The sequence below is a fragment of the Nerophis ophidion genome, linkage group LG05, assembly GCF_033978795.1.
Source record: "Nerophis ophidion isolate RoL-2023_Sa linkage group LG05, RoL_Noph_v1.0, whole genome shotgun sequence".
Classification (NCBI taxonomy): domain Eukaryota; kingdom Metazoa; phylum Chordata; class Actinopteri; order Syngnathiformes; family Syngnathidae; genus Nerophis; species Nerophis ophidion.
This window is the reverse complement of record NC_084615.1, coordinates 79,914,490-79,986,578: the sequence shown is the minus strand read 5'-3', so window position 1 is coordinate 79,986,578 and position 72,089 is coordinate 79,914,490. Positions and strand designations below refer to the sequence as shown.

Sequence of the window (72,089 nt, the reverse complement as noted above, 5' to 3'; positions counted from 1 at the left end):
AAGACATTAGCATAAGAGTCCACCTTTTGACATGTACATCCCGGCTTCTTGTGTTTTGTTGTTGTTAATTTGCAGCCAAACAGCGTCGGTGCGTGATAGCAAAACAGCCGACGCGGGCTGACATTTGTAGGTCAGCAGCGACCCCTTATTAGGCTAACTCACCGCCAGCGGCCGCAGCAGAAGATCCAAAGTTGGATAAATAAGTTATCTCCGCGGCGGGATAAGCAAACATGAGGCGATCAAAACAAGGCTAAATCCCGCTAGGTGACCACAGAGCAGCGCTTATCCGCGCCCGAACTCGGGACAAATAGGGCTAGCACCGCGCGAGAAGGGACTAGCAAAAGACCTCCGCTCGATCACCGAGGCTTCGTGATTTCCCAGCCCGGCGACTGAGCTCCTGGAGGCCGCGGGGCTGGCCTCGCTTCCCGCCTGCGCCAGCTCACTGCTAGCCTAGCCTCGGGACGGCGGGGCGAACATGTGCCAAAACACAGCGGCGGAGGTGAAACTCACCTTATTCACGACAAGCAGGCCAGCTCGCCGGGCTTGCTTGCTGCTTCTTCCCGGCAATTAGTGCGGGCTCGCCGCGGTGATGTGGAAGCTGCTCGGCGGCGGGGAGAAGTCTGCAAATGTGACAATCCTCCCTCTCTTTCTGCGGCTATCTGCACACGCGCTGGCCCGCGGCTGCACATAGGGGGCGCCAGAGAGGCGGCTTGTCTTACACGCATGGACGGCTGGAGCTTGAGAAGACATCACAATGGAATAAAGCAGGCCTTCTTCAAGAAGGCTGACCATATTGTCAAATCCCAAAAAGAGGACACATATATGCGAGCTAAGGCCGGGACTAGGTGAAAAGTTGCCAATGATACTCCAACTTGCTTTATAAATAATATATTCATTTAAATAAAGCATTTTTTCTCCTCTGTTGACAGCAGTGTTGGCGCTAGGAACTTTTAAAAATGGGCTCCCAGGGACCCCATCAAGTCATAAAAATGGGGTCCCCTAGTAGATTTTTAGGGGACCACTTTGTTGTCAGCGTCTTGAAAAAAAAAAGATAAACGTATGCATTATCCGGTTATATCTAACATTCTGTGTTGTGTTCTGGAAAAAGTTTGTCATAAACGTTACTTCATCCATTAAAAAAATAATTTAAAAAAGAAAATAAATTTGTATGCATATGTAAATGTATTAAATTATAAACATTCATTCACTTTCTTCTTTTCTTCATGGATCTGAACTTTACCGCTGCTGGTTATTTTTTTCTGTTTTCATTTAAAAATTTGTAGGTGTATTTATTTCAGTATAAAAGTGTAAAAGGTGTTTTGCTTGGGTCATGAAATGATGATAATGCTGTGCCAGGGCATACATATTTTATATTTAACACTAAAATCTCTGGAGTCTACATCAACTTCTTATCCATCTCTCATTTCAAAATGTTTGAGTTCTTTTCATGTTGTTTGTTTTCTGCCCTTTTTTTGTCAAACAAAACTATGTTTTTAATGGCAAACGCATAAAATATGCAAAATCTTCCACCAAAAATATTTTTCAAAGTGGAATATTTGATGTGATGTAATGGGAACATTGGATAGGTCAATAATTCATAATAACATTGATTTTGATTCAATATTATGTTTTGAGTAATGATATCAGTCAACATTGCATCTTTTTCTAAATTACATTTCTCCTTTAAGCTGTTTTTTCACTTTTGGTATGTTTTTGTTCATTTTATCAGTATTTTTACAATGTGCCACGGGCCTTTAAAACATTAATTGCAGTATGGCCTCCGGGGCACACTTTTGACACCCCTAATTCTGATAAATCTGTCATAAGAAGCGGAGCCTGGCGACACATGCACTGTTGGCTGCAGTTGTGTGTCCCCAATGATGCAAGAATCCAGGTGAAAGTAGTGAAGGTGAGATTAATTGAATATGGCACTCATAAGAAAAGAAATAAACATAAAGCAGTCGTGCAAAGTAACGTTCTCAACATGATATTTATCGTGGAGTGCTGGAGTGAAACATAAATAGGCAGTAGTTTGATTGACAGCAGGTGTGAACCGCTGCCAATCAACGAAAAGAGAAAAACAACAGTGCTCGTGAATAAAACAGGAAATACAACAAAGTAAGAGCACTGAACAGGAAGTAAATACAAAAACACGAAACCGAACAGAAATAAAGTGACAGATTGTCACATGTGTGTTTATCATAACTCTCTTGCTCTCTCTTTCCCTCCCTCACGAATGTTGCTGCGTGCGCACACACCTTCACAATTTGTTTGGTTTTTAACCCCTTCTTAACCTTCCTACCTCGAAAATACCGTACACGCAACCCCAACTCAAAATACTGGACTTTTGAGGCATTTAAGAAATTCCGCCCGGACAGCCCCCGTAAAAGAGGACATGTCCGGGGAAAAGAGGACTTATGGTCAGTCTATCTTAAAGTCCTACTGAAAGCCACTACTAGCGACCACGCAGTCTGATAGTTTATATATCAATGATGAAATATTAACATTGCAACACATGCCAATACGGCCGCTTTAGTTTACTAAATTACAATTTTAAATTTCCCGGGAGTTTCGTCTTGGAAACGTCGTGTAATGATGACGCGTACGCAAGACGTCACAGGTTTTTAGGAAGTATGAGTGCTGCACACACACACAGCTAAAAGTCGTCTGCTTTGACGGCCTAATTATACAGTTTTTTGGACATCTGTGTTGCTGAATCTTTTGCATTTTGTTCAATTAATATTGGAGAAGTCAAAGTAGAAAGATGAATTGGGAAGGTTTAGCCTTTAGCCACACAAACACACGGTGATTCCTTGTTTAAAATTCCTGCAGGTGAAACTTTACTATGGATCAGAGCGGTCAAGAGAACATGGATCCCTACTACATGTCAACCAGCAGGTTTCGGTGAGAAAATTGTGGTTAAAAAGTCAGTTCTTACCGGAGAAAAGCTGAGCTTGTGCCGTCCATGAAGCTGCCGTCGACTCCCCTGAGACATTGGTGTCAAGACACCCGTGGAGACACCCTTCCGACTATCAGGTACTATTAAACTCACTAAAACACTAGCAACACAATAGAAAGATAAATTATTTCCCAGAATTAACCTAGTAAATGTGTCTAAAAACATCGGAATCCGTCCCAATGCAATCGCCTTTTTTTGTTTTGTTTTCTAGTCCGTCGCTATCAATATCCTCAAACACAAATCTTTCATCCTCACTCAAATTAAAGGGGAAATTGTCGCTTTTTCGGTCCGTATAGCTCTTTTTGTTGGAGGCTCCCATTAAAAACAATGTGAATATGTGAGGAGCCATCAAACATGTGACGTCATCGTCTGCTACTTCCGGTACAGGCAGGGCTTTTCTCTTAGCACCAAAAGTTGCAAACTTTATCATGGATGTTCTCTACTAAATCCTTTCAGCAAAAATATGTCAATATGGTGAAATGATGAAGTATGACACATAGAATGGAGCTGCTATCCCCCTTTAAATAAGAACATCTCATTTCAGTAGGCCTTTAACCTTGTTGGAGGTACCGAACCCCGCCAGTTTTATATGTGCATTCACCGAACCCTTCTTTAGTGAAAAATAAAATGTTTTTTTCTTAATTTAACGATTTCATTATATTAAAGAATTACTCATAAAGATATATTTAACAAACAGAAAGTTACAGGAATGTACACATGATCCCATGTTTACATCTCATTATGCAAGATGTCAATGTTTTAGTGGGACCTAAATGTGATATCTGAAAGGGGTACACATGATTTCCAAAGCAGGACCACCCAACTTGTACAGAGCTCATGAAAAACAATATGTTTTGTTTTTGTCATTGTAAGTGGGCCAAAACACTTATATTACAAAATAGTCGTATGGAAATGACTGCTGTCATTTGATTATAATAACAAAACAGTTAGTCAGGTTTGGGACAGCTGAGTGTGCTGCTGGTGTGACAAAAGTGCATCTGCAAGTCTGACGTCGCTCACATGTGCTCCGCTGAATGCTCAAGAAGTTTTTGCGTCTGCAGAGGGAAGTTTTTATTTACACGATGAGTCGGGCATGTCTTGACCTCTGCGGCGAAGGCTCTGTCGAACCCCTGAGGCCGACTGACCGAACCCCTAGGTTTCGATCAAACCCAGGTTAAGAACCACGGGAATAGAGTTTTATTGTCATTATTACAGTGAATACACTGCAAAAAGTCAGTGTTCAAAAACAAGAAAAAAAATACAAAAATGAGGGGTATTTTATATGAACCAAGCTAAATGATCTGCCAATAGAACAAGAAAATTTGGCTTGTCAAGATTTTCCAAAACATGTAAAAATTAGCTAACCTCAATGAACCCCAAAATAGCTTAAAGGCCTACTGAAATGAGATGTTCTTATTTAAACGGGGATAGCAGGTCCATTCTATGTGTCATACTTCATCATTTCGCCATATTGCCATATTTTTGCTGAAAGGATTTAGTAGAGAACATCCACGATAAAGTTCGCAACTTTTGGTCGCTAATAAAAAAGCCTTGCCTGTTACGGAAGTAGCAGACGATGTGCGTGTGACGTCACGGGTTGTGGAGCTCCTCACATCTGAACATTGTTTATAATCATGGCCACCAGCAGCAAGAGCGATTCGGACCAAGAAAACGACGATTTCCCCATTAATTTGAGCGAGGATGAAAGATTCGTGGATGAGGAAAGTTAAAGTGTAGCACTCGGAAAAAAAAAGGCGAGGTCTGTGAGAGCGAGTCAGATGTTATTAGACACATTCACTAGGATAATTGTGGAAAATCCCTTGTCTGCTTATTGTGTTACTAGTGTTTTAGTGAGATTATAAAGTCATACCTGAAATTCGAAGGGGTGTGTTGACTGCCAGTGTCTCTGATGGAAGCCATTGAGGAGCCAAGAAAGTCACAGCAACCTTTTTGACCACTGCTGCAGGTGGACGCAAGCGCCACTGATGTCTCCGGTAAGAGCCGACTTATCACCACAATTTTCTCACCGAAACATGCCGGTTGACATGTGGTAGGGAAACATGTTTGCTTACCCACTCTGTTCCATATTAAAGCTTCACAACAAACAAAGAAACACCGGCTGTGTTTTGGTTGCTAAAGGCAGCTGCAATCCACCAACAGCTTTCTTCTTTGATGTCTCCATTATTAATTGAACAAATTGCAAAAGATTCAGCAACACAGATGTCCAAAATACTGTGTAATTATGTGATTAAATCGGACGACTTTTAGCCGTGAGTGGTGCTGGGATAAAAGGTTCGCTCCAACCAATAACGGCACAAGCATATATGTGTATATATATATATATATATATATATATATATATATATATTAGGGGTGTGGGGATATAATCGATTCAAATATGAATCGAATTGTTTATGTTGTGCGATCCAAAATCGATTCAAATTTTTAAAAAATTTATTATTTTTTTTATTTAAAAAAATATATACTATATATATATTTTTTTATTTTTTATTTTTTTTTATCAATCCAACAAACCACTACACAGCAATACCATAACAATGCAATCCAACTCCAAAAGCAAACCTGAGCCAGCAACACTCAGAACTGCAATAAACAACAATTGAGAGGAGACACAAACACCACACAGAACAAAACAAAAGTAGTGAAACAAAGATGAATATTATCAACAACAGTATCAATATTAGTTATAATTTCAGCATAGCAGTGATTAAAAATCCCTCATTGACATTATCATTAGACATTTATAAAAATAATCAAAAATAACAATAGTGTCACAGTGGCTTACACTTGCATGGCATCTCATAAGCTGGACAACACACTGTGTCCAATGTTTTCACAAAGATAAAATAAGTCTGATTTTTGCTTCCTTTAATACAGGGGTGTCAAACTCAAATACAGAGTGGGCCAAAATTTAAAACTGAACAAAGCCGCGGGCCAAGGTTGACAAAATGAACCTTTTAATAGGGACCCAAACAAGTTTTGCATTGAATATTGAACAAGCAAGGCTTAAATAGGGCAGCACGGTGGAACAGGGGGTAGTGCATCTGCCTCACAATACGAAGGTCCTGAGTAATCCTGGGTTCAACCCCGGGCTCGGGATCTTTCTGTGTGGAGTTTGCATGTTCTCCCCGTGACTGCGTGGGTTCCCTCCGGGTACTCGGGCTTCCTCCCAATGAAGAGGCAGAGCTTATATAACGTAATAGTGCAAAATCAACTTTAAAATAACAAACAAAAAACATCACTGGTATATTAAATAAAATTTAATTTAAAAAAATAATGCCTTTTTTCTATTTGCAGCCTTCTGAGGTAAACATCAACATTAACTTTTTCCACAGGCTAACAAATTCGAAAATTAAATAAAAATTGAGGTGGGCGGGGTTTGGTGGTAGCGGGGGGTATATATTGTAGCGTTCTGGTAGAGTTAGTGCTGCAAGGGGTTCTGGATATTTGTTCTGTTGTGTTTATGTTGTGTTACGGTGTGGGTGTTCTCCCGAAATGTGTTTTTTCATTCTTGTTTGGTGTGGGTTCACAGTGTGGCGCATATTTGTAACAGTTTTAAAGTTGTTTATACGGCCACCCTCAGTGTGACCTGTATGGCTGTTGGCCAAGTATGTGTGTGTGAAAGCCGCATATATTATGTGACTTGGCCAGCACGCTGTTTATATGGAGGAAAAGAGGACTTGACGACATGTTGTAGAGGACGCTAAAGGCAGTGCCTTTAAGTCACGCTCCCAATATTGTTGTCCAGGTGGAAATCGGGAGAATGGTTGCCCAGGGAGATTTTCGGGAAGGGCACTAAACTTCGGGAGTCTCCCAGGAAAATCGGGAGGGTTGGCAAGTATGAGTATTAGCGGTGAATGTGGTGTTACCGGCGGGCCAGCTCTAATGTTAATTTGATATTGCCTCAAGGGCCAAATGAAATTAAACGGCGGGCCAAATTTGGCCCGCGGGCCAGAGTTTGACATCCATGGTTTAATAGTTAAAACAAATTTACATTATTGCAATCAGTTGATAAAACATTGTCCTTTACAATTATAAAAGCTTTTTACAAAAATCTACTACTCTGCTAGCATGTGAGCAGACTGGGGTAGATCCTGCTGAAATCTATGTATTGAATGAATACACAATCCTTTTAAATCGTGAAAAAATTGTTTTTGAATTGAGAATCGAATCGAATCGAAAAAATTGATATATTATCGAATAGTGACCCCAAGAATCGATGTTGAATCGAATCGTGGGACACCCAAAGATTCACAGCCCTAATATACACATATAAGATGTGGGATCTGAGCCGAGGATGTCGTTGTGGCTTGTGCAGCCCTTTGAGACACTTGTGATTTAGGGCTGTATGAATAAACTTTGATTGATTGATTGATTGATTGATTGATTGATTGATTGATTGATTGATTGATTGATATACAACCCATGGCAAAAAATATGGAATCATCAATCTTGGAGGATTGTTAGGAGAAAAATGCCAAAAACAAAAAAAGCGGATAAAAGACTTGACACAACGCGAGAGTAATTTTTAATGCAACTTTCTGGCTTTAAGAATACAATCCAATTGTATGTGTAGCCCTTATTTAAAGTCCCTTGAATATCTGCACAAACCACAAAGACATCCCCTCCCCCTCGTCTGAACCTACATCCGGGCAAGTAAAAAAACTCCAAAAGGCCAAAATGGGAAAAAGAAGAAACTTAGGAAAGGAGCCACAGATGTGGGGACCCCCTTCTGGGTAACTGGCTTCAATGGATGCCAGGTGGGTACAGTTGTTGGAAGTATTCATGATACAATGGATGCCAGGTGGGTACAGTTGTTGGAAGTATTCATGATACAATGGATGCCAGGTGGGTACAGTTGTTGGAAGTATTCATGATACAATGGATGCCAGGTGGGTACAGTTGTTGGAAGTATTCATGATACAATGGATGCCAGGTGGGTACAGTTGTTGGAAGTATTCATGATACAATGGATGCCAGGTGGGTACAGTTGTTGGAAGTATTCATGATACAATGGATGCCAGGTGGGTACAGTTGTTGGAAGTATTCATGATAATGCCAGTGTTCAGCCCAGAGGGTCGTAGGAGGTCTTCTTCCATGACATAGAGGAGTAGTCCAGCCCGGGTCAGGACTTGGAACAGCTCGTCCAGACTAGTACCTCTCCAGGGATTATCCCTGGCCATTTGGTATCCTCTCCAAGCAGTAGAGGGGAGCAAAAAAGAGAAGCGGCAGGTCAACTGGTCTAAAACAGGGTCTATTTAAACGCTAGAGTATATAAGACTTTAATAAGGGAACTGTAGATTGAAAAAATGCATAATTGTATATGCCCAGGTATACATATGATATATTGAAGTATTCATGATAATGTGATTGTCCAGTCCAGAGGCTAGCATAGGATCCTAGGAGGTCTTCTTCCGTGACATAGAGGAGTAGTCCTTCCCAGGTCATGACTTAGAACAGCTAGGGCATCCTCCAGACTGGTACCTCTCTAGGGATTATCCCTGGCCACATGGTAATCTCTCCAAGTAATAATTGTATTTTTTTTTACATCATTAAAACATTAATAAAACTTCCTGGCCGGCCGAGAATTGAAAATGTATTCCTCCTCAGCACTAACATGGTGGACTTTAATAATATCTGAGGAAACTTGCCATTCCATTTTTGCATCAGTGACAGAGCAGGAGGAGGCTAGGAATCCGTATGAATATGAAGTAACATTTCATATCAAGCACACAATAGTCCTTTAATTGACATTTTACATTCTCTTATTCATGCAAAAATGTAGCATTAGGAAGAATTTTTCAAAACCGATATTAAGGGTTTAAAAGTTGTGAGCTGTAATCAATACAATATATTTTTCAATGTCCTCTTTGGTGGACACAAACACTCCCTGTTACTCGAAGTGGAAGTAGTAGAAGTTTTCTTACATGCAACAAAGAAAATGGGTGATTAAGATGCAGTGATATTTTTGCAAAATGTGTAAAATCAAGTACAATGTGAAAGGTACACAACTGTCAATACTGCTATAAACAAATGTGGAAAATATGTGTTACATTTATTAATATGCATACAATTGCACATATGGTGCACCCATTTCTACCTGCTGCACAAAAGATGTGTGTGTGTGTGTGTGTGTGTGTGTGTGTGTGTGTGTGTGTGTGTGTGTGTGTGTGTGTGTGTGTGTGAGTGTGTGTGTGTGTGTGTGTGTGTGTGTGTGTGTGTGTGTGTGTGTGTGTGTGTGTGTTAATATCCCTATCAGGGCTTAAATGAATCTCCACTTCAGTCATGAGATTATGAACTCCGTGTGTGTGTGTGTGTGTGTGTGTGTGTGTGTGTGTGTGTGTGTGTGTGTGTGTGTGTGTGTGTGTGTGTGTGTTATATCTCCTCTACTCCGGAATAAGTATGCAGCATTACTGGGATTAGCCTATTTCCTGATAGTTTTTAAAGGCTGGCTGTGGTATAAGATTACTCACTCGCCATTAAACTTGATGTGCATTTGAGATTCAAAGCATGAACCGCTAAACCCCACTGGACAGAACATTAGGTACAACTATCCTGCACAGTCTAATGGCGTCCGATGCAAGGGCGCCATTAAAAATACCTTTGAAAGGGTAATAATACTCAGTGGTGCAATCATTTAATAATATCTTTAAACATGTGGTAATAATGTGTGTGTGTGTGTGTGTGTGTGTGTGTGTGTGTGTGTGTGTGTGTGTGTGTGTGTGTGTGGTCTATTCTAGCTATAGTGGAAAGGGGGGCCCTCACAACCTACTGGCCAAACGTGGGTCCACACAAAGTAGGCAAGACATGTATGTGTTTGTGCGTGTGTGTGTGTGTGTGTGTGTGTGTGTGTGTGTGTGTGTGTGTGTGGTCTATTCTAGCTATAGTGGAAAGGGGGGCCCTCACAACCTACTGGCCAAACGTGGGTCCACACAAAGTAGGCAAGACATGTATGTGTTTGTGCGTGTGTGTGTGTGTGTGTGTGTGTGTGTGTGTGTGTGCGTGTGTGTGTGTGTGTGTGTGTGTGTGTGTGTGTGTGTGTGTGGTCTATTCTAGCTATAGTGGAAAGGGGGGCCCTCACAACCTACTGGCCAAACGTGGGTCCACACAAAGTAGGCAAGACATGTATGTGTTTGTGCGTGTGTGTGTGTGTGTGTGTGTGTGTGTGTGTGTGTGTGTGTGTGTGTGTGTGTGTGTGGTCTATTCTAGCTATAGTGGAAAGGGGGGCCCTCACAACCTACTGGCCAAACGTGGGTCCACACAAAGTAGGCAAGACATGTATGTGTTTGTGCGTGTGTGTGTGTGTGTGTGTGTGTGTGTGTGTGTGGTCTATTCTAGCTATAGTGGAAAGGGGGGCCCTCACAACCTACTGGCCAAACGTGGGTCCACACAAAGTAGGCAAGACATGTATGTGTTTGTGCGTGTGTGTGTGTGTGTGTGTGTGTGTGTGTGTGTGCGTGTGTGTGTGTGTGTGTGTGTGTGTGTGCCTGTACTTCTAGCCTTCTTGAGACATCAACAAGGAAAAGTACCTTCCATATGAGGACCGGTGAACAAGTTAGGACCGAAATCATGGTCCCTATACGGAATAAAACCATTACATCTAATAGAGAATGTCTCATTTGCACCCCTGGTGGTGAAATCCATCAAAATGAGGGCGGTCCCAAAAAGTAGGGATTGTTTTCAAATGGTCAAGGTATGAAATAACAAGTGTGTGTAAAAATTTGAAGAGCAATTAAGACTAGAAGAGGCAATTCCTGAAGGAATTGCGTGTGAATGCTCCATTGCTGGAAGTGAAATGAAATGCTGACAGGATGAAGTATGAATGTAAGAATAGTTTGAATGGTTTAAATGTTGAAGAGTTTGAATTTCCAGGAAAACCAGAATTTGGTTTGGAAGTTGGGAAAGTGTTAGTTTGAATGTTCAGGATGAGTGGTATGTTTTGATGTTGGAATGGTTTGAATGTTGAAGAGTTGGAATCGTGTGATTTAGAAAAATGTCCTATTCGTTTCAACGGGAATTTCCTGGAAGTTTGGGAATTTGGGGAAAAGAGAGAATAAAATAAAAAAAATTGTTAGGAGCATGAGTCGAAATGGTTGGTGTTGGAATCGTTTAAATCGGTAAAGAAACGTTGAAGTACAGTTTTACCGAATTTTGGGCAAATCAGGCATTTTTTTGAAATTGTTAAGAAACTTGATTGTTCTGATGAGTGTTGGAATTTTTCAAATCAGTCTAGAAATGTATAAGTAGTAACATTTTTAATTGAGAAATGGCATTACGGAATTCCTGGAATTTAGGAAAAACATTGAATTTTTCCAGTTCAAAAAAACAATTTCTTTTTTTTCCTAATTAAGAGGAATGTTTGGACGGTAAAACAGTTGAAGTGGGTTGAAAAATGTGGAAGGAGTATGCAACAGAAAAAAAAGGTGAAAACAGGGTTTGAAAAACCGGACGGCGTGGCGCAGTGGGAGAGTGGCCGTGCGCAACCCGAGGGTCACTGGTTCAAATCCCACCTAGAACCAACCTCGTCACGTCCGTTGTGTCCTGAGCAAGACACTTCACCCTTGCTCCTGATGGGTGCTGGTTGGCGCCTTGCATGGCAGCTCCCTCCATCAGTGTGTGAATGTGTGTGTGAATGTGGAAGTAGTGTCAAAGCGCTTTGAGTACCTTGAGCCCATTTATCATTTATTTAAAAACCGGGAATTCTGGGAATCTCGGGAATTATTTTGAACTTGCAAAAGTGACAGTTTGAATGTCCAGGCTGAGTGGAATGTGTTGATGCTCGAATGGTTTGAATGTTAAAGTGTTTGAATTTCCAGGAAAACCAGAATCTGGTTTGGAACTTGGGAACATGTTAGTTTGAATGTCCAGGATGAGTGGAATATGTTGATGTTCGAATTGTTTGAATGTTGAAGAGTTTGACTTTCCAGGAAAACCAGAACATGTTAGTTTGAATGGTCCACCTTAGTGACCGTGTGAGCAGCTTGGATTGCTCCAAAGGCACTTTTTAACTTTGATTGTGAATGAAGAGTAATCTGTTAGCCTTTTCAAGTTTCTTGTGAGGTCGTTCCATTCCCTTATGGCTTTATAAGAAAAGGCTGATTGTGCAAAAGATGTTTTACATCTGGGTACGCTACACTGCCCCCTGGTGGAGGCTCGCAAGTCTCTAGTTCAGTGGTTCTTAACCTGGGTTCGATGGAACCCTAGGGGTTCGGTGAGTCGGCCTCAGGGGTTCGGCGGAGGTCAAAACACCCGACTCATCGTGTAAATAAAAACTTCTCCCTGTTGGCGTATTACGGATACGACAACAGCAGAAGTCACACTGATTTGCAGGTGTGTCATTTGTTGTGAGTTTATGCACTGTGTTGGTTTTGTTGTTTGAACAAGGTGATGTTCATGCACGCTTCAGTTTGTGCACCAGTAAAAAAAACATGGTAACACTTTAGTATAGTCACCATTAATTAGTTGCTTATTAATATGCAAATTAGTAACATATTGGCTCTTAACTAGTCCTTAGGTACTTAATAATGTCTTATTCTCGCCATGGCCTTATTATAACCCTAACCCTCTAACCCTGACCTTAACCAAATAACTTTAAATTAAGTCTTTGTTACATAGAATATGTTCCCCTAGCGTCCAAATAACTCTTAAATGAAGTCTCTGTTACTTAAAATATGTTCCCCTTACTAAAGTGTTACCAAAAACATATAAGTTGTATATATATATCACTGTCTTGAATTGGAAAAAATACGATTATTTTTCATTAAAGAAGGGATCAGTGAATGTGCATATGAAACTTTGCGGGGTTCGGTGCCTCCAACAAGGTTAAGAACCACTGCTGTAGTTGTCACATTAGATGTAAACTGGACAAAGTGCTTAAGTGGCGCTGGTGCAGTGTTATTTAGGATTCTATGGACCATCTTTGAATGTTAGCTAAATTTAACAATCTATATATTGTTGGAGAACTAAACAGTGATGGTGGTCCAGTTTTCAGTCCAGTTTTTTGAGCGATTTTTTTGTGCAAAAGGATTTGCAAACCATCAAAGAACTTTAAAAGGATATCGTCGAGTTTTTTTGATTGATTGATTGATTGATACTTTTATTAGTAGATTGCACAGTACAGTACATATTCCCTACAATTGACCACTAAATGGTAACACCCCAATAAGTTTTTCAACTTGTTTAAGTCGCGGTCCGCGTCAATCAATTGATGGAGTCTTATTTTTGCTGCTCAGAACTGGTCGCCGGAACTGGAACTGCGAGGCTGGTTCACCTAAGTGTCCTCCGACCTTGTGACTCATGAGGTTGGTGGTTGTGATTACGGAGTGGCTAAATCCCAGACAAAGCCGTCCTTCAAAACAGCTTTGGTCGTCTCCTTCACGTCACATGACGGGAGACGAGACAGGGTCACACGACTCGTTAAAAGCCGAGATGCCAATGCCCCCACCAGGCGATCCTCCAAACATGCTCTCGCTAACGAGGAACGGGGAAGGGGGGGCGGGAGGGTGGAGATGCAATTATGTGCAGAAAAGGAGCCCGTTAACAGATGTGAGTAGGGCCTGTTCTTAACGAAGGCGGGTGCACCGAGAAGGAGATCCTTTATCTAATCCTCTGACTCGACCCTGAACTTAACTAAACATCAGAGGCCTAATGCCAATCCGATACGGCAAACATCTTGTGCTCCCGCACTAATTGGAGTTTCGCACAGCAAAGGCACGCTGACCTGAAGGGAACAGGTGGTTAAGCTCAACTGTGAGCGGACAATACAATTGGATTAAACATCTTCACGCTATCAACTTCTTCTCGGTCTTTAAGACATTTTGGAATATCTGCCTTTGCAAAAGTAGAAACAATGAAGGTTGTTTTATGATGTACACTGCAAAAACTGAAAATGTAAGTCAAATTAAATATCTCAAATAAGGGTGATATTTGCCTATTTTCTGTCTGATAAGAGAATTCTTCTCACTAAGCAGATTTTATGTTAGAGTGTTTTACTTGTTTTTTATGGTTTTGGTCCTAAATGATCTCAGTGAGATATGACAGCTTGTTGCTGAGATGTTATCAATCAATCAATGTCAAACATTGTTTACTTATTTTGAGTCTCTCAAAGGGCTGCACAAGCCACTACGACATCCCCAGTTCAGGGCCGACATAAGGGCAAGGAAAAACTCACAATCCAGTGGGACGTTGATGAGAATGACTGTGAGAAACCTTGGAGAGGACCGCAAATGAGGGTATCCATCCATTGCATCCGGTCTCTAGGGGAGACCGGATGCAATGGACGTTGAGTGGGTCTGACATAATATTCTGAAAGTCCAGTCCATAGTGGATCCAACATAATAGTGAGAGTCCAGTCCATAGTGGATCTAACATAATAGTGAGAGTCCAGTCCATAGTGGATCTAACATAATAGTGAGAGTCCAGTCCATAGTGGATCTAACATAATTGTGAAAGTCCAGTCCATAGTGGATCTAACATAATAGTGAGAGAGTTCAGTCCATAGTGGATCTAACATAATAGTGTGAGTCCAGTCCATAGTGGATCTAACATAATAGTGAGAGTCCAGTCCATAGTGGATCTAACATAATAGTGTGAGAGTCCAGTCCATAGTGGATCTAACATAATAGTGAGAGTCCAGTCCATAGTGGATCTAACATAATAGTGTGAGAGTCCAGTCCATAGTGGATCTAACATAATAGTGTGAGAGTCCAGTCCATAGTGGATCTAACATAATTGTGAAAGTCCAGTCTATAGTGGATCTAACATAATAGTGAGAGTCCAGTCCATAGTGGATCTAACATAATAGTGAGAGTCCAGTCCATAGTGGATCTAACATAATTGTGAAAGTCCAGTCCATAGTGGATCTAACATAATAGTGAGAGTCCAGTCCATAGTGGATCTAACATAATAGTGAGAGTCCAGTCCATAGTGGATCTAACATAATTGTGAAAGTCCAGTCCATAGTGGATCATTGCACAAGTGTTCCTTTTGTTGTATTTTATAATTAAAACTTGCCCCTACCTTCACTCCTGCTTGCTCCGGTCCTTTGGCATCGAGAGGTCGACACCTCCGCGTATCGCCATGCGTTCCCGACGTAACAATAGCGACGGACTAGAAAAAAAACAACAAAAAAACGCGATTGCATTGGGACGGATTCCGAAATTTTTAGACACATTTACTAGGTTAATTCTGGGATATCCCTTGTCTTTCTATTGTGTTGCTAGTGTTTTAGTGAGTTTAATAGTACCTGATAGTCGGAAGGATGTCTCCACGGGTGTCTTGACGCCAATGTCTCAGGGGAGTCGACGGCAGCTTCATGGACGGCACAAGCTCAGCTTTTCTCCGGTAAGAACTGACTTTTTAACCACAATTTTCTCACTGAAACCTGCTGGTTGACATGTAGTAGGGATCCATGTTCTCTTGACCGCTCTGATCCATAGTAAAGTTTCACCTGCAGGAATTTTAAACAAGGAATCACCGTGTGTTTGTGTGGCTAAAGGCTACAGCTTCCCAACTCCATCTTTCTATTGTGACTTCTCCAATATTAATTGAACAAATTGTCAAAGATTCAGCAACACAGATCTCCAAAATACTGTGTAATTATGCCGTTAAAGCAGACGACTTTTAGCTGTGTGTGTGTGCGTAGCGTTCATACTTCCTAAAAACCTGTGACGTCTTGCAGACACGTCATCATTACACGACGTTTCCAAGACGAAACTCCCGGGAAATTTAAAATTGTAATTTAGTAAACTAAATAGGCCGTATTGGCATGTGTTGCAATGTTAATATTTCATCATTGATATATAAACTATCAGACTGCGTGGTGGCTAGTAGTGGCTTTCAGTTAGTGTTGTGTCGTTCGCGAACGATTTGTTCGAACGAACAAATCTTTTGAGTGAATGTACTGAACCAAATCACTTCATGAACTGATTCGTTCCTTTCTCAGTTCAGTTGAGCACCGCCGCGACCATTCTGGTATGAGTGGAACTGGCCCGAATCACGTGAATCACGTTCGCGAACGTACTGACGCAGAGAACTGACTGTGTCACGACGTGAATCACGTGATTCACGTTCGCGAACGTACTGACGCAGGGAACTGACTGTGTCACGACGTGAATCACGTGATTCACGTTCGCGAACGTACTCGGTCTTGACTCAGAGAACTGACTGTGTCGCGACGTGAATCAATACGTTCGCGAACGTACTGACGCACAGAACTGACTGTGTCGCGACGATTCACGTTCACGAACGTACTGACGCTGAGAACTGACTGTGTCGCGACGTGAATCATGTGATTCACGCGATTCACATTCGCGAACGTACTGACGCAGAGAACTGACTGTGTCACGACGTGAATCACGTGATTCACGTTCGCGAACGTACTGACGCAGGGAACTGACTGTGTCACGACGTGAATCACGTGATTCACGTTCGCGAACGTACTCGGTCTTGACTCAGAGAACTGACTGTGTCGCGACGTGAATCAATACGTTCGCGAACGTACTGACGCACAGAACTGACTGTGTCGCGACGATTCACGTTCACGAACGTACTGACGCTGAGAACTGACTGTGTCGCGACGTGAATCATGTGATTCACGCGATTCACATTCGCGAACGTACTGAAGCAGAGAACTGACTGTGTCGCGACGTGAATCACGTGATTCACGCGATTCACATTCGCGAACGTACTGACGCAAAGAACTGACTGTGTCGCGACGTGAATCACGTGATTCACGCGATTCACATTCGCGAACGTACTGACGCAGAGAACTGAGTGTGTCGCGACGTGAATCACGTGATTCACGCGATTCACATTCGCGAACGTACTGACGCAGAGAACTGAGTGTGTCGCGACGTGAATCACGTGATTCACGCGATTCACATTCGCGAACGTACTGACGCAAAGAACTGACTGTGTCGCGACGTGAATCACGTGATTCACGCGATTCACATTCGCGAACGTACTGACGCAGAGAACTGAGTGTGTCGCGACGTGAATCACGTGATTCACGCGATTCACATTCGCGAACGTACTGACGCAAAGAACTGACTGTGTCGCGACGTGAATCACGTGATTCACGCGATTCACATTCGCGAACGTACTGACGCAGAGAACTGAGTGTGTCGCGACGTGAATCACGTGATTCACGTGATTCACGTTCGCGAACGTACTCAGTCTTGACTCAGAGAAACTAACTGTGTTGCGACGATATTCACGTGATTCACGCGATTCACATTCGCGAACGTACTGACGCAGAGAACTGAGTGTGTCGCGACGTGAATCACGTGATTCACGTGATTCACGTTCGCGAACGTACTCAGTCTTGACTCAGAGAAACTAACTGTGTTGCGACGATATTCACGAGATTCACGTAGCGACACAGTCAGTTCCCTGCGAGAGAAGTTAAGTCCCTACCTTTAGTCAAAAGTGATTTATGACCCCCATAAATCAATGATTTATGACCCTCAAGGTCAAAGGTCAATGATTTATGAGGGGTCAAGTTCAAAGGTTAATGATTTATGAGGGGGTCAAGGTTAAAGGTCAAAGTCAAAGGTCAAAGTCAAAGGTCAGGTTCAAATGTCAAGGTCAAGTGGGTGTGGCTTACCCGGAAGAGGGTGGAGTTAAGACCTGCGGTGGGAGTGGTTAAACCAGGAAGAGGGTGGAGTTTTAAACAGAAAGAGGGCAGAGTTAAGACCTGCGGTGGGAGTGGTTAAACCAGGAAGAGGGTGGAGTTAAGACCTGACAGGGAACAGAGGAGGGATCAGTTTTTTTAAGAAAGCAATGTCATCTGAGCAGCATGTGACCATATATTTGATAGTTTAAATGTTTACGATCGTTTGAAACAACTTCCAGATTTCGATGTATTGATGGCTGGGAATGTTACGTGTGGAGATGTGGACACGCACACACACGCACACACACACACACACACACACACACACACACACACACGTAGAGGAGGGGTACAAAAGGGCGGTGTAAGGCTTAGTCATTATTTGGAGCTTTATACGTTAGCGTAAAGACTTTGTTCGATTCGGTCATGATTAGTGAAACGCCTGTGTCGATTTATAAAAATAATAAAACTTACATTGACGCTCCGCAAAAAAGTCGAGTGTTTCTAAATCGTATTCAGATGCCGCCGACCGAGTCTTTGCGTGAGAAATGGGATTTGGAAGCGTACGGGATGGAGGGATCTTTTGGATTTGTATTCAGATACGAAATGGGTGATATCTGCTTATTTCAGCTAAAAGAAAGAAGAGACGGAAGCCCTTTCTCGATATTTTCATCGTTATCTACCGTGGATTGGGAAGTTTTTGGTGGACACGCACACACACGCACACACACGCACACACACACACACTTCACACACACACACACACACGCACACACACACACACACACACACACACACACACGCACACACGCACACACGCACACACGCACACACACACACACACACACACACACACACACACACACACATTCGTACGCACTGAAACAACTTCCATACCTCACGAAAACATATTTAAACAGATGGAAAAAACTATCGCAGAACACAGTGTCACGTAGCAACTGGTCTTTACGGTCGTCTGAAACAACAGGTCAGTTTGGGGTACAAAGGAGGGTTCAGTTTTTATGGGAGCTTGAGAATGTCGTATGTATAGCAACTGGCCACCCATTTGACAGTTTAAATGTTTACGATCGTCTGAAACAACAGGACACGCACGCACGCACACACGCACGCACACACACACACATACACACACACGCACACACACACACACACACACACACACACACACACCATTACCTCTGCTTTACCATGTTATTAGACATTGGTTTAACTCCATTTAAGCATTTAAACGTTAAAAGCATTGCACTTGTACGACGTTGTAATACTTTTTTTTTACCAGCCGATGACGACGAAGTGAAAGACGATGAACTTTGCTTAAACGGTCTTACAAAGTTGGAAGATGATTATCGAGGTGTGTTTAAACCTTCGAATTATTTAATATTGTGTGTATTCATTATTTTGTTTTATAGAGGATTTGCCGTAAGATACTAACGCGATCGTTTTAACACAATCGCAGTCTGGTGAGTCAAATGATTCTCATTTTACAAGAAAAAAAACATGCGGTATACGATACATATATACATATATTTACTTACATCTCCGGCTCGCTCGTCTCCCTTAAAGCTGGCGGGTCCGTCAACGGCCGTTCCAGGCAGAGGAGAAGGCTTGATTGTGCCAAAGACTCCAGACATCGAATCCTTGCTCCGAGGGGAAATCATCGAAAACGACGGTGAATGTCCGACAGGCACCCGCTGTAAGTTTTTCTCGTTTTCTGTAAGCTTTTTAAGATTCTCAGGAGCTTTAAAGAGCTCCTCTCACTCTAATGTCTTTCGCTCAAATGAATTTCGCGCCTAAGGGGAATGGGCGGGGACTGATTCCGGAGGTGGGCGGTTGTTTCCGCCAAGCAACCTTCTGGTTGAAATGGAGTGTGGATCAAGATGGATCCCTACTCTATATTCTTTTATTTAACCCAATGTTTTTTAAATACGTGTATAATGCTTTATATCCTATGTGTTGTGAATTCCATCCTACAATATCTTCCAAGGAACCCAAAGAAATGTTACCACACCTCCCGCTTTATTTATTCTATAGATTACCTGAACTATTTCATAAACTAAATCTTGTCTAGTTTCTGATGCTATGTTTTTTTATGCTCATCAATGCACTGTTGGACTGCGAGCACACAACTACTTTCCTTGCTTTGTTTTCCTCTATCCAGTTAACTGCCATATAAATTGCTACCAATTCCCCCGTAAAAACAGATAGTTTATCACCGATTATTTTATTTAATACTATGTTTCCTTGTGGGATAACTGCTACAGCTCTTACCTTTATTTTTTTTATATAGTTTTTGATGCATCCGTATATATCATATCTCAATCCATTTTTCTATCCGGTAACTATTTAAATTTCTATTCTTTAGTAATTGCATGTTTTCTTTTGGGTTATCAAACATCCACGGTGGTATTGCAGGCATTGGTACTGTAGGACTAACTTTAATATTGTCAATTTTAACTTTATTACATATGTCTCCTATAATCCACCCAAAACTATTCTTTTTTTCTTTTCTCTTTTTCTTGGCAGATTGGTAGCACTGGACAAGTCGGATATCCTTGCTTGGATCCTTTTAAAGTTGCCCGATAAACTGCTGAGAGTTGATCTCTCCTCTTGTCCAAAGGTTTTTCGTTCATTTTTACTTGTAATACTGGCACTAGGGTTGATGTAGTAGCTCCACAACATAACCTTAAAGCCTGTGACTGGATCCGGTCTATTTTCCCAAGTCATGTTTTTGAAGCAGATTGGTAAATAATGCATCCGTAATCAATAACAGATGGAATTAAAGTTATAAATATATACATGTATTGTTTTCAACGTTAACCTATCAGCCCCCCAATCATTACCCCTCAAAGCCCTCATTATATTTAACACCTTTTTACTTTTTCCCCTATTTTTTTATTTTCCGGAAGGAACACTCCTGAAGGAATAAATAAAGTACTATCTAATCTAATCTAATCAAATCTATTTTGCTGATGTGAGTTGACTAGTTCATATTTTTATCAAACCATATTCCTAAATATTTAAATACTTGTACCTCTTCTATATTTTCACCTTAGAGTTTTTATTTGGAGCTTGTTTGGTACTTTTGTCTTTGTAAAATGTATGACTTTTGTCTTTCCAACAGAGAATCTTAAACCTCAAGCCGTTCCCCAGTCTTGAACATTATTTACCACTTTGTTAGTTTTTTGATTATTTCTTTTGACTCTAAATAATATACTAGTCTTTCATTAATCTTTTTTTTTTTCCATTACTTTTCCCCAAATTTATAATTTCCTGCCTCTTCCGGGTCTTACCCTGACTTGCATATTGGAATTGTTACCGCTAATTTTCCCCTCTGCCGGTCATTCTCCTTCTTCATATATCCTGTCATATCATTTCAAGACCACTTCTTTGACGATGCCACCTAAGTTTTTGATCATTTGATAACCCGCTAGGTCTTTCCCCGGTGACGTATTTTTAACCTTTTTCAAAATTCGAACCATTTCATTCAAAGAAAATGTCATATCCATAGTGTTGGTAAAGCTATTAACGTTGTCTTCCATCATTTCCCCAATATTTAAACTCATTGTTTTTTCTCTCTTTTGTTTTTCCACATTTCTCAAATTATCATTACTGTGCACTTTAACAAATGTTTTTGCTAAAGGTTCTGCTGTTTCTTTACCCGTGACTACATCTTCTTTAATAAATGTGGCACATCATCCTCTTTACCCTTCATTCCTATCTTTACGAATCGTTATATATCCTTTTATTATAAAGTTTAATTTTGGCTTCAGCCCTGTTTCTTGAATACAAATTATACGTGGTTTAGTTTTCATATTTTTAATATATCCCTTTAATTCATGTTCGGTTGCTATCAAACTTCTGGCATTCCACCGGACAATTAACAGGGTGTTGGAATGTGGTAACATGACTCCGTCACGTCTACTCTCCGTAGTACAGCTTGCACCCGGTACCAAGATAGTTCTTTCAACAACTTTGATGCTGCTTTGACAATTATTTTGATCTTCTCAGTCTTATTTTTACTTTCATTTTGTATCAAAGCTGAGTTGTGCTCTCTGGTTTATTTTGCAAATGAACCGACAGAACATGATCATGTACAAGACTCGCCTACCCACAATGCACTGCAGCCCAACGCTCCTGGTCGGATGTTTTTTTCGGGGTTCATGGAGAGATGCGGTAAAGAGTGGTAGCCAAGACACACGGTCACACACGGTCACACACGGTCACACACGGTCACACTCGGCAATTATTTGGACCTGGGGAGCAGATATAGAGGAAAAAATGTGTCTGGGGGGCCGGGATATCTGATTTTCAGGTACAAAAAACTTCACAATGACACAAAATAAACACAACAGTTAAACCTCACACTAAAATCAAGACATTGACTTGTACGTTCAAAAGACAGAATAGAACAAGTCAAGACATGCAATGCCATCTACAAAATGTTATGTAAATGTTAGTCATTACACACGCGGCTATGGTTTTGATGTATTTGTTACAGACATGTTTACGTCAAGTAACATCACATGGTTCCATTTGCACCTTTCAACAAATCTGAAAAGGAATATTAAGAAGTAAAACTTATATTTAATCCTACCTCTTCTCCGAGCACACGGTGACTGTACATACGGGTCGAAAAATGTTGACCTAATTCAGCATTTCTCAAAGTGTGGGGAATAGAGACATGACAGGTGGGGCGCGAGGAAAGGGAGGAAATTTTTATTTTTGATTTTTTTTACTGTGCTTTCATTTTCTATACACACTGTAAATCACTTTGTGATTCTGTCTGTGAAATCCGCCGTATAAATAAATGTAAATTACTTATTTTTCCTGTAGGCTTTAAATTTCTCGGCAGGAGCGAAAGTTTGACAGACATAGCAACAGTAACTTTTGCAGGCAGGGCTAAGAGGAACAAACTTTCGCGCGGATGGGTAGCAGGCTAATGTGCGGACCACAATTACACAAAATGGATACATTTGCAACTCGCACCTCAAAGGTCTGCGGAGAAACAAAAATATGACGGGTCTAATCAACCAAAAAGTCAACCTAAAAGAAAATATGGCGAAGGGTATCTTGCTCTTGGATTCACGGCAGCGGAGGTGGGGGCAGAGGAGAGACCCCTGTGTGTTCTTTGTCTAAAACGGCTAGCAGCAGACAGCCTGAGACCCAACAAAGCAAAGAGACAACTCGAGACCACACATGATGTCCAATAAATTGTTTTGTTGGGGCGATGGGGGTAGGTGGGCCTTGAGTCTAAAGCGGTGATGACAGAAAAAAAAAAAGTTTGAGAAGCCCTGACCTAATTGTACGGATCTCACTTTAAACGGCAAACCGATCATTTAAATGTTTTCACTTTGAATATGAAACGAGGAGTAAAATGTACAATGTACAATATTATCAATTATTTCACAAGGACATGTTTTAAGGATATTGTACAGTATAATTAAATCTAAAATGAATGTGATCACTTTCAGGATCATTTTATTTTTAGCCAGTAAACAACTGTTATGTACTTTTGAATCGGGTTTTCAAAAAAAAAAAAAAAAGGGAGGGACAATCAAGGATCAACAATGGCACGACTTTCACTAGCTTGCGTGAGGTCAAAAGACAAGAGATTTTAGACCAATGCTGCTTTGGATCTGTTCCTGCTAAACTAGTAAGTGACTTTCAATGCTCAAATCAGAATAATAATACTAATTTTAGCTACTGGAAATTTGTGTGGTAGCAATAAATACCCACCAGCGCGATACTTTGCAGTTCCACACTGACCAACCACGCAACAAACTCAAAAGAACTGTACAAGGAAAAAACAATGCAGTGACTTCAAACTGCAAATATAAGGTTTGAGTAAAATATGTAGGTTGGTGTGAATGTTGTCCGTCTATCTATGTTGACCCTGCAATGAGGGGGCGACTTGTCCAGGGTGTACACCTCCTTCCACCCGATTGTAGCTGAGATAGGCGCCAGCGACCCCCACGTCCCCAAAAGGGAATAAGTGGTAGAAAACGAATGTAGGTTCCTACTGTGGAAAGTTCAGTAATACAGAATCATTGTGGCATTATCGTGTCAGTTTGACGCTATATGCGCTAGTCCTCATGGTAAATGTGGTTTTCCTTTTGGGAAAACGCCATCGCTTTGGTTCACTGGTGCGGCCAATATAAACCAAAACTGAAAATTCTTAAGTGGGGGTTTAAGTAGAGTTTATAAATCTTGTATCTGTGCCACATATAGCCTTATTTCAGTGTCAACAGTCTCCAGCTTACTTGCTACACATGTTTTGGCTCTGCCCATCCCTGTGCAGTTATTGGACCGACATTTTTAATACTTTGTCTGTTGTTGTAATTACCTACTAGGCCTTCTTTGCCTTTATTTGTTGTTGTATCTTTATGTTAGCAATTGGGACTTTTTGAATGAAATTGTCTGTGGCTCCATGTTAACGAAGTTGCCTGTACTATTTGACTGATGCATTTTATTGATTGATTTATTATTTTTCTTTCTTTTTCGTTTTGTCTCCTCAGAAAAAAAATTTGGTAACTTTGTTTGTTTTATAACTTGTGCCAGGATAGCAGTAATTGCACAAAGGCATTCTTCTTCTTTTAGTTTTCTGACAGCACGTAGGCGTTCGCATCAACTTTCGTCTTTTTAACAAATGGGTAAAGGGGGAATGATGTATGCCGTAAAACTAGTTGGCACATTTAATATTTAATAATAATGAATATTGTAAAATTCTATAATTTTTGTTATTTAAAGGGGAAACCCCGATTCAAAAGTACATAACAGTTGTTTACTGGCTAAAAATAAAATGATCCTGAAAGTGATCACATTCATTTTAGATTTAATGATACTGTACAATATCCTTAAAACATGTCCTTGTGAAATAATTGATAATATTGTACATTTTACTCCTCGTTTCATATTCAAAGTGAAAACATTTAAATGATCGGTTTGCCGTTTAAAGTGAGATCCGTACAATTAGGTCAGGGCTTCTCAAACTTTTTTTTTTTCTGTCATCACCGCTTTAGACTCAAGGCCCACCTACCCCCATCGCCCCAACAAAACAATTTATTGGACATCATGTGTGGTCTCGAGTTGTCTCTTTACTTTGTTGGGCCTCAGGCTGTCTGCTGCTAGCCGTTTTAGACAAAGAACACACAGGTGTCTCTCCTCTGCCCCCACCTCCGCTGCCGTGAATCCAAGAGCAAGATACCCTTCGCCATATTTTCTTTTAGGTTGACTTTTTGGTTGATTAGACCCGTCATATTTTTGTTTCTCCGCAGACCTTTGAGGTGCGAGTTGCAAATGTATCCATTTTGTGTAATTGTGGTCCGCACATTAGCCTGCTACCCATCCGCGCGAAAGTTTGTTCCTCTTAGCCCTGCCTGCAAAAGTTACTGTTGCTATGTCTGTCAAACTTTCGCTCCTGCCGAGAAATTTAAAGCCTACAGGAAAAATAAGTAATTTACATTTATTTATACGGCGGATTTCACAGACAGAATCACAAAGTGATTTACAGTGTGTATAGAAAATGAAAGCACAGTAAAAAAAATCAAAAATAAAAATTTCCTCCCTTTCCTCGCGCCCCACCTGTCATGTCTCTATTCCCCACACTTTGAGAAATGCTGAATTAGGTCAACATTTTTCGACCCGTATGTACAGTCACCGTGTGCTCGGAGAAGAGGTAGGATTAAATATAAGTTTTACTTCTTAATATTCCTTTTCAGATTTGTTGAAAGGTGCAAATGGAACCATGTGATGTTACTTGACGTAAACATGTCTGTAACAAATACATCAAAACCATAGCCGCGTGTGTAATGACTAACATTTACATAACATTTTGTAGATGGCATTGCATGTCTTGACTTGTTCTATTCTGTCTTTTGAACGTACAAGTCAATGTCTTGATTTTAGTGTGAGGTTTAACTGTTGTGTTTATTTTGTGTCATTGTGAAGTTTTTTGTACCTGAAAATCAGATATCCCGGCCCCCCAGACACATTTTTTCCTCTATATCTGCTCCCCAGGTCAAAATAATTGCCGAGTGTGACCGTGTGTGACCGTGTGTGACCGTGTGTGACCGTGTGTGACCGTGTGTGACCGTGTGTCTTGGCTACCACTCTTTATTCGAATTTTGAAAAAGGTTAAAAATACGTCACCGGGGAAAGACCTAGCGGGTTATCAAATGATCAAAAACTTAGGTGGCATCGTCAAAGAAGTGGTCTTGAAATGATATGACAGGATATATGAAGAAGGAGAATGACCGGCAGAGGGGAAAATTAGCGGTAACAATTCCAATATGCAAGTCAGGGTAAGACCCGGAAGAGGCAGGAAATTATAAATTTGGGGAAAAGTAATGGAAAAAAAAAAAGATTAATGAAAGACTAGTATATTATTTAGAGTCAAAAGAAATAATCAAAAAACTAACAAAGTGGTAAATAATGTTCAAGACTGGGGAACGGCTTGAGGTTTAAGATTCTCTGTTGGAAAGACAAAAGTCATACATTTTACAAAGACAAAAGTACCAAACAAGCTCCAAATAAAAACTCTAAGGTGAAAATATAGAAGAGGTACAAGTATTTAAATATTTAGGAATATGGTTTGATAAAAATATGAACTAGTCAACTCACATCAGCAAAATAGATTTGATTAGATTAGATTAGATAGTACTTTATTTATTCCTTCAGGAGTGTTCCTTCCGGAAAATAAAAAAATAGGGGAAAAAGTAAAAAGGTGTTAAATATAATGAGGGCTTTGAGGGGTAATGATTGGGGGGCTGATAGGTTAACGTTGAAAACAATACATGTATATATTTATAACTTTAATTCCATCTGTTATTGATTACGGATGCATTATTTACCAATCTGCTTCAAAAACATGACTTGGGAAAATAGACCGGATCCAGTCACAGGCTTTAAGGTTATGTCGTGGAGCTACTACATCAACCCTAGTGCCAGTATTACAAGTAAAAATGAACGAAAAACCTTTGGACAAGAGGAGAGATCAACTCTCAGCAGTTTATCGGGCAACTTTAAAAGGATCCAAGCAAGGATATCCGACTTGTCCAGTGCTACCAATCTGCCAAGAAAAAGAGAAAAGAAAAAAAGAATAGTTTTGGGTGGATTATAGGAGACATATGTAATAAAGTTAAAATTGACAATATTAAAGTTAGTCCTACAGTACCAATGCCTGCAATACCACCGTGGATGTTTGATAACCCAAAAGAAAACATGCAATTACTAAAGAATAGAAATTTAAATAGTTACCGGATAGAAAAATGGATTGAGATATGATATATACGGATGCATCAAAAACTATATAAAAAAAATAAAGGTAAGAGCTGTAGCAGTTATCCCACAAGGAAACATAGTATTAAATAAAATAATCGGTGATAAACTATCTGTTTTTACGGGGGAATTGGTAGCAATTTATATGGCAGTTAACTGGATAGAGGAAAACAAAGCAAGGAAAGTAGTTGTGTGCTCGCAGTCCAACAGTGCATTGATGAGCATAAAAAAACATAGCATCAGAAACTAGACAAGATTTAGTTTATGAAATAGTTCAGGTAATCTATAGAATAAATAAAGCGGGAGGTGTGGTAACATTTCTTTGGGTTCCTTGGAAGATATTGTAGGATGGAATTCACAACACATAGGATATAAAGCATTATACACGTATTTAAAAAACATTGGGTTAAATAAAAGAATATAGAGTAGGGATCCATCTTGATCCACACTCCATTTCAACCAGAAGGTTGCTTGGCGGAAACAACCGCCCACCTCCGGAATCAGTCCCCGCCCATTCCCCTTAGGCGCGAAATTCATTTGAGCGAAAGACATTAGAGTGAGAGGAGCTCTTTAAAGCTCCTGAGAATCTTAAAAAGCTTACAGAAAACGAGAAAAACTTACAGCGGGTGCCTGTCGGACATTCACCGTCGTTTTCGATGATTTCCCCTCGGAGCAAGGATTCGATGTCTGGAGTCTTTGGCACAATCAAGCCTTCTCCTCTGCCTGGAACGGCCGTTGACGGACCCGCCAGCTTTAAGGGAGACGAGCGAGCCGGAGATGTAAGTAAATATATGTATATATGTATCGTATACCGCATGTTTTTTTTCTTGTAAAATGAGAATCATTTGACTCACCAGACTGCGATTGTGTTAAAACGATCGCGTTAGTATCTTACGGCAAATCCTCTATAAAACAAAATAATGAATACACACAATATTAAATAATTCGAAGGTTTAAACACACCTCGATAATCATCTTCCAACTTTGTAAGACCGTTTAAGCAAAGTTCATCGTCTTTCACTTCGTCGTCATCGGCTGGTAAAAAAAAAGTATTACAACGTCGTACAAGTGCAATGCTTTTAACGTTTAAATGCTTAAATGGAGTTAAACCAATGTCTAATAACATGGTAAAGCAGAGGTAATGGTGTGTGTGTGTGTGTGTGTGTGTGTGTGTGTGTGCGTGTGTGTGTATGTGTGTGTGTGTGCGTGCGTGTGTGCGTGCGTGCGTGTCCTGTTGTTTCAGACGATCGTAAACATTTAAACTGTCAAATGGGTGGCCAGTTGCTATACATACGACATTCTCAAGCTCCCATAAAAACTGAACCCTCCTTTGTACCCCAAACTGACCTGTTGTTTCAGACGACCGTAAAGACCAGTTGCTACGTGACACTGTGTTCTGCGATAGTTTTTTCCATCTGTTTAAATATGTTTTCGTGAGGTATGGAAGTTGTTTCAGTGCGTACGAATGTGTGTGTGTGTGTGTGTGTGTGTGTGTGTGTGTGTGTGTGCGTGTGTGCGTGTGTGCGTGTGTGCGTGTGTGTGTGTGTGTGTGTGTGTGTGCGTGTGTGTGTGTGTGTGTGTGAAGTGTGTGTGTGTGTGCGTGTGTGTGCGTGTGTGTGCGTGTCCACCAAAAACTTCCCAATCCACGGTAGATAACGATGAAAATATCGAGAAAGGGCTTCCGTCTCTTCTTTCTTTTAGCTGAAATAAGCAGATATCACCCATTTCGTATCTGAATACAAATCCAAAAGATCCCTCCATCCCGTACGCTTCCAAATCCCATTTCTCACGCAAAGACTCGGTCGGCGGCATCTGAATACGATTTAGAAACACTCGACTTTTTTGCGGAGCGTCAATGTAAGTTTTATTATTTTTATAAATCGACACAGGCGTTTCACTAATCATGACCGAATCGAACAAAGTCTTTACGCTAACGTATAAAGCTCCAAATAATGACTAAGCCTTACACCGCCCTTTTGTACCCCTCCTCTACGTGTGTGTGTGTGTGTGTGTGTGTGTGTGTGTGTGTGTGCGTGTGTGTGCGTGTCCACATCTCCACACGTAACATTCCCAGCCATCAATACATCGAAATCTGGAAGTTGTTTCAAACGATCGTAAACATTTAAACTATCAAATATATGGTCACATGCTGCTCAGATGACATTGCTTTCTTAAAAAAACTGATCCCTCCTCTGTTCCCTGTCAGGTCTTAACTCCACCCTCTTCCTGGTTTAACCACTCCCACCGCAGGTCTTAACTCTGCCCTCTTTCTGTTTAAAACTCCACCCTCTTCCTGGTTTAACCACTCCCACCGCAGGTCTTAACTCCACCCTCTTCCGGGTAAGCCACACCCACTTGACCTTGACATTTGAACCTGACCTTTGACTTTGACCTTTGACTTTGACCTTTAACCTTGACCCCTCATAAATCATTAACCTTTGAACTTGACCCCTCATAAATCATTGACCTTTGACCTTGAGGGTCATAAATCATTGATTTATGGGGGTCATAAATCACTTTTGACTAAAGGTAGGGACTTAACTTCTCTCCTGCGTCAGTACGTTCGCGAACGTATTGACGCAGAGAACTGACTGTGTCGCGACGATTCACGTTCGCGAACGTACTGATGCAGGGAACTGACTGTCGCTACGTGAATCACGTGAATCACGTTCGCGAATGTACTGACCCAGAGAAGTGACTGTGTCGCGGAGGATGACGTCACATTGAGGATCTCGTTCAGTCACTGCGCGCGTCGTTCATTGAGGGCTTGTGTCGTTGGCCAACTGACAGCCAGCGAGATCTGCCGCTGGGGAAGCTGTTACTGACTGACACATGATTCGCCCACTTGCACACATTTTTTATTCTATTTTTCATATCGTGTTTATTATATACCGCTTTTAGAGTGATCATAATTGTTTAAAAAAAAACAAAAAAACCACATTGGATGTGATATAAAAGGAAGAGTGATTTTTATTACATTTTTAATAGATGTATGTTTTGTTAGAAACATTACATGTTAAAATAATAAAATGTAATGTGAAAAAAGAAAACTTGTAACACATTTTAGAATTGTTTTTTCTATCTTGTCAAATCCACTATGAATTGTTAAAATAAATGTAATGTAATAATGTAGAAAATAATTGCATTTCAAACACATTTAAGAATATATTTCAATTTCGTCGTCGACTCAAATGTTAAAATGTAAAAATAATAATACCATTTGTAAATTTGTATGTAATTTTTACCATTTTAAAACACTTTTTTTGTTTTTTTTTGTTTTCAGATCCATTTTAAAATGTCATGACACCTCATGGAGAGGACACAAAAAAAAGAAGGAAAAAAAAGAAAAGAATATTTGTCGCAAATTTTAAAATAAATTGTTATTATCTTGTCAGATTCACACACAGCGAGATCTGCTGCTGGGGAAGCTGTCACTGACTGACTCATGTTTCACCGACCTGCACACACAACTGCTGCTGCAGAAGTGATTTGCTGAACGAATCTTTTGAACGAATCAATTTGAGGAACTGATTCTCGTAATTCAGTACAGTCCAAAGAACTGGCGCAGTGGGAGAGTGGCCGTGCGCGACCCGAGGGTCACTGGTTCAAATCCCACCAAGTACCAACCTCGTCAGGTCCGTTGTGTCCTGAGCAAGACACTTCACCCTTGCTCCTGATGGGTGCTGGTTGGCGCCTTGCATGGCAGCTCCCTCCATCAGTGTGTGAATGTGTGTGTGAATGTGGAAGTAGTGTCAAAGCACTTTGAGTACCTTGAAGGTAGAAAAGTGCTATACAAGTACAACCCATTTATTTATTTATTTATCATTTCAGTAGGCCTTGAAGGACAGCGCCACTCGGGGTATTGAAAAAGCGCGCCCCCCTGAGGCGAACAGAGGCAGTGCCGCGGTGCATGCTGGGTCTGACATCACATTCCTCAAAATGTCGACGTCCCTGGGCTCCAACACCTACAACAGACAGAACTGGGAAGACGCGGTACGTTTATTCATCCTTATTCTCCACGCTCCATACTTTGTCTTAGGGGAAGTGATAGTGCCGTCAAATCTGCTCTGTTTACTCCAAAAAGGACTTTGTCTTTTCCCCGGCTAGTTAGCATTAGCAAGCTAACCGCTAACAGTAACGTGGGCGCTCTTCCTTTTTTCCTAAACTTATAAACGTTTGCATCGTTGAAAGCTTTTCAAGATTTATGTACGACTAACTATGCCGATACACCAGAGAGTTATTGTTTAGCCGAAGCTGCACTGAAAATAAACTCGTAGTTTTATCATTTTCACGCTAACTAGCCAATGCCCGGACTAGCTTAGCATTAGCATGCTGTATTCGGTCCATCCATTTCCTACCGCTTATTCCCTTCTTTCATTTCATTTTTTATTTATCTACTTCATTGATGTGCCTTTTGAATGATACATAATTATACCTCAATTATACAATTTAAATTATTTTCCTCTTACCTAAAATCATAAACATTGTTTTTTTATTTTACATTTAATAATTTGTTGACATCAAACCATCTCTTAAGTTTAATCATTTCCTGTTCAATAAGGATTGATAACGCTTTTAAGTCATGTCCCGAACTATAAAAGTTGGTGTCGTCCGCAAATAAAACAAATTTCAAAAACTTTGATACCTCACATATATCGTTACTATACAAAATAAACACTTTAGGTCCCAAAACCGGACTGTGTGGATTTCCACATTCAATCCTCATTTATTCAGATGTATAACCCAAAAAATCCATCAATCAATCAATCTGATTGATTGAAACTTTTATTAGTAGATTGCACAGTTTAGTACATATTCCGTACAATTGACCACGACATTTTTCAACTTGTTTAAGTCGGGGTCCATGTTAATCATTTCATGGTTTGCCGGAGCCTATCTCAGCTACAATCGGGTGGAAGGCGATGTACACCCTGGACAAGTCCCTTGACCAACACAGATAGACAGACAACACACACATTCACACACTAGGGCAGGGGTCGGCAACCTTTACCACTCAAAGAGCCATTTTGACCCGTTTCACAAAATAAAGAAAACAATGGGAGCCACAAGAATCTTTTGAAATTTAAAATGAGATAACACTGCATACAGAGTTTTTTTTTTTTTTACTTTGTGCTATGTATAAACCTGGGGTCTCAGAAACACGGCCGGCACTTTAAAATAAAAATGTTATGATGGTGAGGCCCGCAAGTTTTTTATGAACGCCGCTTGACAGCATTACTTTTGCCAACCCCCCCGAATATTCCGAGAGACTATCGAAAGTCAGATCAACCAACTATTGTCGCTAATATTTGCAGAATTTCCCTCGATAAACAATAAGGGCAACCTATGAAGGTGCTGCTTTTGACGCCCTCAACACGTCCAATCAGCTTGCCAGCCCAGTCACATGTGGTACGAGGCTTCAGCTGACACACCCAAACGATTGCAAGGCATACTTGTTCAACAGCCATACAGGTTACACTGAGGGTTGTGATTTAAACAACTTTAACACTCTTTCTAATATGTGCCACACTGTGAACCCACACCAAACAAGAATGACATACATATTTCGGGAGATCATCTGCACTGTAACACATTATAAACGCAACATAACAAATACCCATAATCCCATGCATCCCTGACAATTCCAAGCTCCATTATACACTCCCACTACCCCCCCACCTCCCTCCGTGCGTTGGTTGAGGTGGGCGGACGGGGTGTGGTGCTAGCGGGGTTGTATAATGGAGCCCAGAAGAGTCAGGGATGTTTATTGGGATAAGGTAAACATCCGTTCAATATTTGAACATAAAAGTGTTTGTGAGGCAATAAAAGCCACAAATGCAACAGGTCCATCAGACCCACAAACGCTGGCAACAATATGAACATTAGACAAGGCTTAATAGATACTTAAGGGACAAGTGGTAGAAAATTGATGGATGGGTTCAGCATAAATTTAGCAGAATAACAGTCCTTTTTTGGACAAATGTATATTTCGCTTAGCAAGAACGATGATGCCTAACTTTGCCGATTTAATAAATGTATAACATATTCTTATTGCAGGATTTCCCAATTCTGTGTCAGACATGTTTAGGAGAAAACCCTTACATTCGAATGGTAAGTCAAGTTATGTGTTTAATTGTATAACAATTTGTATGCTTTAAAAGGGGAACTGCACTTTTTCTGGAATTTGGTCTATCATTCACAATCCTTACGTAAGACAAGAACACACTTTTATTTTTTCATGCATTCGAAATTTTAAATAAATGCAATCTAAAGTCTGCTTGGATTATCGCTTATGGGAGTCACTCTGCCAACAAAGCACTTAAAAAAATCCAAGCACCTCCATTAAGGTTTTATATACAGTACAGGCCCAAAAGTGTGGACACACCAAATCCTCATTCAATGTGTTTTCTTTGTTCATGACTATTTACATTGTAGATTGTCACTGAAGGTATCAAATGAACTAAATGAAAAAATGTTTAGTTATGGACTTAACAAAAAAGAAGGTGAAATAACTGAAAACATGTTTTATATTCTAGTTTCTTCAAAATAGCCACCCATTGCACTGATTACTGCTTTGCACACTCTTTGCATTCTCTCAATGAGCTTCAAGCACACCTGTGAAGTGATAACCATTACAGGTGACTACCTCTTGAAGCTCATCGAGAGAATGCCAAGAGTGTGCAAAAAAAGTAATCAGAGCAAAGGGTGGCTACTTTAAAGAAACTAGAATACAAACCATGTTTTCAGTTATTTTGCCTTTTTTGTTAAGTACATTTCTCTACATGTGTTTGTTCAGTTTTGATGCCTTCAGTGACAATCTACAATGTAAGTAATCATGGAAAAAAAAAACCTCAGTGAATGAGAAGGTGTGTCCAAAGTTTTGCCTTGTACTGTACATGCTCTAAGTATCTATGTAATGTAGTAACGGGACATTTGTAAAAAAACCAAATATTTACGTATTTTGCTCATTTTAAGCTTTGCTATCAAAAACACATCGTTACTTTCAGTTTTTTTCCAACAACATCACTGATTGACACTCACTGCAGACTTCATGAGAGACAACAAACATAATAAAACATCACTTACTGTTCAATGTCTGCTGTCCTCAGAATATCGACTGATAGAATCTTGTTACAGTCCTGTTCAGATGAAGAATGACTCATAATGCTTGCGAAGAAAAGGGGGTTGGAAACAAGCGACTTTTCGTGTCGTTTTCAGCATTTGAAATTGGCTGTTAAAGTGTACCAACTTGTCGGATTACATGCTTGTCCCTCTACCATCCAGGTGAGAGTCATTATTTATGATTGGCATTAAACTTCCACAAGTAGGGAAATTACCACTCAATGACGTTAACATAGGCACACACGCTTCTCATACGTGGTCTGTATTAGCACTTAAAATAATATTATCACTTATACTCGGTTAATATTCAAGTCATTAAATGTAAATGGGGTATTGTAGGCGCGTTTTGGATGTTTTTATTATTGGGTTTTATGAGTGCTAATGAGGCTCTGCTGTAAGCACATTTTTATTCATGTTTATTTACGAATTAGAATTCATTAAAAAATACATTTGTTGTCATGTCTCTCATAAAAATAAAATGCAGTTCCCCTTTAACATGTGTCGCTTCACGTTTGTTAATACGTTTTTTGTCTTTAGACCAAAGAGAAGTATGGGAAAGAATGCAAGGTATGTTTTGCACCAAACCACGACAAGAACCAAACATAATGTAGAGCAAACATGAAACATTATCTTCCTGGTATTATTATTTTTATGCGTTTCCAACAGATCTGCGCTCGACCCTTCACTGTGTTCCGCTGGTGTCCGGGGACGCGGATGCGTTTCAAGAAAACCGAAGTCTGTCAGACTTGCAGTAAAATGAAGAATGTTTGTCAGACATGCCTGCTGGACTTGGAGTATGGTAGGCGTTGGAGTTCTCCCTGGTTTGTCATCAAACTTGTGAGTTACCTCTGACCGCCTTTTTGTTTTGTTGACAGGTTTGCCCATCCAGGTTCGAGACACCGGCCTCGCCATTAAAGATGACATTCCTCGGTCAGATGTGAATAAGGAGTACTACACACAGAACATGGAGAGAGAGGTATTTGATTGAATTATTTGTGTCCAGTTGTGTTTTGAGATAATATCATTTGGTAAGGGCACTATAAAAAGCTACTTGTTCTATTTCATCCAATGGTACTTTTATAAGTGCACAAATTATTTATTTATAAAGTTATAAATATAATAACTATCTCTTAGGCACAGCAAGAGAAATCAATAGAACTGTGCAGATTTCTTTTTCCCTGGTCATGTCTCCAGTTTGTTCAGTTGTGCTGCTAGTACTACCTGTGCCAAGTTAATAATATTAGTGGAAAAACCACAACTGCGCTCTCTTTTGTCAAACGCATCTGTCGTCATGGCTGCAGCTTTGTCCCATTTGATGATAAATGGCTTAAATTACAAACAAGAAAACAGATGCTAACTTTAGAGTTACTGTGCTTTGAAGCGGTGGGACTCTCACAACACTATTATAAGTCAGGAACTACGATGTGATTATAAATCCATTTATTTATGCAACTTAAATTATTATATTGCTATTATATATAATATACTTGTTAAATGTACTTAGTAATGGTATGTATAAAAGGCTCATCCTTTGTTAATTATATTGCATTGTACTGCATACTTCCAGGTTTTTAGATGTGAGTACGCCATACTTGCCAACCCTCTTGATTGTTCCTGGGAGACTGCTAAATTTCAGTGCCCCTCCCGAAAATCTCCTGGGGCAACCATTCTCACGAATTTCTCCCGATTTCCACCCGGACAAGATTATTGGGGGCGTGCCTTAAAGGCACTAGATTTAGCGTCTTCTACAACCTGTCGTCACGTCCGCTCTTCCTCCATCCATACAAACGTGTTGGCGCAGTCACATTATATATGCGGCTTTTACAGATAAACATATATGAATGCAATGCATACTTGGTTAACAGTCATACAGGTCACACTGAGGGTGGCTGTATAAACAACTTTAACACTGTTACAAATATGTGCCACACTGTGAACCCACACCAAACAAGAATGACAAACTCATTTCGGGAGAACATCCGCACTGTAACACAACAGAACAAATACCCAGAACCTCTTACAACACTAACTCTTCTGGGACGCACACCCCCACCCCATCTCCCAAATTCAGAGGTCTCAAGGTTGGCAAGTATGGAGTTTGCACCACATAGATAATATACATGGAAGACTACATAAATGAGAACTGTAGCAGCCTGCTAAATGATGAAATAGTTAAAGGTCCCTACTTGGCAAGCAGGCATTAATATGCATGCCTTCCAGAACAACAGAATGCTTGCAGCTTAAACACGTGTTTTGTAGCTATCTACCCATTGATATCTATGGAAGGCTGTGTTGTTGCACTGTTTGAATATTATCTTCCTTTTTTCTAAAATAATCATTTAAAAAAATATATTTTTAGGCCATCGCTGCACTTACTTGCTGCGTGTAAACAGTGTACTTAAGCAGTAGACATGGCGTTATGGCCTAAAAATAAAATGTCAGAATGTTTCACCCAAAAATTCCATTTGCAATTTTTTTCAGATTTTGTTCCCCTACTTTTTAAAGAAACCAGGAAATACATAGATAAAACAGGCATATTTTGAAACAAGTTTTTTATTTTTTTTATCTAACTAAATGTAGCAGTTTGATTTGACACTGCTTACCCTCCATCAGACATGGGCAAACTACGGCCTTTTAGACCTTTAACATCGAAATAGTAGCCACCATTATGATGTGCAGCACTGTTGTCAAATGACCGTAAGTCTTGAACTATAGAACGTATTTCAGTGGTTGGACTCCACTTTTAAATGATGTATGGGTTATTACGTCATAGCTGCTCTCGGCAGACAAGTAACCAAGCAGACTGGGAGGGGTTTGTTTACAACATCAGCGACAGACTTGGATGCAGATTTTTACAACAAATTTCTGCAGAAAAGTGATATTGTATCAGATTGTAAGTGTTTTTTTTTACTCTTTGCGTTTACATTTTACTGTTTTACATTTTTGTTGCATTTTGCTCGATTGTAAACATTGTCGATAAAGGGGTGGTCTGAGGAGTAACGTTCATATGTTATAAATATTTATTGTTTTATTGTCCATAATTAATTATGTAAATCCCACATTCTATATTTTCACATACAGCCTGGGTGTCCCATTCAGTAAAAAAATAAAATTCCATTCTGTTTTTTTAGGTGGTCAGACATAAAATTTTTAGCATTCAATCAGACATTGTGAGTTTTGATATTAGTGTTCCTAAAAAAGGGGGACCCAAGCACACATAGTACAGCAGATTTTTACATATTTTTATTTGTGTGTGTGTGTGTGTGTGTGTGTGTGTGTGTTTTTTTTCTTTCAATGTAGCCCCCCGAGTCAAACTAAGTGCCCAGGTCTGCACTACATCTTACTCTGAGCAAAATTGTAATTTGTATAAATATTTTTTTTTTTGTATAAGTATTTGGAATTTCCCAAATAACTACATTTAATGGTTCCTCTGGGAGGCAATACTTTTTCATCGAATGAAAATACTTCTGCATGCAAATATTTAAAAATCTCCAACATTGAGCTGAATAAAGTACAAACTTAAAATGTCCGTCTTGAATAAATCACATATGTAAACGAAAATGTTGTATATATATATATATATAATCCAGTAAAATATTGAGAGGACTATAGTTAGAGTAAGCGAATAAACGCAGGCTTTTTCATTGTATGTGCACCACAATTGCTTTAGTGATCGTTCTCCACTGTGCTTTTTTTTTTTTAATCATACATACCTAGTGTTACTTATTCCACCACAGTAATCTTCTTTTTAGCCAGAGTTTGTTTGTTTGTTGTCGTCATGTTTGCCTCATAACGCGTTGCATTTTCCCCCATTTGGCTGTAGGCTTGTGTTCTAGATGCTAGAATAAATTTGTTCTGCTGCCTTTATTTAAACAAACTTAGCAGTGTGGAGTCATTTGTAACACGCCTTTTAGCGCAGAACCAAACTGACAACACTTTGGAACAAACATCTTGTTCTTGTTGGGATTAGCCGTGTTTTGCTGGTGAATGAATCTCCACTAAGGAAGCTACGGGGGCAAAAAGTATGCTGCAGCACGCAGAGAAAAATAATTTAATACATTTTTTAAATCGTCTGCAACAAAAAAAAAACAAATTAATTGAGAAAATATATTTTTCACCAAGCCTAATCAGTTGACAAGCAGAGCTTAAGTTACCTGTTTTGAAAAGGATTTGTACTATTTCTACACCAAATAATTTATTGCGTGAATCGTTTTGAAAAGGATTTGTACACCAAATAATTTATTGCGAGAATCGTTTTGAATCAATAATCGATTCTAAATCAAATGACCACCACAAGAATCATAATTGAATCATGAGTTATTGTAAGATTCACATTGGGGCGGTATAGCTTGGTTGGTAGAATGGCCAAGCCAGCAACTTGAGGGTTCCAGGTTTGATCCCCTCTTCTGTCATCCTTGTCACTGCCGTTGTGTCGTAGTCACTGCCGTTGTGTCTTTGGGCAAGACACTTTACCCACCTGCTCCCAGTGCCACCCACACTGGTTTAAAAATGTAACTTAGATATTGGGTTCCACAATTTAAAGCGCTTTGAATCACTAGAGAAAAGCGCTATGTAAATATAATTCACTCACTTAATTTACACATCTGTAATAGATACTCAACATGCTAAGAATGTCCATTACTCATCTAAATTCCTTCTCTTTAGCATATATATATATATATATATATATATATATATATATATATATATATATATATATATATATATGTATATGTATGTATGTGTATATATATATATATATATATATATATATATATATTGGAAAGACTTCACCGCTTACTCCCACCTTTCTGTATAAACTAGTTATTTTCGAAGATGCTCAGCGTATTGTGGGCAGACTCTGCCCAGAATGTCAGCCGTTCTCAGACCTACCATTGTCGTGTGCACTGCTGCTTTTATAGTTTTTTTCTGAAATTTCCATAAAACACTAAATTTGCCACAGTCCCTGCACGTTTTTTATATGTTCCTTGGAGCTGTCGCTCTGCTCGTTTTGCAAAACAGAGACTGTCGGTGCTATGTACAAGCATTAAATGACAATGAGTCATGGAATACCTTTTAGAATAGAATAGAATAAAATAGAGTAGAGTTTTATTGTCATTATTGCAATGAACAGGTTCAAAGAACAACGAAATTGGAGCAGCTCCTCCTAAGGTGCATATACAATATGGTAGTATAAATTTAAAAAAATAAATAAAATAAATAAATTAAAAATAAAAAAGATAGAGATGACAGATGTATCTATGTATACATACATAAAACATTATTTCACATTGTAATTTTTAATTAGGGGTGTAACGTTACGTGTAATTGTATTTTACCGTTTCGGTACGGGGGGTTTCGGTTCGGTTCGGAGGTGTACCGAACGAGTTTCCCCACGGACATATTAAGTAGCGTACCGCACGTTGTGTAAACAATGCACACCGAGGCACAGCACACGGCATGCTAGCAGCGACCGGGCTACGATAGACTGACCATACCTCCTCTTTTCACCGGACATGTCCTCTTTTGCGGGGCTGTCCGGGTGGAGTTTCTTAAATAACTCAAATGTCCGGCATTTTAATTTAGGGTTGCGTGTATTTTTAATGTACGTTCAGAGATAAGAAAGGGTTGAAAACAAAACAAATTGTGCACACAGCAGCATTCGTGATGGAGCGGCTTTTTACCCATAGATTTATCAGATTTTATTTTTTATTATCTATAGCAGGGGTGTCAAAAGTGTGCCCCGGAAGCCATTTGCGGCCCACAGCTAATGTTTTAATGGCCCACGGCACATTCTAAAAATGCTATTAATATAAACAAAAACATGAAAGTGAAATAAAAAAGCTTAAAGGCTAAATGTAATTTAGAAAAAGTTGCAATGTTGACTAATAAAACAAAGCTGTTTTTTTTTTCTTTCAAACTGTCATTGCTGAATACAAAATACTGAATCAAAATCAATATTATGAATTATTGACCTATCCAAGGTTCCAATTAGTTCACATCAAATATTCCACTAAGAAAAATATTTTTGGTGGAAGATTTTGCAAATTTGGTAAATAAATAACCAAAAAATGTTTTTTTTGTAGTTTTCTTACTGTACCGAAAATAAACCGAACTGTGACCTCTGAACCGAGGTACGTAACGAACCGAAATTTTTGTGTACCATTACACCCCTACCTCTAGTTCATACTTTGTTGGCCTGATTAAAGTATAATCGTATACTTTGGTGGTAAAATGCAGATCAGTGTCACATGTATATCAGGTCAATGTGAAAAAGGCAAGCCAAGCCGTGTTTTGTGTGACAGGAATGTTAACTTCCTCTTTGAGGACACGCGCACCTCTGTGGATTACATTCCGCCCGAGTATGTTTGGGACTTAAGAATACAGCTTGGAATAGTGTACAGTAGTCTCATTTAATGACATCAGTAAACTTTGTGGTTCCTGCGAGAGTGTTTACGATTTGTGGAATGTCCTGCTGAAATTAAACAGCCTTGCTTACTCAAGTCTACTGATTGGTCCCTCATGTGTCTTTGTGGCCATGTTTGTTCCCAGCTAGCCAATTCGGAGGGCACAAGGCCCGGAGGCCAGGTTGGCAAGGCGACCAGCTCTAGTGACATGCTGCTGAAACTGGCTCGGACTACGCCGTACTACAAGAGGAACCGTCCACATATCTGCTCCTTTTGGGTGAAGGGAGAGTGTAGGAGAGGGGAGGAGTGTCCATACAGGTGAGTGACACTTCACACACAAACCTACAATGTTTTATTCTATGAAGCCCAACGCATGACTTTTACTTGCATTTTTGGATTAATAACGGTATCAGGTAATTACATGTATACTATAAAATTCACCCTGTTGTTTCTCACAGGCACGAGAAGCCCACAGATCCTGATGACCCACTTGCAGATCAGAACATCAAGGACCGTTATTATGGTATTAACGATCCCGTTGCTGACAAGTTGCTGAAGCGGGCCTCTGCCATGCCCAGGCTAGACCCGCCAGACGACAAGTCCATCAGCACCCTTTACATTGGGGGTTTGGGTGAAAGTGTCACAGATGGAGATCTTAAGTGAGCATTTATGGGAAAGATTTATTTCGTATTTTAGGTGTTGACAATCTCTGTTTTTTTTTTAGGGGTTTCTTCTACCAGTTTGGTGAAATCCGCACCATCACAATAGTGCAAAGGCAGCAGTGTGCTTTTATCCAGTTTGCCACACGGCAGGCTGCAGAAATGGCTGCTGAGAAGTCATTCAACAAGCTTATCGTCAATGGGCAGAGGCTCACTGTCAAGTGGGGAAGGTAAGACATCATTAGGATGTAAAAGACATGTACACGGGTAGATTGTCATATGAAATTTTTGTCTAACAGAAATATTTTATCTTTGTAGGTCTCAGGCAGCGAGAGGAAAGGAGGGTGAAGGTGTCAGCGAGATGGGTACCAGACTAGATCCTGTGCCGGGACTACCAGGAGGTGAGTTGAAATGAGTACACTCCATTACGGTGTATTAAATCTGTCTATATCTGACACATCATCAATGTACTTTTGTTATGGGTGCAGCACTACCTCCACCACCTCCTCTGGATGAAGAAGCTCCAGCAAACTATTTCAACTTGGACCCGAGCGCACCTCCGGCTATCATGAACCTTACTCTGCCCCCACCGCCAGGCCTCAACCCGCCTCCTCCAGGTAAACTCCAAACCAATAATGATACAAAAGTTCCTTCTTGCTTGTGTTGTTGTTGTTAATTAAATGTGATCAGATTAATCAGTGGTTCTCAACCTTTTTTCAGTGACGTACCCCCCGTGAACATTTTTTAAATTCAAGTACCCCTTAATCAGAGCAAAGCATTTTTGATTGAAAAAAAGAGATAAAGAAGTAAAATACAGCACTATGTCATCAGTTTCTGATTTATTAAATTGTATAACAGTGTAAAATATTGCTCATTTGTAGTGGTCTTTCTTGAACTCTTTGGAAAAAAAGATATGAAAGTAACCAAACACTTATTGAAAAATAAACAAGTGATTCAATTAAAAATAAAGATTTCTAAACATAGAAGTAATCATCAACTTAAAGTGCCCTCTCTGGGGATTGTAATAGAGATCCATCTGGATTCATGACCTTAATTCTAAACATTTCTTCTCAAAAATAGAAATCTTTAATATCAATATTTATGGAACAATCCAGCTGCCAACACTGAATATTGCATTGTTGCTTTTCTTTTCACAGTTTATGAACTTATATTCATATTTTGTTTAAGGTATAATTCAATAAATATATTTATAAAGGATTTTTTAATTGTTGCTATTTTTAGAAAATTAAAAAAAAATCTCACGTACCCGTTGGCATACTTCAAGTACCCTCAGGGGTACGCGTACCTCCATTTGAGAACCACTGAGATTAATCATACATTAAATAAATACTTAATGCTGTGTTGTATTTTTTGTCTAGGTTTTGTTCCCCCGATGTTTCACCCCATGGGTCCCATGGTTCCTCCCATGCCTCCTCCACCCATGAGCATGAGACCTCCGGGTCAAATCCACTACCCCTCCCAAGACCCTCAGCGGATGGGTGCCCATGCTGCACACGGTGCACGGCAAGGCGATTAGCTGCTAGGCTCAAACTGTGGTTGGTTGTCTTTCCACTTTTTTTCCACACTTGTTGCCATGCTGCCAAAGGGCCTCCCTCTCGAAACCTGTTGTAAATACAACATGCAGCATATTTTCAAGATGTATTTTGTCACCTGCGGTGCTGCACATGGACTGAATCAGTGCAGTCTGTCAAGGTTTTTGGTTAAACTTTTAATATCCAACAGCTTAATGACAAAGTTTATTGAGAGTTGTTTTTGTTTAAATATTATTTTCTCCCATTAAGATGATAGCCCCAGTGTATATAAATAAACCAAACGTGACAGAAACATGTAGCGTTGAACTGATCATCTTTATGCATCTTGATAATTCTGTGTCATCCTGCAGGCCTTTAATTTCATTATCCAGCTCTTGCTGCTTCCACACAATATAGCAGGTGTGTGTATTATGTTTTGTTGTGGCTGTTGATTTAACTGAGGGGTCTTTGTGAGAACAACATGGTAGTCTGAAGCTGATTGGTTCTTTTTCATAAGTCATTAGATTCAGGACAGGGATGACCTCCCCATCCTGCGGGCGCTCTGTTGAAGTTAGGCCGTTGACACATGCGGTCAATAGCGGCTCCAGGTAGGTTCTGGGTTTCAACGGCCTCAAAGCCAACTACAGGTATGACTCTCTTGCTAGCCACTCCACCTCCAAAAGGCCTGGCAGACCTGCAAGACAAAAGAAAAACGTTTTTCATGGAGTCATTATCTCTGTGGACATTTTTTTTGTAATTCAATTGAAGGTCGGATACGAGAGGAGACCCACAGGGGGTCCAAGATGACTCAACCTCTTTTACGTCACCAGCTGCTCTGTCCGTTAAGATAGACGTTTCATAATTTCATCAAAGTCCTTGGTGGGGGGTAAATAGATCCCCCGAGAGGAGGCTCATTTTCAGACTGGCTGGTAGAAAACAAATGATGTCATCCACTGAGAAGGAAAAGACAACCTCCACCAAGGCCTCCATATTTTGTCACTTTGTGAATTCATTCTTTAAGTATTAACCACAGTTCTGGGATGAGACAATTTGCTGTAGATTTGTTTAAAATCACCAGCTATCCATCCATCCATATTCTACCACTTATTCCCTCTGGGGTGGCGGGGGGCGCTGGTGCCTATCTCAGCTACAATCGGGCGGAAGGCAAGTACACCCTGGACAAGTTGCCACCTCATCGCAGAATCACCAGCTAGTGTACAAAAATTATCTTTTTTTGCATTATCCTAATGTAATTGAGGATTTTTGAATGGCATTTTTTGTAGTACATCCCTCGAAACAAGAGTGTATACAGCAGAGCTATTCAACTGGTGGCCCGTGCTCCCTTCAAAACGTGGGAGAGAAACATTTTTGCAGCAAATAAAAAAAAAAAACACAAGTGCACCTGTTCTATAGAGGAGCTTGGACCACTGTAAACCAATTTAACCTTGTTAGCAAAGGAGTCCAAAAATGTGATTTACGTTGCACTTGGAAAGTTTTCACAACATTTAACTTTTTCCACATTTTTGTTATGTTACAGCCTTATTCCAAAATTAAAAAAATCATTTTTTGTCCACAAAATTCTACACACAATACCCCATAATGACAATCAAAACTTTGCCATTTTTTATAATTTATAAAAATTAAAAAAAATCACATGCACATCTGTATTCACAGCCTCTGCTCAATACTTTGTTGATGCACCTTTGGCAGCAATTATGGTGTGTTCCATTTGTACTGCGAAGTCCCAATTTTAACTGGAACACCTCTTGAGGCCAGATTTCTAACTCGAAAGTTGGTACATTCTCACCACACCCGAGTTCTTTTCAAAGATGACTGCTCTGAATCCGTGTCTATTATTATTATTATTAACACTTCTGATTGGTTCTTGTCTCAGTAAATAAGCTGTTGGATGTGTTAATATGGTAACATCACTGCATTGTTAACATTTATTTCATGTGGTTTATGCGCTATACGTTACTGGAAAAGGCATCTGCGTTTCCTCCTTTTCCACCGTGCATGAAGGTTGTAGAGCGGGAGAAAGAGTCCATGTTTTCCCATAAGTTGTTGATATTCAGACAAGGCAAGTGCAAAAATAGCTTTCGTGGACTTGGCCATCTTGATTTCCGACCTCGTAACTGGAGCGCTCTCAACTGGGCTGTAATGTCATTCCCAGCTCCGAGATAAATGGAACATACTACAACAGCCTCGAGTCTTTTGAATACGATGCCACAAGCTTGGCACACCTATCTCCGGGCAGTTTCTCCCATTCCTCTTTGCCGTCCCACCCAAGCTCCCATCAGGTTGGGTGTGCAGCCATTTTCAAATCTCTCTGGAGATATTACATCGGAACTGTGCCACTCAGTGTCATTTAAAGAGTTGTCCTTAAGCCATTCCTTCAATATCTTGGCTGTGTCATTAGGGTCTTTGTGCTGCTGAAAGATGAGCCGTCACCTCAGTTTGAGTTCAAGTATGCTGGGTAGCAATTTTTTATACATGATGTCTCTGTACATTGCTACATTCATCTTTCCCTCTATCCTGACTAGTGTCCCAATTCCTGCCGCTAATTTATTTGTAATACATTTTCAACAAAATCACATCGCCTTGATATTGATTTTGGGGACAAAAATAAATGTATTTCATTTTGTAATAAGGCTGTAAGATAAAACAGTGTGGAAAAAGTGAAGTACTGTGAATACTTTCTGGGTACACTGTACGTACCTGAGGCATGCCTCAAGGCACCCCTTTAAGTCCTCTCCTTTTGGGCAGTTAATCTTCGTAGTGTGATTTATGTAAGGTGATGCAGTCAGTAGTCATTTGTTTAACTTTAGTTCATACCTCCAAAGTTCCTTTTTAGGTCCTTGCTTTTTCGTGGTGAGGGTTATTCAACTCGTGGGCCGCAAATTCAGTAAAAAAAAAAACTTGTGACACTCACATTTTTGCAGCAGATTCTTAAACACGTAGGAGTGCTGGCTTAGAGATGATTTTTGACCAGTTTTTTTGCGAAGCGCTCCTGGAGCTGACATTTCGACAGAATAAATAGACCTAAATCAAATGTATACTGTATAGCAGTGTTTTTCAACTAGTGTGTTGTGAGATACAGTCTGGTGTGCTGTGGGAGATTATGTAATTTCACCTATTTGGGTTAAAAACATTTTTTGCAAACCAGTTTTATAGTCTGCAAATTGTGTGTTGTTGTTGAGTGGTCGGTGCTTTTTAAAGTTTGGCAGAGTAACCATGTAATACACTTCCATATCAGCAGGTGGCAGCCGGTGCTTTGTGGATGTTGGAAACAGCGGGAGGCAGGGTGCAGGTAAAATGGTATCTAATGATTAAACCAAAAATAAACAATAGGTGAATGCACCTAAGAAAAGGCAATGAAAGTTAGGGAAGGCTATGCAGGACAAAATTAAAACTGAACTGGCTACAAAGTAAACAAAAACAGAATGCTGGACGACAGGAAAAACTTACTGTAGAGCACAGACGGCGTCCACAATGTACATCCGAACATAACATGACAATCAACAATGACCCCACAAAGAAGGATAAAAACAACCGAAATATTATTGATTGCTAAAAAAAGCTGTGGGAAATATCACCAAAATACGACCCCAAGACAAGAAGTAAAACACTACACACAGGAAAACAGCAAAAACTCCAAATAAGTCACGGCGTGATGTGACAGGTGGTGACAGTACACCCACTTTGAGACAAGAGCTATATTTATGTATGCTCGGTTACGGTTTAAAGTCATATCCAACGACGTTTTACCGTCAACTGAGTTTCATTTTTTTATGATTTCTGCTAGTTGTGTGCCTCAGCATTTTTTCTATGCAAAAAATGTGCTTTGGCTCAAAAAATGTTGAAAAACACTGCTGTAGAGGACACTGGTTCTCAGGAATATACAAAATAAGACTAATAGTGGAGGGTGTCCTTGGCTTTCTGTTTCTATAGATGTAAAGCATTTTTATAATCATCAAGTAGGCTTTAGAATGTGAATACATTGTACTACGTATTAGAATTGATTAGCACAAAACAAATGTGCCCTTCCTTAACAGCACAACCTACTTTGAGGAGGTCATCCCATCTACCCAAGAGCAACATTTGTCTTTTCCTCACAGCAGGTTGGGTTCACTGTGTGCCGTGATTGCAATTCTTAGAGTCTTGCAGCGGCTTTGAAAGCGGATAGACCACCCCCAGTGAACCATCTCGAGTGTCCAGATTCAAAATTAGATATCCTACGGTCCAAGGATCATAGATGCACCATAGACCATCTGAATTATTGAAATGTGGAAACATGGACTGTAGCCCAGCTGACTTTGGTGGTTGGACCATCTGTCGATCTATTTGAACATGGATGACTCCTTTCCACCGCTGTTTTGTACTCTTATTACAATACAGTCTTTCCTCGCCACATCAGGCTTCAAATAATGCGGCTTCACAACTTCGCTAATTATTTTTTAGCATATTTATTTTGTGTAATAAGCTGTATTTATATTATTCACTTGTGAATAATGCTGTATAATAAACTGTATTTATGTCATTCACATGTGAATAATGCTGTAAAATAGACTATTTACATTTTTAATATGTGAATAATGCTGTATAATAGACTATTATTCACATGTGAATAATGCTGTATAGTACACCGTATTTATATTATTCACATGTGAATAATGTTGTATAATAGACTGTATTTATGTTATTCACATGTGAATAATGCTGTATAATAGACTGTATTTATAATATTCACATGTGAACAATGCAGTATAATAGACTGTACAATAGACTGTATTTACATCTTTCAAATGTAAATAATGCTGTATAATAGACTATTATTCACATGTGAATAATGCTGTATAATAGACTGTATATTATTCACACGTGAATAATGCTGTACAATAGACTATCTGTTATTCACATGTGAATAATGCTATATAATGGACTGTATATTATTCACATGTGAATAATGCTGTCTAATAGATTGTATTTCACATGTGAACAATGTAATTTCGTAACTTTAGATGTTGCGGACACATCTGCTAGCGTTAGCTGTAGCGAGCTAACTAGCCCAGCTTGTAGCAGCCCTAATCGGCCTACAAGCTACGGTGTACCGGTTGAGACGCATAATAGATTTAGCCCTTTAGCTAGTCCTACACCCCAGTCTACCGGGCACCACACTTTAGTTATAGGGGACTCCATCACCCGAAACATAAAGCTTAGCAAACCAGCCACAATTAAGTGTATTCCCGGGGGCAGAGCACCTGACATTGAAGCTAATCTTAGGGAGCTAACTCGCAACAGGTCTAGTAAACACGTACGGCAGGCTAACCGCACCACTAGTTATGCGAATATAGTAATACACGTTGGCTCCAATGACGTTAGGATGAGACAATCAGAGATTACAAAGAGAAACATAGCCAGGGCTTGTAATCTCGCCAGAAAGATGTCCAGGCATCGAGTAATTGTCTCTGGCCCCCTGCCTGGGAGAGGCAATGATGAGAGATATAGCAGATTAGTCTCTCTTAACAGGTGGCTGGATAGCTTCTGCAGACAACAGGGATTTACGTTTATTGATAATTGGCCCTCTTTCTGGGGCAAACCTGGCTTGCTGAGGAGAGACGGCCTTCACCCTAACCAGGAAGGCGCTATCCTCTTGTCTCGGAACATAGACTTCGCATTGAGCCACATTTGACTAACTGCACTAGAGCAAGCCCGGTCACAGGCAATTACAGAGCCTGCTAGCCTGGGTATGGAGTCAGTTAAGTTAGAACTAGCCAGCGCCAGGCTGGATGATCCCTGTACACATAGCAATTTTCGTAGAATAATACACAACTCACAAAATGTTTTTTCTACTGTATCTATGACTACGTCAGAGTTAGACATGCGTTCTACTGAGGTGGCAAATTATGATGCGTTCAGTTTATCGCAGCGCCAAGTAGACAATCTGAAAATTCCCGTCATATCAATTCCTAGATATGGTCGTAATTATTTTAAGTACACTGCGCATAATAAACGCAACATTATTAATATTGCTACTACGGATAATTTTATCAACAACTCCTTAAAACAGCCCACTACCTATAATATGGGCTTTCTAAACATCAGATCTTTGTCTCCCAAAACGTTATTAGTCAATGAGGTCATTAGAGACAACAACCTTAACGTCATCGGTCTTAGCGAAACCTGGCTCAAACCAGACGACTTTTTTGCGATAAATGAGGCATCCCCTCCTAACTATACGAATGCGCATATTGCCCGTCACCTCAAAAGGGGAGGGGGTGTCGCACTAATATACAACGAAAACTTTAACTTTAGTCCTAACTTAAATAATAAATATAAATCGTTTGAGGTGCTTTCTATGAAGTCTGCCACACCTCTGCCTCTGTGCCTGGCCGTTATCTACCGCCCCCCAGGGCCCTATTCGGACTTTATTAATGAATTCTCAGAGTTTGTTGCTGATCTAGTGACGCACGCCGATAATATAATTATAATGGGGGACTTTAATATCCATATGAATACCCCATTGGACCCACCGTGCGTGGCGCTCCAGACTATAATTGATAGCTGTGGTCTTACACAAATAATAAATGAACCGACGCATTGCAGCGGTAATACGATAGACCTAGTGCTTGTCAGAGGTATCACCGTCTCCAAAGTTATGATACTCCCGTATACTAAAGTAATGTCCGATCATTACCTTATAAAATTCGAAGTTCAGACTCATGTTCGGCAAGCTAATAATAATAATAACTGCTATAGCAGCCGCAACATTAATGCTGCCACAACGACGACTCTTGCGGACCTACTGCCCTCGGTAATGGCACCGTTCCCAAAGTATGTGGGGTCTATTGATAACCTCACTAACAACTTTAACAACGCACTGCGCGAAACCATTGATAGTATAGCACCGCTGAAGTTAAAAAAGGCTCCAAAAAGGCGTACGCCATGGTTTACTGAAGAAACTAGAGCTCAGAAATTATTATGTAGAAAGCTGGAACGCAAATGGCGCACGACTAAACTTGAGGTGCACCATCAAGCATGGAGTGATGGTTTAATAACTTATAAACGCATGCTTACCTTAGCTAAAACTAATTATTACTCAAATCTCATCCGCATTAATAAAAACGATCCAAAATTTTTGTTTAGTACAGTAGCATCGCTAACCCAACAAGGGACTCCTTCCAGTAGCTCCACCCATTCGGCAGATGACTTTATGAAGTTCTTTAATAAGAAAATTGAACTTATTAGAAAGGAGATTAAAGACAATGCGTCCCAGCTACAACGGGGTTATAGTAACACAGATACGATTGTATATACAGCGGATACTGCAAATATCCAAAATAGTTTCTCTCGTTTTGATGAAATAACATTAGAAGGATTGTTACAACGTGTAAATGGAATAAAACAAACAACATGTTTACTTGACCCACTTCCTGGGAAACTTATCAAGGAGCTTTTTGTATTATTAGGTCCATCAGTGCTAAATATTATAAACTTATCACTTTCCTCGGGCACTGTTCCCGTTGCATTCAAAAAAGCGGTTATTCATCCTCTCCTTAAAAGACCTAACCTCGATCCAGACCTCATGGTAAACTACCGACCGGTGTCTCACCTTCCCTTTATTTCGAAAATCCTCGAAAAAATTGTTGCAGAGCAGCTAAATGAGCACTTAGCGTTTAACAATCTATGTGAAACCTTTCAATCCGGTTTCAGGGCAAATCACTCGACGGAGACAGCCCTCGCAAAACTGACTAATGATCTATTGCTAACGATGGACTCTGATGCGTCATCTATGTTGCTGCTCCTCGATCTTAGCGCTGCTTTCGATACCGTCGATCATAATATTTTATTAGAGCGTATCAAAATACGAATTGGTATTTCAGACTCAGCCCTGTCATGGTTTAACTCTTATCTTACTGATAGGATGCAGTGCGTCTCCTATAACAGTGTGACCTCGGACTATGTTAAGGTAACATGTGGAGTTCCCCAGGGTTCGGTCCTTGGCCCTGTACTCTTCAGCATCTACATGCTGCCGCTAGGTGACGTCATACGCAAATACGGTATTAGCTTTCACTGTTATGCTGATGACACCCAACTTTACATGCCCCTAAAGCTGACCAACACGCCGGACTGTAGTCAGTTGGAAGCGTGTCTTAATGAAATTAAACAATGGATGTCCGCTAACTTTTTGCAACTTAATGCCAAAAAAACGGAAATGCTGATTATCGGTCCTGCTAGACACCGACCTCTATTTAATAATACAACTTTAACATTTGACAACCAAATAATAAAACAAGGTGACTCTGTAAAAAATCTGGGTATTATCTTCGACCCAACTCTCTCCTTTGAGGCACACATTAAAAGCGTTACTAAAACGGCCTTCTTTCATCTCCGTAATATCGCTAAAATTCGCTCCATTTTGTCCACTAAAGACGCCGAGATCATTATCCATGCGTTTGTTACGTCTCGTCTCGATTACTGTAACGTATTATTTTCGGGTCTCCCAATGTCTAGCATTAAAAGATTACAGTTGGTACAAAATGCGGCTGCTAGACTTTTGACAAGAACAAGAAAGTTTGATCATATTACGCCTGTACTGGCTCACCTGCACTGGCTTCCTGTGCACTTAAGATGTGACTTTAAGGTTTTACTACTTACGTATAAAATACTACACGGTCTAGCTCCAGCCTATCTTGCCGATTGTATTGTACCGTATGTCCCGGCAAGAAATCTGCGTTCAAAAGACTCCGGCTTATTAGTGATTCCTAGAGCTCAAAAAAAGTCTGCGGGCTATAGAGCGTTTTCCGTTCGGGCTCCAGTACTCTGGAATGCCCTCCCGGTAACAGTTCGAGATGCTACCTCAGTAGAAGCATTTAAGTCTCATCTTAAAACTCATCTGTATACTCTAGCCTTTAAATAGACCTCCTTTTTAGACCAGTTGATCTGCCGCTTCTTTTCTTTCTCCTATGTCCCCCCCTCCCTTGTGGAGGGGGTCCGGTCCGATGACCATGGATGAAGTACTGGCTGTCCAGAGTCGAGACCCAGGATGGACCGCTCGTCGGGACCCAGGATGGACCGCTCGCCTGTATCGGTTGGGGACATCTCTACGCTGCTGATCCGCTCGAGATGGTTTCCTGTGGACGGGACTCTCGCTGCTGTCTTGGAGCCACTGTGGATTGAACTTTCGCAGTATCATGTTGGACCCGCTCGACATCCATTGCTTTCGGTCCCCTAGAGGGGGGGGGTTGCCCACATCTGAGGTCCTCTCCAAGGTTTCTCATAGTCAGCATTGTCGCTGGCGTCCCACTGAATGTGAATTCTCCCTGCCCACTGGGTGTGAGTTTTCCTTGCCCTTTTGTGGGTTCTTCCGAGGATGTTGTAGTCGTAATGATTTGTGCAGTCCTTTGAGACATTTGTGATTTGGGGCTATATAAATAAACATTGATTGATTGATATTTATGTTACTCACATGTGAATAATACTGTATAATAGACTGTATTCATATTATTCACATGTGAATAATGCTGTATAATAGACTGTATTTATATTATTCACATGTGAATAATGCTGTATAATAGACTGTATTTACATTTTTCACACATGAATAATGCTGTTTAATAGACTATTTGTTATTCACATGTGAATAATGCCATATAATAGACAGTATTTATATTATTCACATATGAGTAATACTGTACAATAGACTGTATTTATGTTATTCACATTTGAATACTTCTGTATACTAGACTTTATATTTTTCACATGTGAATAATGCTGTATAATTGACTGTATTTATATTATTTACACGTGAATAATTCTGTATAATAGACTGTATTCATGTTATTCACATGTGAATAATGTTATATAATAGACAGTATTTATAGATGGATAAATAGTAATTTATTGATTCGTTCAGGAGAGTTCCTTCAGGAAAATTTAAAAATATTTACATGTGAATAATGCTGTATAATAGACTGTATTTATGTTATTCACAATGGGGATAGGTTGATTGGCAACACTAAATTGGTCCTAGTGTGTGAATGTTGTCTATCTGTGTTGGCCCTGCGATGAGGTGGCGACTTGTCCAGGGTGTACCCCGCCTTCTGCCCAAATGCAGCTGAGATAGGCTCCAGCACCCCCCGCGACCCCAAAAGAGACAAGCGGTAGAAAATGGCTGGATAGTATATTTTTATAATTCCTTTGTGCTAAATTTAGCATTTTTAAGTACAAACACGGCTAAATATACTTTAAATGAAAAATGAATATCAATATGACAGTATTCGGCACTAGAGGAGACCAAACCAATCAATTCACGCTGTTCAGTGTCGCGGTCACTGATCGGCTCACCCTCAGGAAGCATTACTATAGCAAAATAGTAGTGACTAACGGTTTTTATTAAGGTCTGTCATACTATTAAAAACATATTTAGACGATAGGAAACTTTTTTTTGCTGTAGTTGTAGCGACAAACAAGGGATGAAAGAGACCTAACTAACTTTATCAATCAATCAATGTTTATTTATATAGCCCTCAATCACAGATGTCTCAAAGGGCTGCACAAGCCACAACGACATCCTCGGTTCAGATCCCACATAAGGGCAAGGAAAAACTCACAACCCAGTGGGACGTCAATATGAATGACTATGAGAAACCTTGGAGAGTACCATAGACGTGGGTGACAATATAGATTAGTTTTCACTGAACATAACTGAATTTAGCGTAGCAAATTTTCTACACACACACACAAGTGAATGCAAGCCATACTTGGTCAACAGTCATACAGGTCACACTGAGGGTGGCCTTATAAACAACGTTAACACTGTTACAAATATGCATCACACTGTGAACCCACACCAAACAAGAATGACAAACACATTTCGGGAGAAAATCCGCACTGTAACACACCTTCAACACAACAGAACAAATACCCAGAACCCCTTGCAGCACTAACTCTTGCAGGACACTACAATATACACCCCCGCTACCAACAAACCTCGATTTTGCATGTCACTATATGTTCAATTTTCAATGCAAAACTTGTTTGGGTCCCTATTAAAAGGTTAATTTGTTCCACCTTGGCCCGCGGCTTTGTTCCGTTTAGAATTTTGGCCCACTCTGTATTTGAGTTTGACAGCCCTGATCTAGTGGTAGCACCAAAAGATCACTTCATTAAAGTACAGTGTTGTATTTTCCTTTATCCAAACACAGTGTTACTGTTCAGACTGTGCAATGTTACATTGCTGCAAAAAATATTGAATATACTTGGTAAATAAAACCTCTGCCTAGTTTTTAATGAATACTTTCACCTACCATGTTATTGTATTTTAATATTGATTATTATGGTGGTACTTGGAGAGCCGTTTTGTTTTTTCCGAGGTGGCACTAAAAAGTTTGAGAAGCACTGATCTAAGTGTAATATTTCTAAGCCTATATTATTATTACTCATACTTCAAATTGTATTATTAGTTCCACACGTTTGTCTTACGTTGCCTCACACATGACGGACCGGCCAACGAACCCCCATATATGTCATACCGTCTGACGGGGGTACTCTAAAGTGGGATCATTTCGTGCTCAGTGGCCTAGTGGTTAGAGTGTCCGCCCTGAGATCTGTAGGTTGTGAGTTCAAACCCCGGCCCAGTCATACCAAAGACTATAAAAATGGGACCCATGACCTCCCTGCTTGGCACTCGGCATCAAGGGAGTTGGAATGGGGGTTAAATCACCACAAATGATTCCCGGGCGTGGCACTGCTGCTGCCCACTGCTCCCCTCACCTCCCAGGGGGTGAACAAAGGGCTGAGTCCAATGCAGAGGACACATTTCACCACACCTAGTGTGTGTGTGTGTGTGTGTGTGTGTGTGTGTGACAATCATTGCTACTTTAACTTTTAAAATGACGGAACTGGCCAAAGAACCCCCACATATGTCATACCATCGGACGGAGGTACTCTAAATTGGGAACATTTCGTGTTACCATGGCGACGCTATTCACGAATAAACAAATTAAATGGGCCAATTGAATGGGTATGCACCTTTTTAATAATTGCGAATATTTCCAGCAGAATGCTCCAATCTGCTAGGTTACCTCTTGTAGCTCAGCCAATCTTTCACGTAGCTCGGTGTTTAACGTCTCACTTGTCTACTTCAACCCTGGCTAAAAGGTTTTGACGTCCAATGTTTGGTTTTGGCTGCATAGCCCGGAAGGAAGTGAGCGCCATCGGCCTTCCTCCATTAAAGCAGATGGCGTCTACTCTAATTTAGCGTGGAAGCCCCGAAAAGGCTTTTTGGTTGGTGAACAACCTTGTATTCCAACCTGGGCTTTTGTATTGACTGATTTTAAATTGGACCGTCAGATTGGCACAGTGGTGAAAGGCAGTTTTTTTTTGTACGTCAGCTGGCCAAGGTTGAAAACCTTCTTTCAAGGCAACAGTTTGAGACAGTAATCCATGCCTTTATAACATCTTGCCTGGATTACTGTCACTCTTTGTATTTTGGTATTAATCAATCCTCTCTCTCACGTCTGCAGCTGGCACAAAATGCAGCTGCCCGACTTTTAACAAACGCAAGAAAAAGAGAGCACATTACTCCTGTTTTAGCCTCCCTCCACTGGCTGCCTGTGTCTTTTAGAGTCCATTTTAAAATGATCGTACTTGTTTTTAAATCCTTACATGGTCTTGCTCCACCTCTATGCCCTCACCTGGTCCCTCAGGTCAGCAGATCCTGAGGTACTCAAATCAGAGTGCAAGCTCAGAGGGGACAGAGCATTTTCTATTGCGGGCCTCAAACTCTGGACCGATCTCCCTCTCCATGTGAGACAAGGCCCATCTTTGGCTATTTTTAAGACCGTTCTTAAAACTCATTTTTATTCACTGGCTTTTAACCCAGCATGAGACTTTAAACTTTTTTAACTTTTTAACTACTTTTTATCTAACATTATTCTTAGGGTAATTTGTATTTGCTATTTCAATGTGTTTTGTTACTTCTATTTTAAATGTTATTTGTTTTAGTGTGGCCTTTGCCTTTATTTCTTTGGTGTGCAGCCCTTTGTTCTTCCACTGTGGTTGTTTTTAAAGGGCTCTATAAGTAAAGTTGGTATGGTATGGTATTCCACTGTCATGTGTTTCGGGGAAAAACGTTGACACGCATGTCCTCTCTCGGAAAATGTCACTTTTATGGAGGTCATGTGTCCTGTTTCGCTTCTGTTGACCCTCAAAGCCAGGAGTAGGGAACCTGTGGCTCTAGAGCCAGATGTGGCTCTTTTGATGACTGCATCTGGCTCTCAAGATAAATCTTAGCTCACATTGCTTAACACGATAAGTCATGAATAATTCATCCAACGCCCTCGACGCAACTCCCTTAGGGGTGAGGGACAACTGGGCAGTGTTTGAAGAGCTGCAGCCCGCCACCGTAGCCCCTCACTCCCTCCCCTCTGTTGCAAGTCTGGAGATGTATGTTGTGATACGTATATATGCTTTTTTTTTTCTCCCCATAGCTGTTCTGTGACCCTAAACACTGTTTGTTTGTCTAATCAAATCAATCAGTCAATCAACAAAGTTGTGTTGTACTTGGGCAATAACAATACTTAACTACCTACATAATTACGCTGGTAATCACAGTGTCAAAATATCCGCTTTCTACCGCACATGTTCAAGAAGTCCCATTCATGATAAGAAGTGTTTGATTTATTATTGGTTAGCTTCAGAATAACAATGTTCTTAAAAAGAATAAGAGACCTACAATACTCTAAAAATGTTGGTCTTACTAAAAAAATGCAGGCATTGTTAAAAGCTATTATATGGCTCTCAAGGAAATACATTTTAAAATATTTGGCTTTCATGGCTCTCTCAGCCAAAAAGGTTCCCGACCCCTGCTCAAAGCCAAGAAAGTCAGCTAAATCTTTCATTGACTTCAATGTTAGATGTTGTCTCGAAAAAACACCATCCATCCATCCATCTTCTTCCGCTTCTCCGAGGTCGGGTCGCGGGGTCAGCAGCCTAAGCAGGGAAGCCCAGACTTCCCTCTCCCCAGCCACTTCGTCTAGCTCCTCCCGGGGAATCCCGAGGCGTTCCCAGGCCAGCCAGGAGACATAGTCTTCCCAACGTGTCCTGGGTCTTCCCCGTGGCCTCCTACCGGTTGGACGTGCCCTAAACACCTCCCTAGGGAGGCGTTCGGGTGGCATCCTGACCAGATAACTGAACCACCTCATCTGGCTCCTCTCGAAAAACACAAAAATTCTTATTTTCCTACTCGTTCTAACTCGGCCATTTTTCGAATTATCGGAAATATGAGAACACCGGAACGTTCCTCAAAGCCTTGAGGCGCTTGCAGTTTAAAAAAAAAAACTATCTTGAAGGCCACAATTGTTCGGCATGAAGTTTTTCAACAAATCCTACATAGACTGCTGTCATTGTTTGAAGGTGGCAGGTTAATCTAATTAGATGAAGTCCTTTGAAGTCAACTGACAGCCCCTCCCCTCAGGTATCGAGTCTGGTGTTTGTACAGGGCCGTAACTAACAGTTCAATGGGCGCACAACATAGACAGACAACCGTCCCCCCCCCCCCCCCCAGTACCAAAATCATGTTTTTTTTATATCTGCGTTGGTGTTTGCATACTTCTGAGAATGTTAGCATGTTAGCTTTTTATTTTGCAATGGTCACTCATATTAGTATTAAAATGTTACTACATTACATCAGTTTAACGTTTCTTTTTATTGAGCTCCTCGACGAAATCTTGAATCGTGAGATGCCCAAACCAGGACTGGAACCCTTGATGTCCTGACTGTGAGGCCGGACATACTTTTACTGTTTCCAAGAAAATCTGAACAATTCAAAGCAAACTTATGGGTGTGAAAGAGCCCAGAACTTTTGCATGCGGTCCACTCTCTTAAGGTCCCACAGTTCCCCAAGAGATGTTCCAAAACATTGGTAGAAAGTGGAAACAGGGAGTTCCAGTGTTAAGACCGAGTGTTGCAATACTTGAACAAAAGAAGTGGTTTTCACCTGTTGAAGCACCTGTAGTTGGCAGGTTGGTATCGTTGTGGTAAGGGAGCCAGTTGGGCGTTGAGGGCTTCCAGGAGGTCCTCATTCCGGCCTAAAGCTTCCCTCCATGGAGAGCAGTATAGTCTGGGAATCACGGTTGTGTTGAACTTCTCACGAGGAATCTCCTTCAGTGGACCAGAATACCCTGTGGAACAGCATGAGGAACTTGAAGGACGTCCTTGTGGTGAGTTCAATCCAACTAGAACGCTTCAATACTCTATGGATCTGTCAGCGAGGAACTAAGCTAATCCATTCCCATGTCAAGCACTATTTATGTTCGACTAGAAGCTATAGCCTACGATGCTCCAACTATTCCAGATCAGATCTACAAGCGTTGGCTTTGTCCAGGCTGAGCTATGGCCTCCATGCTTTACCTGGAGCCAGGACATCAGGACTGCCCTTCTTTGATACCGTCTTCTGAAGGTTCATGACCAGGCTGTGCTTACCAGGCGTGGAAAAGGCTTGGTTCTCCTTCCCTCCCCGAGGCTGCTGGGTGATTTGCGGGGGAGGAACGCTCACCAGGTGGGCCTGGGGAAGGGACAATTACATTTGTTGCAGGCTATTAAGAGCTGGCTTTAATCACACCTCTGAACTATCAGGGGGACGCAGTTCTGCTAAAGTTGTCTAAGGTATAAAAAGCGAACCATGCAGGAAACTAAAGCCAGAAAGTCAGCAGGATTCTAGGCTTGGTTAATCTAGTGATTAGATTTTATTATCACTAGTGAGAATTTGAATCTTGAGTTTGGCACCTTAGACCAGGTGTTCTTAACATTCCCTGAGGCCCAATTTTTCCTCTGTGGCCAGAGGCCCACTCAAATATCAACACTAAAATTAATAATCTTACTCTTTATTCGTATTGTGTTGAATAACTATATCCAACATATTTACAGTTTACAACAGACCTGCGCAAATTAAGGCCTGTCGGACATTTCCAAAAGTGTTTCTACAAACCCCGTTTCCATGAGTTGGGAAATTGTGTTAGATGTAAATATAAACAGAATACAATGATTTGCAAATCCTTTTCAAGTCATATTCAGTTGAATATGCTACAAAGACAACATATTTCATGTTCAAACTCATAAACTTTATTTATTTTTTTGCAAATAATAATTAACTTAGAATTTCATGGCTGCAACACGTGACAAAGTAGTTGGGAAAGGGCATGTTCACCACTGTGTTACATCACCTTTTCTTTTAACAACACTCAATAAACGTTTGGGAACTGAGGAAACTAATTGTTGAAACTTTGAAAGTGGAATTCTTTCCCATTCTTGTTTTATGTAGAGCTTCAGTCCTTCAACAGTCCAGGGTCTCCGCTGTCCTATTTTACGCTTCATGATGCGCCACACATTTTTGATGGGAGACAGGTCTGCACCCCCATACCATCACAGATGCTGGGTTTTTAACTTTGCGTCAATAACGGTCTGGATGGTTCGCTTCCCTTTTGGTCCGGATGACAGGATGTCCAATATTTCCAAAAACAATTTGAAATGTGGACTCATCAGACCACAGAACACTTTTCCACTTTGCATCAGTCCATCTTAGATGATCTCCGGCCCAGAGAAGCCGGCGGCGTTTCTGGATGTTGTTGATAAATCGCTTTCGCTTCGCATAGTAGAGCTTTAACTATCACTTACAGATATAGTGACAAACTGTATTTAGTGACAGTGGTTTTCTGAAGTGTTCCTGAGCCCATGTGGTGATATCCTTTAGAGATTGATGTCGGTTTTTGATACAGTGCCGTCTGAGGGATGGAAGGTCACGGTCATTCAATGTTGGTTTCCGGCCATGCTGCTTACGTGGAGTGATTTCTCCAGATTCTCTGAACCTTTTGATGATATTATGGAGCGTAGATGTTGAAATCCCTAAATTTCTTGCAATGTCACTTTGAGAAAGGTTGTTCTTAAACTGTTTGACTATTTGCTCACGCAGTTGTGGACAAAGGGGTGTACCTCGCCCCATCCTTTCTTGTGAAAGACTGAGCATTTTTTGGGAAGCTGTTTTTATAGCCAATCATGGCACCCACCTGTTCCCAATTAGCCTGCACACCTGTGGGATGTTCCAAATAAGTGTTTGATGAGCATTCCTCAACCTTATCAGTATTTATTGCTACCTTTCCCAACTTCTTTGTCATGTGTTGCTGGCATCAAATTCTAAAGTTAATGATTATTTGCAAAAAAACTTATGTTTATGAGTTTGAACATGAAATATGTTGTCTTTGTAGCATATTCAACTGAATATGGCTTGAAAAGGATTTGCAAATCATTGTATTCTGTTTATATTTACATCTAACACAATTTCCCAACTCATATGGAAACGGGGTTTGTATATTAATGTATATATACATGTATATATACATATATGTATATATGTGTATATATACATATATGTGTGTGTATAGATATATATGTATGTATGTATATATATAATTAAATCCAGAGGCAAATTCTTACATTATTCGCTGTTACAGTCGGCCCTTTTTGACGTGGCCCACAATGAAAACTAGTTTGACATCCCTGACCTAGTGGTATGACAAATAATCACTTAATGGAGTATTCAAACACAGTGTTACCATCCATCCATTCATCCATCCATCCATCTTCTTCCGCTTATCCGAGGTCGGGTCGCGGGGGCAACAGCCTAAGCAGGGAAACCCAGACTTCCCTCTCCCCAGCCACTTCGTCTAGCTCTTCCCGGGGGATCCCGAGGCGTTCCCAGGCCAGTCGGGAGACATAGTCTTCCCAACGTGTCCTGGGTCTTCCCTGTGGCCTCCTACCGGTTGGACGTGCCCTAAACACCTCCCTAGGGAGGCGTTCGGGTGGCATCCTGACCAGATGCCCGAACCACCTCATCTGGCTCCTCTCCATGTGAAGGAGCAGCGGCTTTACTTTGAGTTCCTATCGGATGGCAGAGCTTCTCACCCTATCTCTAAGGGAGAGACCCAAACTCATTTCGGCCGCTTGTACCCGTGATCTTATCCTTTCGGTCATGACCCAAAGCTCATGACCATAGGTGAGGATGGGAACGTAGATCGACCGGTAAATTGAGAGCTTTGCCTTCCGGCTCAGCTCCTTCTTCACCACAACGGATCGATACAACGTCCGCATTACTGAAGACGCCGCACCGATCCGCCTGTCGATCTCACCATCCACTCTTCCCTCACTCGTGAACAAGACTCCCAGGTACTTGAACTCCTCCACATGGGGCAGGGTCTCCTCCCCAACCCGGAGATGGCATTCCACCCTTTTCCGGGCGAGAACCATGGACTCGGACTTGGAGGTGCTGATTCTCATTCCGGTCACTTCACACTCGGTTGCGAACCGATCCAGTGAGAGCTGAAGATCTTGGCCAGATGAAGCCATCAGGACCACATCATCTGTAAAAAGCAGAGACCTAATCCTGCGGTCACCAAACCAGAACCCTTCAACGCCTTGACTGCGCCTAGAAATTCTGTCCATAAAAGTTATGAACAGAATGGGTGACAAAGGACAGCCTTGGCGGAGTCCAACCCTCACTGGAAACGGGTCCGACTTACTACCGGCAATGCGGACCAAGCTCTGACACTGATCCAAAAAAAAAAACCCAACTAAACCTCTGTCTTGTTTTTCATGAATATCTAGGCCTACTATGCTACTGTATTTCCATGCTGGTCATTATGATGCTATTTGGAGAGCCAAGTGTTTTCGGAGGTGGTACTTGATGAAAAGAAGTTTGCGAACCACTGGTCTATTTAGTAATATTCTGTTCTATTTAGTAATATTCTGTTCTATTTAGTAATATTCTGTTCTATTTAGTAATATTCTGGTCTATTTAGTAATATTCTTGTCTATTTAGTAATATTCTGTTCTATTTAGTAATATTCTGTTTTATTTAGTAATATTCTGGTCTATTTAGTAATACTCTGTTCTATTTAGTAATATTCTGTTCTATTTAGTAATATTCTGTTCTATTTAGTAATATTCTGGTCTATTTAGTAATATTCTGTTCTATTTAGTAATATTCTGTTCTATTTAGTAATATTCTGTTTTATTTAGTAATATTCTGGTCTATTTAGTAATATTCTGTTCTATTTAGTAATATTCTGTTCTATTTAGTAATATTCTGTTCTATTTAGTAATATTCTGGTCTATTTAGTAATATTCTGTTCTATTTAGTAATATTCTGTTCTATTTAGTAATATTCTGGTCTATTTAGTAATATTCTGTTCTATTTAGTAATATTCTGTTCTATTTAGTAATATTCTGGTCTATTTAGTAATATTCTGGTCTATTTAGTAATATTCTGTTCTATTTAGTAATATTCTGTTCTATTTAGTAATATTCTGTTCTATGTAGTAATATTCTGTTCTATTTAGTAATATTCTGGTCTATTTAGCAATATTCTGTTCTATTTAGTAATATTCTGTTCTATTTAGTAGTATTCTGTTCTATTTAGTAATATTCTGTTCTATTTAGTAATATTCTGGTCTATTTAGTAATATTCTGTTCTATTTAGTAATATTCTGTTCTACTTAGTAATATTCTGGTCTATTTAGTAATATTCTGTTCTATTTAGTAATATTCTGTTCTATTTAGTAATATTCTGTTCTATTTAGTAATATTCTGTTCTATTTAGTATTATTCTGTTCTATTTAGTAATATTCTGTTCTATTTAGTAATATTCTGGTCTATTTAGTAATATTCTGGTCTATTTAGTAATATTCTGGTCTATTTAGTAATATTCTGGTCTATTTAGTAATATTCTGTTCTATTTAGTAATATTCTGGTCCATTTAGTAATATTCTGTTCTATTTAGTAATATTCTGTTCTATTTAGTAATATTCTGTTCTATTTAGTAATATTCTGGTCTATTTAGTAATATTCTGGTCTATTTAGTAATATTCTGTTCTATTTAGTAATATTCTGTTCTATTTAGTAATATTCTGTTCTATTTAGTAATATTCTGGTCCATTTAGTAATATTCTGTTCTATTTAGTAATATTCTGTTCTATTTAGTAATATTCTGTTCTATTTAGTAATATTCTGTTCTATTTAGTATTATTCTGTTCTATTTAGTAATATTCTGTTCTATTTAGTAATATTCTGGTCTATTTAGTAATATTCTGGTCTATTTAGTAATATTCTGGTCTATTTAGCAATATTCTGTTCTATTTAGTAATATTCTGGTCTATTTAGTAATATTCTGTTCCATTTAGTAATATTCTGGTCCATTTAGTAATATTCTGTTCTATTTAGTAATATTCTGTTCTATTTAGTAATATTCTGTTCTATTTAGTAATATTCTGTTCTATTTAGTAATATTCTGTTCTATTTAGTATTATTCTGTTCTATTTAGTAATATTCTGTTCTATTTAGTAATATTCTGTTCTATTTAGTAATATTCTGGTCTATTTAGTAATATTCTGGTCTATTTAGTAATATTCTGGTCTATTTAGTAAAATTCTGGTCTATTTAGTAATATTCTGGTCTATTTAGTAATATTCTGGTCTATTTAGCAATATTCTGGTCTATTTAGTAATATTCTGTTCTATTTAGCAATATTCTGTTCTATTTAGCAATATTCTGGTCTATTTAGTAATATTCTGGTCTATTTAGTGATATTCTGGTCTATTTAGTAATATTCTGGTCTATTTAGTAATATTCTGGTCTATTTAGTAATATTATGGTCTAGTAATATTCTGTTCTATTTAGTAATATTCTGGTCTATTTAGTAATATTATGTTCTATTTAGTAATATTCTGGTCTATTTAGTAATATTCTGGTCTATTTAGTAATATTCTGTTCTATTTAGTAATATTCTGGTCTATTTAGTAAAATTCTGGTCTATTTAGTAATATTCTGTTCTATTTAGTAATATTCTGGTCTATTTAGTAAAATTCTGGTCTATTTAGTAATATTCTGGTCTATTTAGTAATATTCTGGTCTATTTAGTAATATTCTGGTCTATTTAGTAATATTCTGTTCTATTTAGTAATATTCTGGTCTATTTAGTAAAATTCTGGTCTATTTAGTAATATTCTGTTCTATTTAGTAATATTCTGTTCTATTTAGTAATATTCTGGTCTATTTAGTAATATTCTGGTCTATTTAGTAATATTCTGTTCTATTTAGTAATATTCTGGTCTATTTAGTAATATTCTGTTCTATTTAGTAATACTCTGGTCTATTTAGTAAAATTCTGGTCTATTTAGTAATATTCTGTTCTATTTAGTAATATTCTGTTCTATTTAGTAATATTCTGTTCTATTTAGTAATATTCTGTTCTATTTAGTAATATTCTGGTCTATTTAGTAATATTCTGGTCTATTTAGTAATATTCTGGTCTATTTAGTAATATTCTGTTCTATTTAGTAATATTCTGGTCTATTTAGTAAAATTCTGGTCTATTTAGTAATATTCTTGTCTATTTAGTAATATTCTGTTCTATTTAGTAATATTCTGTTCTATTTAGCAATATTCTGTTCTATTTGGTAATATTCTGGTCTATTTAGTAATATTCTGTTCTATTTAGTAATATTCTAACATGTTCTTTTGTCTCTCATTCCACAGAAACAAGCACCAAAGCTGCCGTGTATGTAAGTGCATGCAATCATTGATATCCTTACGCTGGTGTTGAAGTGAGCAGTATCGGGGGTGTTCTCCAGCGTGAACCTCTCCAGTCTCTTCTGCCTCTCCTGAAACATACGAGAGCCCCGATTGGACGGCAGGTTGAGCTCCTCCATCATCACGTCTCGAGGAACGCTCATCTTCTTTCCCAGATTCAGACGCTCTGACATGACATGAATGCACTTGAACAAGATACACGTAGAAGCATGTGCGCCATGGCTATCGGGTCACCCTGCAAAAATGCAATGCCACATCTAGCCGGGACGGGGGACCTTTGGCCAAACACTTACTTTTTATTTCTTCTTTATGAAGCAAAGGAAGGCGGTTATATCAAAGAACATAAAGCACAGCCCGCTTTAAAAACCTTACAGAGCTTGGTGCTCACTGCTTGTTTCTTATCTGCGTGCAGCAGAGACACTGAAATAGCCTGAAGATGATGTCAGGGGGTGTATAATGTTTGTTGTGGTCCAGGGTTGCATGGGGAACGAGACATAAATAGGAAACCCTGGGATGAAAGGCTCTCCAATGAAGGAATGGCATCATTTCCTGCACCCAAGTGTTTGGAGGCATATGCCACCCTTTGAGGAGCAGCCTGCCCATGAAATTGAATGGTGGGAGTCACATTTTACTGAGGTTAGAGGAAGGCTGATCCAAAGCTTAGCTGTCGGGTACCACTGGAGGACAAACACGGCGAATGGGACACCGCCTGATGGAATGTTTGCAAAACATGTCAGCGCTTCTGGGATATCAGTGGACAATAACTTACAGGGGGGCAAAAAGTATTTAGTCAGCCAACGATTGTGCAAGTTCTCCCACTTCAAATGATGACAGAGGTCTGTCATTTTCATCATAGGTACACTTCAACTGGGAGAGACACAATGTGGAAAAAAAAATCCAGGGATTCACATTGTAGGAATTTTAAAGAATTTATTTGTAAATGATGGTGGAAAATAAGTATTTGGTCAAGCATCCAAAGCTCTCACTGATGGAAGGAGGTTTTGGCTCCAAATCTCAGGATACATGGCCCCATTCATTCTTTCCTTAACACGGATCAATCGTCCTGTCCCCTTAGCAGAAAAACAGCCCCAAATCATGATGTTTCCACCCCCATGCTTCACAGTAGGTATGGTGTTCTTGGGATGCAACTCAGTATTCTTCTTCCTCCAAACACAACAAGTTGAGTTTATACAAAAAAAGTTCTATTTTGGTTTCATCTGACCACATGACATTCTCCCATCTGCTCTCTGGCAAACTTCAGACGGGCCTGGACATGCCCTGGCTTAAGCAGGGGGACACGTCTGGCACTGCAGGATTTGATTCCCTGTCGGCGTAGTGTGTTACTGATGGTAACCTTTGTTACTTTGGTCCCAGCTCTCTGCAGGTCATTCACCAGTTCCTGGTTCTGGGATTTTTGCTCACTGTTCTCATGATCATTTTGACCCCACGGGATGAGATCTTGCGTGGAGCCCCAGATCGAGGGAGATTATCAGTGGTCTTGTATGTCTTCCATTTTCTGATAATTGCTCCCACAGTTGATTTTTTCACACCAAGCTGCTTGCCTATTGTAGATTCACTCTTCCCAGTCTGGTGCAGGTCTACAATTATTTTCCTGGTGTCCTTCGACAGCTCTTTGGTCTTGGCCATAGTGGAGTTTGGAGTCTGACTGTTTGAGGCTGTGGACAGGTGTCTTTTATACAGATAACGAGTTCAAACAAGTGCCATTAATACAGGTAACGAGTGGAGGTCAGAAGAGCTTCTTAAAGAAGAAGTTACAGGTCTGTGAGAGCCAGAGATCTTCCTTGTTTGAAGTGACCAAATACTTATTTTCCACCATCATTTACAAATACATTTTTTTAAATTCCTTCTATGGGAATTCTTGGATTTTTTTTTCCACATTCTGTCTCTCACAGTTGAAGTGTACCTATGATGAAAATGACAGACCTCTGTCATCATTTGAAGTGGGAGAACTTGCACAATCGCTGGCTGACTAAATACTTTTTTGTCCCACTGTAGTGCCCCCCAGGCAAATTATTATTATTATTTTTTTAATTTCAATGATGCCTTGAGGGTCAAAGTGGGTGAGACGGATCCAACAGTGCTTGGAGAACTGCATCCAGTTTCAACATTTATCAGTCCCGCAGTTGACAACCAGAGTCCAGCCAGTACAGCATCGTATTTTTGTGGGTGGTGTTAAAGTGCGTCATTGTCACTGCTTACCTCCTCTGGCTTCTCTCGACAGCATCTTGGCCTGCAACATCCTGTGCTTGACCACGTCATCTGTGCCCGGGTGCATCAGCATCATCTTCTCACTCTGGTAGAAAGACATAATCTTTGCATTTTTACATTAATTAGACACATTTATTTTTGTAGGATGGAAGACATGTGTCTATATGTATGTATTAATGTACGGTAAATATACAAACTTTGTGTGTGTGTGTGTGTGTGTATATATATATATATATATATATATATCTATATATATATATAAAAAACATTTTTTTTTTCTGCTTATCCGAGGCCGGGTCACAGGGGCAGCAGCCTAAGCAAAGAAGCCCACACTTCCCTCTCCCCATTCACTTCATCCAGCTCCTCTCTGGGGGATCCTGAGGCATCCCCAGGACAGACATAGTATTCCCAATGGGTCCTGGGTCTTCCCTGTATGTATGTATGTATGTATCTGTGTGTGTGTGTGTGTGTGAATATATAAGTGTGGATGTATATATTGTATATTTGTATAAAAATGTGTATATGTATACAGATTTGTGTGTACATATGTATATTTATGTATGTGTGTACGTGTGTGTGTGTGTGTATATATATATATATATATATATACACATATCTATATATCTATATATATATATACTGTATATACGTATGTATGTATATATATACATGTATATATATATATATATACACATGTATATATATATATATACATACGTATATATATATACACGTGTATATATATACACATATGTATATATGTATGTCGATAAATACATTTGTATAAATATGTATATGTATATATATTTATATATATGTGTGTACATATATATGTATATATACACAAGTATATGTATGTATGCACACGTATATGCAACATATACAATATATATATATATATATATGCAGGAAGATTTTTTTTTAAATATCTTTCAATAATCAGTTTAGTTGTAATAAGTTCTGATAACAAATCACATTTTTTATCAGTTGTTTTAGTTCATGCACATCCAGTGAGGTCATCCAAACAGCCAACAATGTCAACACTTGCCACTTAAAACATGCAACTAAGCTTCTTATTAAGTGCTTGAATACACACTGAAAATGATGTTCTGTATGTCACCACCAGATGTATTGAATCATTAGGTATGGCAACACAAAATGCATGCTTTGCAAATATGAGGTTTGTAATATACAAATGTGTTACAATGTTAAAATAAAACAACTCTATTTTTTTATCTATGGATGAAATGAAATATATTTGGATGGACTCAGTAATAATCATCATTTTAGATGTTGTCCATTGGTCCAAACAAAACCAATATGATTTATCATCCTAAAACTCAGCCAATGAAATTGTTGATTTAAGCAGCACTAATTGTGTGATTGTATCTTGTACTAAACGGTGCAGCATCATTATCACTAAGTAGTGTGTGTGTGTGTTTTGCAACAAGGACAATAGGAAGTAGGTGAGCAGGCCCAATGTGTGTGTGTGTGTTTGCAGAAATAATCTTACCTGCGCGTCCTGTCCGTCTGTGTGTGTGTGTGTGTGTGGGGTGTCCCAGGCGATCTTGTTTATCCTGCACCAGGACCAGGGTGCCTCCCCACTGCAGTCTGATAAGGAATAGCCTCTTTAAAACTCATCCAAGAATACCTCAGGCTCTGAGCTCATCAGGTTATTTTAGCAGCAGTAAAGATGGATGAATGGAGTCTTTGGTCGGGGTTTATAAAAAGGGTGATTGGGGCGACTATAAAGATTTACATCCTGACCTCCAAACACTTTGCTCATAAAAAGTCATCCTGGGTGTTTTTTCGTTTGAGTGCGTGAGAGCAGCCGCTATCCTGACTGACATTGTGACCAGCAAACAACAACAACACAAATATTACAACTCACCTTTCACTTTCTAGTGTCAACAACTTTACTTTACTGACTGTTACCTGACACAGGTGGAATAATGACCACAAGGAACATTTCAACAATGGTAACAATTTTCTCACTGTCACAATACTTTCCTTTCTTCCTGAATAAATTGCATATTTTGCACTATTTTAGTATACATGTATGGATGTGGATATATATATATATATATATATATATATATATATATATATATATATATATATATATGTGTGTTTGTATGTATGTATGTATGTATGTGTATATGTATATATATGTGTGTGTATATATGTGTATATGTTTATGTGTATATGTTTATGTACAGATATATATATATATATATATATATATATATATATATATATGTATGTGTGTATTTATACTGCGATGTGGTGGCACCCTGTGAGCGTTCTTCCGCCCGATTGTAGCTGAGATAGGCACCAGCGCCCCCAAAGGGAATAAGCGGTTGAAAATGTATGTGTGTGTGTGTATATGTGCATATATATATGTGTGTGTGTATATATATATGTGTGTGTGTGTATATATATATATATGTGTATATATATATATATATATATGTGTGTGTGTGTGTGTGTGTATATATATTTATATGTATATATATATATATATGTGTGTGTGTGTGTGTGTATATATATTTATATGTATATATATATATATATATATATATATATATGTGTGTGTGTATATATATATATGTGTATATACATGTATATATGTGTGTGTGTGTGTGTATATATATTTATATGTATATATATATGTGTGTGTGTGTGTGTATATATTTATATATATACATATATATATATATATGTATATATATATGTGAGTGTATATATTATATGTATATATATATGTATGTATATATCTATATGTATATATATATGTATATATATATATATGTATATATATATATATATATGTACGTATGTATCTATCTCTCTCTCTCTTTCTCTTTCTCTTCCTCTTTCTCTCCATCTCCTGATCCGCAACCAGGGACAGGTGTGTCCCGATTGCCAATCAGGGACAGGTGAGGGGAGACAGCGCTCAGGGCACGAGACAGGAAATAATAGAATAATGACAACTGCCATGTGATCATAACAACAACATCAATAGCCTGTACATATAATACAATTATTTTAATTTGAAATAATAAACTTAAATTACTACAGTAAAAAATGTGTTAAAATTTGGCCTTCAGTTTGATTTACCTAATAATAATAATAATAATAATAATAATAATAATTCACTAAATCTATATAGCGCATTTCTATTATCAATCAATCAATCTTTACTTTTATAGCCCTCAAATCAATGTTTACTCGTATAGCTTGTGCAGCCCTTTGAGGTACTTTTATATTCAGAATTTTGTGAAATTGATGCTTGAAATTTATTTTTGAATTTTTAATGAAAAATACATAGAGATTTGCTGTCGTATTGTGCATAAAAGTCCAATTAAATACATATATACAAACCCTGTTTCCATATGAGTTGGGAAATGGTGTTAGATGTAAATATAAACAGAATACAATGATTTGCAAATCCTTTTCAAGGCATATTCAGTTGAATATGCTACAAAGACAACATATTTCATGTTCAAACTCATAAACTTTTTTTTTGTTGTTGCAAATAATCATTAACTTTAACTTTAATGATGCCAGCAACACGTGAAAAAGAAGTTGGGAAAGGTGGCAATAAATACTGATAAAGTTGAGGAATGCTCATCAAACACTTATTTGGAACATCCCACAGGTGTGCAGGCTAATTGGGAACAGGTGGGTGCCATGATTGGCTATAAAAGCAGCTTCCCAAAACATGCTCAGTCTTTCACAAGAAAGGATGGGGCGAGGTACACCCCTTTGTCCACAACTGTGTGAGCAAATAGTCAAACAGTTTAAGAACAACCTTTCTCAAAGTGACATTGCAAGAAATTTACGGATTTCAACATCTACGCTCCATAATATCATCAAAAGGTTCAGAGAATCTGGAGAAATCACTCCACCTAAGCGGCATGGCCGGAAACCAACATTGAATGACCGTGACCTTCCATCCCTCAGACAGCACTGTATCAAAAACCGACATCTATCTCTAAAGGATATCACCACATGGGCTCAGGAACACTTCATAAAACCACTGTCACTAAATACAGTTGGTCGCTACATCTGTAAGTGCAAGTTAAAACTCTACTATGCAAAGCCAAAGCCATTTATCAACAACATCCAGAAACACCGCCGTCTTCTCCGGGCCCGAGATCATCTAAGATGGACTGATGCAAAGTGAAAAAGTGTTCTGTGGTCTGACGAATCCACATTTTAAATTGTTTTTGGAAATATCCGACATCGTGTCATCCGGACCAAAGGGGAAGCGAACCATCCAGACTGTTGAAAAGCCAGCATGTGTGATGGTATGGGGGTGTATTAGTGCCCAAGGCATGGGTAACTTACACATCTGTGATGGTATGGGGGTGTATTAGTGCCCAAGGCATGGGTAACTTACACATGTGTGATGGTATGGGGGTGTATTAGTGCCCAAGGCATGGGTAACTTACACATCTGTGATGGTATGGGGGTGTATTAGTGCCCAAGGCATGGGTAACTTACACATGTGTGATGGTATGGGGGTGTATTAGTGAACAAGACATGGGTAACTTACACATGTGTGATGGTATGGGGGTGTATTAGTGCCCAAGGCATGGGTAACTTACACATGTGTGATGGTATGGGGGTGTATTAGTGAACAAGACATGGGTAACTTACACATGTGTGATGGTATGGGGGTGTATTAGTGAACAAGACATGGGTAACTTACACATGTGTGATGGTATGGGGGTGTATTAGTGCCCAAGGCATGGGTAACTTACACATGTGTGATGGTATGGGGGTGTATTAGTGAACAAGACATGGGTAACTTACACATGTGTGATGGTATGGGGGTGTATTAGTGCCCAAGGCATGGGTAACTTACACATCTGTGATGGTATGGGGGTGTATTAGTGCCCAAGGCATGGGTAACTTACACATGTGTGATGGTATGGGGGTGTATTAGTGAACAAGACATGGGTAACTTACACATGTGTGATGGTATGGGGGTGTATTAGTGCCCAAGGCATGGGTAACTTACACATGTGTGATGGTATGGGGGTGTATTAGTGCCCAAGGCATGGGTAACTTACACATGTGTGATGGTATGGGGGTGTATTAGTGCCCAAGGCATGGGTAACTTACACATGTGTGATGGTATGGGGGTGTATTAGTGAACAAGACATAGGTAACTTACACATGTGTGATGGTATGGGGGTGTATTAGTGAACAAGGCATGGGTAACTTACACATGTGTGATGGTATGGGGGTGTATTAGTGAACAAGACATGGGTAACTTACACATGTGTGATGGTATGGGGGTGTATTAGTGCCCAAGGCATGGGTAACTTACACATGTGTGATGGTATGGGGGTGTATTAGTGCCCAAGGCATGGGTAACTTACACATGTGTGATGGTATGGGGGTGTATTAGTGAACAAGACATGGGTAACTTACACATGTGTGATGGTATGGGGGTGTATTAGTGCCCAAGGCATGGGTAACTTACACATGTGTGATGGTATGGGGGTGTATTAGTGAACAAGACATGGGTAACTTACACATGTGTGATGGTATGGGGGTGTATTAGTGAACAAGACATGGGTAACTTACACATGT

The 72,089-nt window shown here is 39.7% G+C and overlaps 3 protein-coding genes across 8 annotated transcripts in view; 1 reads left to right on the top strand and 2 right to left on the bottom strand.

Moving 5' to 3' along the window:
• Positions 1-681, bottom strand: part of ndst1b (N-deacetylase/N-sulfotransferase (heparan glucosaminyl) 1b) — a 187,744-nt gene extending 187,063 nt beyond the window's left edge. For both annotated transcript variants that reach the window (XM_061902118.1, XM_061902117.1), the window contains exon 1: positions 511-681. The gene's annotated coding sequence lies outside the window, so the exon portion shown is untranslated. The remainder of the gene's footprint in view (positions 1-510) is intronic.
• Positions 682-30,736: 30,055 nt separating this feature from the next.
• rbm22 (RNA binding motif protein 22) lies at positions 30,737-42,924 on the top strand. Its single transcript, XM_061902121.1, has 11 exons — positions 30,737-30,884; positions 32,949-33,002; positions 34,551-34,580; positions 34,680-34,812; positions 34,889-34,989; positions 40,566-40,738; positions 40,879-41,079; positions 41,145-41,309; positions 41,398-41,480; positions 41,568-41,696; positions 42,459-42,924. Exons 1-11 carry the CDS (start codon positions 30,831-30,833, stop codon positions 42,614-42,616), a joined length of 1,281 nt encoding a protein of 426 aa, XP_061758105.1. The 5' UTR covers positions 30,737-30,830; the 3' UTR covers positions 42,617-42,924.
• A 4-nt stretch (positions 42,925-42,928) lies between these two features.
• On the bottom strand, positions 42,929-68,113 carry LOC133553661 (myozenin-2-like). Of its 5 annotated transcripts, none has more exons than XM_061902126.1 (6): positions 67,996-68,113; positions 66,474-66,567; positions 64,256-64,419; positions 58,026-58,179; positions 57,613-57,796; positions 42,929-43,305 (listed from the first exon to the last, which is right to left on the bottom strand). In XM_061902126.1, exons 2-6 carry the CDS (start codon positions 66,556-66,558, stop codon positions 43,122-43,124), a joined length of 771 nt encoding a protein of 256 aa, XP_061758110.1. In that variant the 5' UTR covers positions 66,559-66,567; positions 67,996-68,113; the 3' UTR covers positions 42,929-43,121. The 5 variants fall into 5 exon arrangements, with proteins under 5 accessions (XP_061758110.1, XP_061758109.1, XP_061758107.1 ...); XM_061902125.1 differs by having other exon boundaries at positions 57,625-57,796; positions 66,474-66,585; positions 67,996-68,106; XM_061902123.1 differs by having other exon boundaries at positions 66,474-66,585; positions 67,996-68,096.
• Positions 68,114-72,089: the final 3,976 nt, after the last annotated feature.

Bases quoted from the DNA above. Each gene is read 5' to 3' on its own strand.
- rbm22 (XM_061902121.1), top strand. From the start codon at position 30,831: ATGTCGACGTCCCTGGGCTCCAACACCTACAACAGACAGAACTGGGAA. The intron at 40,739-40,878 runs GTGAGTGACACT...TGTTTCTCACAG, and splicing joins GGGGAGGAGTGTCCATACAG to GCACGAGAAGCCCACAGATC. The intron at 41,697-42,458 runs GTAAACTCCAAA...TTTTTTGTCTAG, and splicing joins CCTCAACCCGCCTCCTCCAG to GTTTTGTTCCCCCGATGTTT.
- LOC133553661 (XM_061902123.1), bottom strand. From the start codon at position 66,582: ATGTCTTTCTACCAGAGTGAGAAGATGATGCTGATGCACCCGGGCACA. The intron at 58,180-64,255 runs GTAAGGATATCA...TCCCTTCCCCAG, and splicing joins CTGCTCACTTCAACACCAGC to GCCCACCTGGTGAGCGTTCC. The intron at 43,306-57,612 runs GTGAAAACCACT...TTTGTCTTGCAG, and splicing joins AACTACAGGTGCTTCAACAG to GTCTGCCAGGCCTTTTGGAG.